Raw genomic sequence first — 72,089 nt, 5'->3', positions numbered from 1 at the left:
TTGTTAAACCTGCTATGGGTGTTGCATTACCACCACGCGCCCATAACCTTGATGGTGATCAAACAGTTTCTATGCTTAGTGCACAATGGGTTCCTGTGGTTAGGAGAACTGATACCCATCACAGATATGTTGATCCATAGTGTCACATTGCCACCCCATTCAAAGTTGAATCCAGCCATGGCATTTGGCGGAAAGACAAGCGAGCGTGACCTCGCCATGAGAATGAAGGACAAATTCAAGCTCGCCAAGAAACCGTGTGGATACTCAATTTCCAGCATAACTGACCCCGTGGTTAAGGTCGCCACCCAGATCTTAGCTGGGAAAATAATGAGGAATTGTCGCACAAATGAAGTGTGGGCACCTATTGTATCATTAGCGGCCCAATGCGTGGAGGGCATACAATTTAATTAGGCATGCTACCTCTGTGGTGAGTTCCTCGTGAACTATAGAGAAGAACAAGAGAGTAAGACCTTCCATTATGCCTAGCTCTTACTCTCAATTTTGTTGGTTGCATGGGAATTACCGAAGGACATCCAGTTTCCTTCAATCACGTCAGATCTACCAAAAGTAGTAAATTTCACTTCACTCTGGGCCACCAAGGATGTCGCGAGGGTCAAGGACACTAAAATATTTTGGGTGTTGATGGAGGCAAGCATCCGCGCCGCGATAAATCGCAAGCCGAAGTTATCCCCAACTATCTTTGAGAATTTGTCAGGATATGTGGAGTTCAAAGCAAACTTCCATTGTGTCTCCATCTGGGCGTGGAAGGGCCCCGAGAAAAAATGGTATAATCTTCCATACCTAGCAACAGACAATGAAATCGCAGCAATCCTGGAGAGTTGGCCATCATAGTGGCGCACGGCCTCAGACTTGTTATTTTGGTCTAGTAAGACCGCTGCAAAGCAGAAAAAGGAAGAGGCTCGGCTGAAGATGCAGCAGTTGGGTGATAGAAGGAAAAAGGAGGCTGAAGACAAAGCTAATGAAGAAAATGTTGCTAAGAAGTAGGCAGATGAGGAAGAAGAAGAGTAAGAGCGTGAGTGTGACAGAAGTCAGAAGTCTCCTTCACTGTAGACAGAGAAATAAGAGCAGCAATCACGACAGGGAGGTGTAGACCCGAAGACTACTCCATTCCGCGTTAAGCGCACTAGTGAGTAGGAAAAATTAGGGCCGCAGAAGAATTACAAGACCAGAAAATCATCACTTGACCTGATCACTTTGACTGAAGGTGATCTGAATGATATCGAGAACACAGTGAGGGACACAACCACGGAACTGCTACAACAGTTTGAGTAGCAGCAGAAACAAGCCTTGGTCGCCATTCAGACAGGTCTGTGCGAGCTGTAGATCCAGGCCACTCAAGTGCAGACCAGCATGGGACAACATAGCACGATGTCAACTATCTTGGCAACTAGGACCTCAGAACCAAGGGAGTTGGTCTGCTCCTTGGATCCCCGGGTCGTCGTGCTGCTGGATGGAGCATTGACCACAGAAGTGGAAGATGACAAGGCCACCGTCAGCACTCTCAAGAAGGTTGTGTTGAACTTGGTTGCACTGCCAAGTGAAGCCCTTCACACCCTACAAGATGGTGTAATCACAAAACTTCAAGCCAGAGAGCAGCACACATTGAATGTGATCAGCGAGAAGAAGGTCAACAATGCCCAAATGTTTGTTGAGAAGAATTCTGTGATTGATCTCCTTAAGAAGATCATAGAGAAGAATGAGTGCACCATAGCCATAGTGGCTAAGGCATGCTGAACTATTCCAGAGCTGAATATCCCAGAAGATGCACCAATCGACGCAAGAATTAAGAAGCAAGTGTGCACTACACAAGGACATAGCTAGTTAAGGTTCAGTTTGAGCTGAACCTTAAGATCATAGAGATCAATTTGAGGTCCCAGCCTTTGACTCCACCAAAAGTCAGAGAGAAGTGCGAGGCAGTTGTCAAAGATGCAGTGACAGTAGTAGATGGTGCAGTGAAGGATTGCACCACACTCGAAGTAGTTACCAGCCTCTAAGAAGATCCCAATGTGCAGAGGCTAGAAACATAGGAGCGGGAACTACAGCAATGATATGACAAGGTCAAAGCGACGACGCACACCGTCACCATCACACAAAGGTTGGCGATGGTGCAGGAAGCAAAGGCACTGAAGGAAAAGGTGGGCATAGCACAGCACAAGGAGGTAGTACTGAAGGCCATAATAGGGCCTTGGCTAGATGAAGACTATGTGCTCACAACCTACATTAAAGGAAAATTATCTAGTCTTGAGGAAACACGGCAGAAAATACAGGCAAATAGCACAGGACCAACGACGGAGCAGCTGGTCGAGCAGGTTAAGCAGGTGACGACACAATGTACTGTTGAGGTTGAAGTAGTACAAGTGGAGTTGGGAGGTATTCACAACAAGATCTCCATGCCAGAAGAGTGACTCGGGGGTGAGTCACCATATTTGTGTTGGGGGCTTGTTGGGAACGGGTCCCCTAGGGTCAATTTTGGGGTTAAAAGCCCAATTTTTGGGGTTAAAGGCCCAAGTTTTGTATAAAGAATGTAAATTCTCTGCATTTTGTGGTCGCGGAGCACGAATATGTAAAGAGTCATCAAGGGTTTCCGCCCTTAGTTTATGTAACTTGTGTCGGCTTTATGAGATCCACCCTTGGTCCACGGACCATGGGATTGTATAAAAAGGGAAGTCTTAGAAGAGTCTAAGGCGGTTTTTAGTACATTTCAGATATGTTTGAAGATTCATTGATGTAATGGGTCTATGAGAGCTAAGAGCGAAGAGTCTTAGCGTAGGAAAGAGGCTCTACAACTGTGTGCGTAGAGGCCTAGGGTAGAAGTCCGCAGCTGAGTGCGTGGACCCCTGCAGCTGTGTGCGCAGGGTAGTTAGAGTCTGTAAAGGAGATATGAACATCAATAAAGAGAATTATTTTAGAATTACCTGCATATGAGCTATTTTACTTCTGTTATGAATGCATGCGATTATGTTATGTGAATACTAGGTCTGTGATTTAATGTTGTATTGATGCACGAATCTATGTGTTTTACTTTGTTATATGAATGCAAGTAGGAATATCAGTTTACGCAAAGATAATCGTAATGCATGTTGAAGTTATCCACTACTTAAGCTAATATGGGTAAATACAACAGTAAGAGTAATTATAGGGGCGCGTAAGTGTCTGAATTGCCTGTTTAGGGTACGCGAAAGACAGTCGTAGACCTTCGTGGAGGTCTAGAGGACGACTAAGGGAAGTATATCGATAAGCCCTAAAAGGCTTATCGATCTGCACAAAGGAAGGGTTAGGGTATAAAGCGACATCACTGCCATCTCAGGGTGCAGAAACTTGGTTCCTGCATCCCCCCATACTGCTTCAGGTGAGACTTCAGTTTGCACTCCACGGATTGTTGACGAAAGGGCCAGTAGTGTAGGGATTTTCTTGTCTAATTAATGTTGAACCTAGGTCAGTGCCCATCAAGCCAACATGGTGTCAGCGACTCTGCTCTCCTAGAAGCCATTGTACTTGTGTGCTGAGAGGTAGATGAACACCTAAGATACCTGGAGACATATCAACACTCATGACAAGCAATTTGTCTTTCAAAAACAAAAACAAACTGAAGGACTCACATGCAACATACCTGTGTGACTATCTGCAAAGATTGCACAATTTTCACCTGGAGGCTGGAAGACTGACTGCCAAAACTGCACAAGGCACAATCTGGGATTTTTGGAGGCTGAATGAGTGCTAGAACTACATAATGCACAGTCCAGCCTAGCCTACTGAGGACAGAAACTATACAATGCGCAATTTCAGTCAGCAATGACATGCAAACCAGCAAACAACGTTTCATGGTTTCTAGGGCCAGCAAGGCAGTGCCTCCCAGAATTGCGCAATGCAATCCTGGAGGTAAGTGATCACTGATGGCCAGACTTGCGCAATTTCTATAGGTAAGGCAGAGCCTTCACTTCTAGAAATGCACAATGCTAGCTGGGCAAGGCAAGGTCTTGGCTAAGGCAACCCACACCCGCCGACGGGTGACTGAAAACATGAGAAGTCTAAATGCATGGTGATACTGAGTGTAAACAAGAGTGAATTATCATGCATGTAAATATCAAGTGCAAGATTCAAAAAATGGGAAAACATGCATGCGTGTGAAGAGAGTCGCTGAAACAGTGACCGTCGATGCAAAAACAATGTCATGCATGCGACAACATTGAGATGCAAACGAAAACTAAAATGGTGCTTCTACAAGATAACATATATCAAAACAACAACAAGCACTCAATGAAATCAAGCAGACATCAGTCACATAAGCCCAAACACAAAAATCAACAAAAACGCAGCGCAAGACATGCAAAGCAGACTTACCCTGAAACAGTTGAGTTGAATGTGTCGACGACTCCTATATGCGATGTGGGATGTCAGAGCTGCAAGATCAATGCAAGGAATGATCTTTGCAGTGTTTGGTTCATAAGTTTTGATAAAATTGAGGTTATGACATTCATGCCACAAACCTAGGAAAAGCGACACTTAGCAGCAGGTTTCTAAAATGAGTATTGCATGTAACCTCCAGCTGCTAACCATAGATCCCTAAATCAAGGGATACCTTTTCATGTTGCCTTGGGAAAATCAGTCCATCCATGCAAATCAATTTTTCTTAGTCCCAGAGGGAACCAGTCAACCTAAAAGCACATGCATCGGTCTGTGAGCCCGGGATGAAAATTTGTGCAGTTCCTGGGTTGAGCTGGGTTAGTTATCCCAGAGGGATTACGCAATTTCTAGGGTCAGAAGGTGATTGCCTCCCAGAATTGCACAATTTCAGGGGATGAATGGCATTGTTGGGTCAAACTAAGTAGTTTTCTGGAGGAAGACTACCTAACTGCTCTGCGCAATTCTAGAGCCTAGCAGACTGCCAAGATGATTTGCACAATTTATGGAGGGAAGGTTGGTTCCCCTCCATAATTGTGCAATTTTCTAAGGGAATCCTGACCGAATAATTTGTGCAATTCTTGAGTTGAGTAGGTTGGCCAGCTGATTTGTGCAATTTCTGGAGGGAAGATTGGTTCCCCTCCAGAATTGCATAATTTTCTGGGGGAGTTTCTTGGCCAGCACATGGTCTAAGTCCAGAAGACAGTCTGTGAGGGGAGTGAAGAAAAATAACATGCACAGCTGACAAGACACTGAGAAATAGTTGAAGCCTATATGCTTGATGGTGCAAGACATGCTGTTGAGGATGGTTGGTAGGGAGGCTCCAAAATGAAGCTAAGCTAAAATTTTGGAGGAGGTTTTTAGCCACTACAACACTTAGCGACACACTGGTAGAACTATAGCTCTCTGAATGGACCTTGTTCATGAAAAGCAAGTCTAACACCTCCGGAAGTATTGTTCGGTTCTTTGTTTGTCTTGGTTTCCACACTTGCTTGATTGTAAGATGTAGCATCTGCCAAGCTCTTGGGTGGTTGACACACATTCCAAGCCAAGCCAACACAGTTGTTTCGATTGGGGATGAGGGATATGTTGGTGTACAAGCAGTATGGTCATCAGAGTTTTAGTTTCATCTCTGGTGTTGCTCCATTGCCAGCAGGCCTGTATAGTACCCTGGCGAAGTCACACACGAACAAAAGCATCACTCTGCTACTAGCAAACCTAGTCATTGCCCCGGCGGAGTTACTTGCATCACCTCTCTGCGCAGGAAGCCTTTCTCTTCTTTCACCTTATTCATTTTTCATTTTTTCGAAATTTTTTCCATTTTCTTTTCATTTTTCATTTTTCGTAACAGTGCATAGAAATTATTCATTTCAGAGGCAGAAGAGGGATCCTGACTTATTGAGATCAGAAGAGATTATTCCTTTAGAGAAGTAGTTTATATATACCTCTGACGCGCTTGTTAAGGTTTTCCCACTCACCTTACTCTACTTGACTGAGTTGATAAGGATTAACCCAAAAACAACCGACTAGAGTAGGTGACACTAGTTAGCGCGCAAGCATTGTGTTTTCACCAAGGTTCACTTCGAACAGTACGTATTTTCCATTGGTGTATCATGGACTAAAGATAACAGGTTCTTCATACAGAGGCATGACGACAGATAACCAAGTATTGATAATTGTACAAGTCCTCTTGTACTTTTCCTTGCTTGATTCAAGAGTTGCACACGGTCCATGCGAAACTAACCTATGAACGCAAACATGAAAACAAATCAAAAGACAAAGAAAAAGAAAAAGTAAATGCGTAAGCAAAGCGAATAAGAAAACAAACAAACATGCAAAGTAAGAAGCAAACATGCAGGCAAACAAACAAACATGCAAAGTAAGAAGAAAACACGCATGCAAGAAAACAAACCAAAAGAAAACACTACTCCTAATCCTAAGCTAATGGTACATGGGTCTTCTCACGTAAAGTGATACTTCCAATGTAGCCACCAGCGCATTGGTCGACCCATGTTGGTGAAGGCATGGTTCATGAAAAACACAACTGTGCAAACCAACAAACAAGAAAGATATAACAATGAAGACAAACACACTTCGGGTTTAAATGCGTCCACAGAACATAAGTGAGTGCAAGTGCATGACATGTGGTCTGTGGACTTACCATGGTGTTGTATGACACTGCATGCAAATGTTAAGCATACACACACTCTTAACTGTGACATGCAAGAAAATGAAAGAAACAAAGACAACTTGTGTCGTGCATGCCTGCTTGCTGTGTAAGATTCCTCCAATGCATGAGTGATGGGATCATGTAGTTCGAGTAGAGGAAGCATGATTTGTGTGTGAGATTGATCTCCAATGCATACATATGATTGATGAGGAGCCTCAAGTGTTTTAACAATTTCCTGGTCAGAGGTGAAACCAACCTTAGGACAGCGAGGACCTGACATAACCATCAGCTCGAGATGAAGTGCCTTGACAATCTGCGAGGTTTCAACTTCATCGATAGATAGATCATTGTAGACCATTTTCTTAGATGGATTAACAATATTTGAATCAATATCATGATCTAATGAAGAATTAGAGAGATCATGACAACCAAGATCATAAAATTCAATATGTTTGTCGACATCCTCATGATTTTATGAATCACACATAGGGGTAGATGGGAAGCAAGGATGTTCACCCTTTGCGTTTATGGAAAAAGCAGATGAAATATCAAGTGGATTTTCAATGAATGATTGGCCCTCTCCATTGTCGAATGATAGGCTGACATATGGTGTGCCCTAAGAATGATCAACAATGGGTGCATCCGTGGACGGAGATACACATGAAAAATCAAGGATGGTGGGATCATCAAGGATGTCAAGAAAAAATGGGGGAGGTACGAATAGACAGGGATGGTTCTCTACTGTCGATGGATGTTCAAGCTCCCAGCCATACTCTTCATGAATCACAGCGCATGTTGGTTATGCAACACCAACTCCGTCGATGTCTTGATCCATGTTCACAACAAGTGTAGAGTCTCGAGTGGAAGAACACAAGATAGTGTCATCTGGAGGATCATCCGAGTACGAAGACAGAGGTTGAGGTATGAAATGCATGTGATAACCTAATGGATTCACAACCAAGCTTGCGTGGAAATCGGAAGGAGCAATGTCAGGAGGATGTGACAGTTGAACAGATGTGTGTGGATGCTCTCCCGCATCACTCTGCGATGGTGGAGTTATTTGATGAGGAGACGGCAGACAGTCACTTGTGACAACGACCGTGTCCATCTATGATTGTGTAGCTCCATCACCAAAGTATGTTGAGCGGGGCTTGATCTTGAACTTCTTCTTGGGATTGACTGATTTGTTAAGACAATATTCGAATATGTCCCAAAGATATGGAAATTTCATCTGGATTTTCGGAGCTTCAAACTGCAAATCACGGAAGCGCTGCCAAAAATCCATAGGTGATTCATGTGGGGCCTTCTGTTGTTGTAACAGTTTTCGGTCAAGAGGTTCTGGATCAAAATGATGGAAAGTAGATTCAACGAGACCACAGAAATGTTCAAGTGAGTGCATGCTACTGAGTGGAAGACTGTAGCACCATCGTTGTGGGGATTCACAAAGTGTGTGCACAAGCAGCAGGCTAGCCTCATCATCAGAGAAGTCATCTACATTGTCAAGAAATGCATAGAAATCATGTAAATACTTGAGTCAGGCCACTTCACCTTCACCATCATACGTGAATTCCAACAAGAGATTGAAAAACTCCCTCGTGACATCGAGGTGGTCGATATGTGAGAATCATTCCGGAGGGATGATTCTGATGGTATCCATGACAGATGTGCGAAGATTCAAAACAGGATGAGAGAACACAGCTTTTCATATGGCCCTCCTTCTAGCGCAAAAATGTTGACGGTGTTGGACCCACCAACATTTCAAGGGATCTCCCCGATAAGAAGTCCCAACTAGACCTCAGACCATTTGGTGTAGGAGTCCCAGTAGTGGGTCGTACGGTATCGCCTTGACTGTGGTTGCACGCAAAGATAAGATATCTCTATTGGTAGCAAGGGTGTGACATGTGCAGCAAGTCAAGGAAGGTGCATGAACGGTTCTAACACGTAGAGGGTGATGTGAGTGCGCCCCTTAGAAACCTGTGAAAGCACGTGGCTAAGAAGGGAACACACAAGCAAAGATGCATCACAAACTGGAAGGAAAGTAAGCTGACAATCCAAAGAGATGGTTAAACCAACAACACATTTAAGTAAGATTCATACATACATATACAGAAAGAGTCTATACACACATGCGTAAGAAAACATATACATATATCATTTAGAGTAAATAAGATAGCTGAAATACAATACAACATATGCATGAAATGTGTTGGATCTATTATATTAAGAAGTGAAAGTTCCAATCATACAGTACAACCATGACTGACCACTAGTCCTGACAGTGGAACATTACAGTCATTGTCGCCTGCTCCTCCAAAGAGATGTACTAGCTTTGCACTGTGGAGAAGCCAAGGCTTGTTACAATACTCTCCAAGCTTTCTCTAAGATTCTCCTATCGGAAGCTTGGCTGACCAAAAGCCTATACAATGAGTTATGAGGGACTATATATAGCAAAGGGTGGGGTGACCCTTGACATCCCCCCTTTTTGATTGTTCATCTACCCTCATGACTCTTCAACTACTCTATGACTATTACATTCAGTTATTGACACTTGAACTTCCACTTGAAAAGACGTTACATATGATTTGCACATGTACCCATGTGAGACAAAATAGGCTTGAGAAATCAATGCAAGCTATCACTAACACTTAGACAGTTGTGGGAAGACCAACTCTTTAACATCCTTGCAATGATCGACAATGGCGGACTGATGCAAAGCTTGGTCGTCCGTGATGGTGTCTGTGCGCTCAAAGGTGACATCCTGCTAAAAGCGAACTGTTGCCTCCTTTGCATCCCGGTACACTGATATAGCTCCTCTGTCCAACTCATCTGATAACATGTGCATCATTGTCTTGAGTACAGCTATACTAGCAACATACTGATGCATAGTGTCTGTTTTGATCTCCAAGTGTGTGTTGGTGACCATGCACGTCAACTTATCGAAATAGATGTTCAACTTCAGTCAGACTTGATTCTTGTCTTCGCTTTGGTGAGTGTGCCAAATGGGTGCGATCACATGCATGTGAACAATGACATCCATGCTCCCGAATACCCTTGCATGTGATCGACAACACCACTCACCATGTCTGCTCCAACCTAGCTGTTGGATGGGTCCATAACCTGTATGGGCCCAGTTTCATCAGTCTGTGCATGTTGCGCCTCCTATTTTATGTGTTCCTACTGCAACTCCTTCTCTCGTTTGTGAAGCTCATGTTATTTCTTCGCGTGATCCTCTTGTCGCGTCGTTGCCTCATAACCTCAGTCTCCAAAGCTGCTTTCATCACAAGTGGATCTTCTTGAACTTGCAACTTTGCTCTGCCTCTACACTGTCAACAACCTTTCTCTTGCATGTGTTGCATGCAGGTGTGATACCTTCTGCTGCTGATGGTGTTGCTCATTTTGATGCCGCTACCATCTCATCTTGATATCCTTCTCCATGAACAACTTGATGTCTTCCTAGATAGGCAAGTTCATAGACACTTGATCGACTGCATCCCCAGTTGTGCTCTGAACAGTGTCATCGACTCTGCTCTCCTGGAAGCCATTTTACATGTGCTACTGAGAGGCAGATGAACACCTAAGATACCTGGAGACATAAAAACACTCAAGATAAGCAATTTGTCAGTGAAAAACCAAAACAAATTGGAGGACTGACATGCAACATACCTGTGTGACTATCTGCGAAGATTGCACAATTTTCATCAGGAGGCTGGGAGACTGGCTGCCAAAACTGCGGAAGGAATAGTCTAGGATGTCGAGAGGCTGACTGATGACTAGAACTGTACAATGCACAGTCTAGCCTAGCTTGTTGAGGACTGAAATTGTGCAATGCACAATTTCAATCAGCAGTGACATGTAAACCAGCAAACTTCATTGCACAGTTTCTGGGGCCAACAAAGCACTACCTCCCAAAATTGTGCAATGAAAGCCTGGAGGTCAGTGTTGGCCAAACTTGTGCAATTTCTGGAGGGAAGGCAGAGCCTTCACTTCTAGAAATGCAAAATGCTAGCTGGGCAAGGCAAGGTTCAGGTTAAAGCAACCCAAACCTGCTGACGGTCGACTGAAAACATGAGAAGTCTGAATGCACAGTGATACTGAGTGTAAACAAGAGTGAATGATCATGCATGTAAACAAGAAGTGTAGGATTCAAAAAACATGAAAACATGCATGCGTGTGAAGCAATTCACCACAATGACAACCATCGGTGAAAAAACAATGTCATGCATGCGACAGTAGTGAGATGCGAAAAAAAACTGAAATGATGCTTCTACAAGCTAACATACATAAAAATGATAGCAAGCAATCATTGAAATCAAGCAGACAACATTCACACAAGCTGAAACACAAAAAGTGAGAGAAACACAATGCAAGACATTTAAAGCGAGCTTACACCGAAACAGCTGAGCTGAATGTGCCGACGACTCCCAGATGTGATGTGGGATGTCAGAGCTGCAAGATCGATGTGAGGAATGAGCTCTGTGCATTCGGTTCATAAGTTTTGATAAAATCGAGCTGATGATGCCATGCCATAAATCTAGGAAAAGTGACACTTGGTGGGAGGTTTCTAAAATGAGCATTGCATGTAACCTCCAGCTACTAGACATAGATCCCTAAATCAAGGGATGCCTTTGCATGCTGCCTTGGGAAAAGAAGTCCATGCATGCAAATCAGTTTTTCTCATTCCTAGAGGGAGCAGGTCAACCTAAAGGCACATGCATTGGTTTGCGAGCCTGTGATGAAAATTTGCGCAGCTCCTAGGTTGAGCTGGGCTAGCTCTCCCAGAGGGATTGTGCAATTTTTGGGGTCAGCAGGTGACTACCTCCCAGAATTGCACAATTTCTGGGCTGAGCAGCAGTGCTGGGTCAGATTGCGCAGTTTTCTAGAGGAAGACTACCTGATTTCTCTACGCAATTCTGGAGCCCAGCAGGCTACTAGGCTAATTTGTTCAATTTCTAGAGGGAAGGTTGGTTCCCCTCCAGAATTACACAAGTTTATGAGGGAAGCCTGACAGATTGATTTGCGCAATTCTTTAGCTCAGTAGTTTGGCCAACTGATTTGTGCAATTTCTGGAGGGAAGGTTGGTTCCCCTCCAGAATTGCACAATTTTCTGGGGGAGCTACTTGGCGAGTACATGGTCTAAGTCTGGAAAGACAACCTATGAGGGGATTGAAGAAAACTAACATGCACAGGCTGACAAGACATTGAGAAACATTTGAAGCTTATATGCTTGACGATGCAAGACATGCTGCTTAGGATGGTTGGTAGGGAGACTCCAAAATGAAGCTAAGGTAAAAATTTTGAGGGTGTTTGTAGCCGCTACAACAACACCCAACAAATAGTGCCTGAATTTCTAGAGTGCATACACCATTGCTAGTCCTTCGTACGCTGTGGTTGAATAATTATTTTTTGCCTTCGATAACTTTCTACTCGCAAACGTTATTGAATGGTTGATATCACCTTCGCTTGGTTGGGTTAACACAACTCCTAGTGCTATGCAGGAAGCATCTACATGTACATGGAATTCCTTCTTCTAGTCAGGGAACACTAGAATAGGCACATTGACCATTTTTTCCTTTAAGACATCCAAACTCTTTTGGTAGTTATCATCCGAGCAAAACGTTGCATCCTTTTTCAGAAATTTTTCCATGGGCGGGATGATATTCGCATACGCTTTAATGAATATTCTATAACACCATGTGTGGCCCAACTCCGCGCACAGTTGTTTTACATTCTTTGGAGGCTCCAGATTAATAATCATTGCAATTTTGGCAAGGTCTACCATCAACCCCTGCTTACAGACTACATGGCCCAACAGTATCCCATACGGTACGCAAAATATACATTTCTTCAGATTAAGGGATATCTGATACTTTTGACAAGTATCCAACATGAGGCGAAGACTGGAAACATGTCTCTTTACTAACCCAAATACTGTCCAATCATCGAAGTAAACCTCCAAAAACTTGTGAATAAATTCCTTGAAAGTTGTGACTACCACCCTAGAGAAGATTGCAGGGGCATTCTTAAGTCTGAAAGGCATAACTGTATACTGAAAACAACCCCATTTAGTAGCAAAGGTAGTCTTACTCCTATCCTCCGGTATGATCTTGATCTGATGGTACCCTGAGAACCCATTAGTAAATGAATAGGCTTCCTAACCTCCAACATTTTCCAGTACTTCATCTGTAAATGGCATAGGAAATGGATCATGGAAACAAGCGTCATTCAACTTCCTTAAGTCTACGCATATCTGAATCTCACCCTGTGTCTTCTTTTCTTGAACCACCATAGGGCTAACCCAGTCCAATTCCTTGATAGGTTCAATAATCTCGGTTGTAAGCATCTTATTTAATTCTTTGCACACTTTTTCCTTGTACTTAGGATTCAAGCGATAAGGGTGTTTCTTTACTAGCTTCACATATGATTTCAGAGTGATCTTCATAATGCCCAAATCCCCTACTATCCCTTTCATATTAGAGAACTTGGTGGGAAACAAGTCCCAATACTCCCATAGTAACTCCACGACTTTGTCCATTTTGTCTTCATCCTAATAGTCACCTGTGTTTGCGAACTTTGGTTGTTGATGTTCCTAGGATATTCTTCACCTTCCTAAGTGGTCACATTGTAACATTTGAGTGCATGGGGCAACTGTGTACTCCAATCTAGTTGTAGCCATGCAACAGGTTCTTTAGACATTCTAAATATTGCATCTTTGATCTCCTATAACACTTCGTCAATACATTCAAATCCATCCTCAAAACTAATCGTTGGAAGAAAAATTTCTTTCAAAACATCCCATTATGCAGTTCCATGTCACAGCTTCGTTTAAAACCAATTCATTGGAATCATATCCGAAGTGTGGCAGAATATATGAACCCATTTTGGTTGTGGTTCTTCTCCCCATGCTTTCGTCCATCGAGCCAGATGCTCGTGCAGATCGTCCTTCCCATTATATTTCTTTGTAATGTGGGTATTGGCATACCCAAACCACAGCTTCATCATCCATCAATATTCCTTCCAATCTGAAAAGTTGTTCTTATGTGTACCCCACCATCTTGCAGGTGTATCTCTCAATGCGATGTCAAATGCTTGGAACCGATGTTCCTCTACTATATCCCTTTCAAATTTATCCAGAAATAAATTGACATCTTCTAAACCATCATAATACGCTAAGTTGCTCACCTCAATGGATATACACGGAGTGACTTTGTAATCCTGTTGCATCACAATGATGACACCTCATGCAACTTGTTTTGCTAGTGCTCGGGCTCCTCATCTGAATCTGAATTGCAGGGGTTGTCCTTCTCCCACATAATTCACCCATCCATTATAGGGTTGATCCAATCCTCATCTCACATAGTCATCTTATAGATCTACTCAATATTGTCCTCCTCATCATAATCGCAGACTGGTTCAGTATATCATGCACCCTTGGTTGGATCCTATGGAACAATAACCCTTAGTTCCTTTTTTTCAAATGTCATATTGTGCTTCTTAAGGTTGATGACTACGTTCATATCAAATGCCCAATCAATTCCAAGCAGCATCGGGTATGGATTAGTGTCATCGATTATTTCAATCACTTCAAAATTAGCTATGGCGCACACCCCTTCAATATCCTCAGTCACCCCATGTAGGCGCCCCATAGGAATAATATTTTTCTTATTCACCATTCTCAGTTGGATCAGGGACCATTGTAGCATTTTTCTTCCTATTCTTTCCCAGGTAGAACATTTGCATCAGACCCTAAATCAATAATTACTTGGTCCATTTCGAATTCTCCAATCTGGGTAGTCAATCTCATTTCGCGACCAGTCCTTTTCTTACTTCTCTCCACGTTATGTACCATGAATTGTTCTGGCAGTGGCTCCTTCTTGCTAGTGCAGTTATCTATTAAATCTTCCAATCCCTCTACTTATTTTTGGTCCCTCGGGAGCTTCATGCAGATTTGTAAGAAAGATGCCAACAATGATGGATCTGTTTCTTGCACAATACTGACTCCTTCAGGTTTCTTTGTGCGCGTACTCTGAGTTCTTAATGTAGAAGCTCCTGCATCTGTGAAGCTCATTTTAGCCTCCATAAATGTTTCCTTTACCTTATTCACATCAAATCCTGTTTCCTTGTCAGTAGCCTTGCGAACCCATACATTCTCCTCTGATTATTTCCCTTTATCCTCCCCGGTAGCTATCCCAGTTCCCATGACGATATTAACACTAGGACCCTCTTCACACGATTTTGATCTCATCATCTGGATGTTGTGAGTAGGTTGCTGAGTCTGGGTCTTCGTTTCTTGCATCTTCACGATGAGCACGAGACAATCTTCTATGACATGATCGAACTGTCACCAATATTGACATGAGGGGTGCATTGGATTCTGACAATCTCGCGCAAAGTGACCTGATTCTCCACAATTGTAACAAATGATCTGCCTACGACCTCTTCCAACTCCTCCTCCTCCTCCTCTTCCTCATCCTTGAAACCCTCCGCATGCTGCAGTTGTGCCTTGATCCTGAGGACGGGCCTCCATCTATACTCTATATGTGGGTGTCTTGTCCATCATTAGTTCACAACTTCGGAAATTGCACTCGTCATGACCCACAGACTTACAGAAATTACAAAACAGTTATTGGGGAGTCTGCACAAACTTCTGCAGCAAATAACAATTGTCCATCGTATGTTTTCCTATAATTTGAAAAATAACGCACCATGGTACCACTCTTATACTTGGCCCAATGATGTTTTTTGGCTTCAAGGGGACAGGACCTCCCTCATCAAGATAATTCTGATACACCAGGAAATGGTCCTTTTTGTGACCATGGCCCTTACATTTCAAACATCATACTTCCATGTGGACCTCATTCATAACTTCTTTTCCCCTTTTGAGGATCCGCAACTCCATATGCAGGCTATCCAACTACGACTGAATCTGCTGCACTCCCAGATTTGTATCCTTAATATGTGAGGCTTCTAGTTTGATAGCAATCTCTAGTGCCTCCACCTACATTCCAATATTCTACTGCGATAGTGTAAATCTCAAATGGGGAAATAGCGAAGCAATGTACTAGTCCTTGTGTTGGTTATTTGTGATCTGCATATTATCCTACTGGAGCAGACATTTCAACCTCTGATCAAAGTCCCACGCGAACTCATTCACCTTCTGCTGACTGGGCTTGCAACTTAGGCTTCTTGAATTCATTATTTAGTGCTTCCATTGTTTCTTTTAGCATTGCATTTGGATGAGTCAAACAATACTTAATATACCAGCTTAGTGCTCTATCTTGCAATGCTATGACCAATTGCACTTTCTTCAGGTCATCATCTGTAATTTGTTGTGACTTCCACACAACATCTGCTACAAACCAAAATTGTTAAGGTTCTTCTATCCCTATACCCTTGAATATGGCATCTTCATAGCATTCACCATGTTGAATAGTGGAGGTGTAGGTGGAGGCGGAGGTGTAGGTGTGTGAGTTGGAGGTGATGGCGAAGGTGGAGTGGATGGATGTGGTATTCCCGCGATGCCATGATTTACTGTTTGCAGTGCATCTTGAGGTGTTTTCATAATACTATTTTCTTCGTCACTGTCAGACGCTCGCAACAGAGGACTGTACTCAACACCTGAATCTAGATTTTTTCTTAACGTCTTTCCATCTCACATAGTTGTGGTCAATTCTCCTCTAAACATTAATTTAATGGCATAACCCTTTTCTCGCACAATAGAATGTTAATCCAAGTTTTCAGGGACTTCATATACTTACCTCTTGGTCCTTTGAAAATCCACATTCAACGTCACTATAACCGACAGATGTATCGATCGCGAACTCAGTAATGAAACCACCCAAAATGCTATCGATCTAGTAATCAACAACCCTCACAATCTTGTTTTCTGAAGCTTCCCGACACCTTACCAACTCTAGATTCCACACACTAGGGTTATCCAACTTCCACGTACCTTGACTGTCTGCCAATTTAGACAACCACTCGTGTAATTCGCACGAAAAATAGTAGAAGAAAATTTTGTGTTCGTCTATATATAGGTATCTATTCAACCACTCTTCCTTCGATAGGCACAGATTCCTATTTTCGTAGGCTGCAAATTCATGCAACTTTTGATCTGTCCACTTCTCGATCTCCTTCTTAGTTGGGAACCATTTATTTGACATCACACATTCCTTAGCAAGATCTCGATCCCAACAACGAAACCATTTGTTGGCTTGAGGGGGTCTAGACCTAGGTTCAAAGTTAGTTGTGCCAACCAACAAAACCCTACACCGCCAGCCCTTTCGAAAACAACCCGTGTAGCGCAAGCTGTAGTCTCACCCGAGGCAGTATTGGGGGATGACAGAACCAGGTTTTTGCATCCAGAGGTCTATATGATGGGTTTCTATTACTTCTAGGGCTTTATTCAGACCTTTGCGAACCCTAATCCTTAAAACGCAGGAATTACAATAACTTACAGATAACAGATTCTAACTCTGCGTCGATTGCTTTAAACATTCATAACATCAAGTAAACTAACATATCTACCACTTTCGTGCATCTATTAAGTGTTTCTTATGATAATTGCAATAAATAGAGTGAATTCATAGTAAATGCAGAAGTAAACATAAACACACAAATACACAGATATTGCTCCAAAATAGTCTTTATTATGTTCAAATCTTCTATTACAAACTCTTTCTTCCCTGCGCACACAGCTGCAAGGGCCTACGCACTCAGCTGCAGACTTACCAAGGTCTCCACGCACATAGTTTTAGGAGTTTTCCCCTTTGTCTAAGTACAGAAAACAAACTCTTAGATCACTTGCCCATACATAGATCTTTTATGGATAGATCTCCTATGACTATCTATGACTCCTTTTTATAACATCTTCATTTTACAATACCATGGTCCGCGAACCAAGGGCGGGTCACAAAACTACTTAACTTCTAACAAACTAAGGGCATTTTAACTTCCTAAATCCCCTTTGACTCCTAATGACCTTCACACTCAACTCCTCAAAATGTGAAGACTTTACAAAAATACAAAACTATTTGAAAAATTGACCCCAGGGAACCCTGTCCCAATAGGGTAGCAGAACGGGATGAGAACATCAAATGTGGCTGGGAGGAGAATTGACACCTGCATCAAGCATGACCATGGGATCTCGAGGAAGAGTTCTCTATCTAACGTGAAGGATTATTTGGTTCCAGAACTGGAATGCATGGGTTGGGAGCAGACATAAATTTTTCCTCAATCTGGCTCTATCTTTGGTTCGAGGAAACTTCAATGGAGAGTCATTTTGCTGGGGACAGTGACTTCATGTTCCATCTCTAGGGCAGTTCTTGCTTTACAGACCTTGGGACCTGTGGCGTGCCTTCCTACTTCTTTGCAAAATGTGGTTACGATGCCAGTGTCCGAGATTTTTGGCTCTTCTGCTCTAGTACAGTAAGTGGAATTTTATTTCAGTATTGTCAATTCAGAATTTCGTGATGTATTTCTCAGGGTAGACAACACGCTTCCCGTGGTGGTCTAGCTAGTGGTGGTGGTGTTGGCTATATTCTTCGACAGTGAGGGCATGGCTGCAGGTGGGGTGCCAGCCCATGTATGGATGAATTCTAGTAGCATGGAGATCCTAACTCGAACTCTGAGTTGACTAAGAGCCGCCACTCGGATGTGAACATGGTCATGTCCCCAGGCTATTCCCTGGGCCACATAGAAGCTCTGGTCACCTTGGAGTCCATCGCGGCCTAGCTTAATAACATTCAGCTCAACATTGATACACTAAGGGAGCAATGGTACGATGACAAGAATGAATTGGTTTCTCATATCAATGACCTCCAGCATACGTAGAATGAGACCATAGACTCTGTGGAAGGTCTCTCACGTCAACTCTCACCCACAAACGACCATCTTCGTTCCCTGGAGACTCGGGTGGAACACATTGATTATCATATGCATGAACGTGCTACTTTCTTTGTTGCACCTCCTGCATTTCCTCCCAACCCCCCTCCTTCATGTGTATTTCTGAGATATGTATTTTTTCTCTTTTGCGCTGGAAATAACCAAAGACACTAGCTGTCTTGGCTTCTCTTCAGAATTCTTACTATTTAGAGCAAGGCTTGTGCTAACTCTTAAGCCTGTGACACTGTATTCTGTTGCAGTGGTGATGTATTTTGTTGACACTTATGCTATGATAATATAATGCATGTTTTTTTACCGACAAAAAAAAGGTTGACAAATGAGCCCTTGGAAAGGGATGATATGTCCATGCTAGGTGGGGATGGATCTCCGTATTATGTCACTACAATTTGTAGAAGCATTAAAGGAACACTGCAATTATACCTAAACTAAACGTATCTATAATATTATTGAAAACATATGAAAATGTTTACAAGGAGGGATAATTTTAATTCACCAAACCTAAGTGTGTGGTACACCAAGTGAATAAGTAGTTTCCATTGGTGCATCAATGGTAGAAATTGGCATTGGTGTAGCAATTGCAAAAAAATATAATTGGATAACACATGATAAATAACACACACACACACATGGTGAAGAACATAAAGATGGTCAAGATAATAACATCCCCCATAAAATTTCTTATCTATGAGGCTCACATGAACCTCCATGTGGCCTCTCCTAGTTGAACCCTAATATAGAATTTGACATTCCAACCCCTCCCACGACATCACCTACTAATTTCTCCTAGTGCAATGATGTTACAAAGGTGTGATTCAAGGTTCCTATTTTGGTTTGGGTTTTAATAATGCTCTCTTCTAATAAATGATGTTGGGAAAGGAATTCAGGCCTTTGTCTAGGTGGATGAGGACATAGTGTTGGGTTGTGCCTGGCTTTCTCTCTATTTTCGGAAAAGCCACAAACCACCCCAAGAATTCTCCCATGTCAAAGTAGTTGGCATGGAGCCTAGCTTGAACTCTACCCATAATTTCCTCAAGAAATATTGAGGAACCTCCCTATTATTACAAGGAGATTTATCAAAAACCATAAACCACCTATCCATCCAATTCTCTCAAAATGGATCAGTGTACTAATCCATACAAATGTGTTTCTTATTAACTAGTATCTTTTGGTTATTTCTTGGGTCAATAGACAATGATAAAAAATCATGTTTGGTAATGTCCAAGTCTCTAATTTAGTCTTTATTTGGACCAATTTTTTAGTATTCATACATCCTAGTCCTATAATCAGAAATATTAGTTTTTAGGCCTTGCACATTATAAATAGATGATATGATTGACTTTAGCAAACTTGCTAAAGACAATCATGAGGGTTCTATGATGTTTTGGACATCATGTATGAGTGCCCTCAAAGTACTAAAGGATGCATTGTTTTCAACATTGTGATTTCTTTTTTTCTGAGTTAGAGTTTGGTTGTTCTAAGTTGGGGTTTGGTGATGGTGGGTTTGGGTTCTCATTATGCTTCATGGTAACCAAGTCTCCTATAATTCAGCAAAGTGCTTGTGTTCAGGGAATCATTTAGGTTTTTTTCCAATTTTAAACCAAATTAGAAAAATTAAAATAAAAAATTGTATTGGAATGCTTACTTGGAACCCAAAGGAGATCAAATTCATTAGCTTGGCACTCAAGAAAATCAAGGAGGGAATATTTGGCCCAATGAGATCCCAAAAAGACATTTCATGGTCCAAAATGAGGAAAAGAATGGGCAATGTGTGTATAAAATTTGGACATGCTAGGAAGACATGCACATTCATAAGAATGTGTGTGTGTGTGTTCCTAAGAACATTTGAGCATTCCTATGTCATTCCTACCTGCCATTCTAATTGGTCTATTGGTTGGAATTTCAATGCTTATTGAGTTTGGATTCCCAAGAACATTTGCACATTCCTAATAATGTGCACGCATTCATGCTAGTGTGGATTATTAGGAAGATGCATGCATTCTTGTAAGTGTGCATTCCTAATTCCTCCATTACCACTTTTGGGGGCATGCACTCTTGCAAGTGTGCATTCCTAATTTCCTCATTACCACTTTTGGGCCATCAATAATATGTGAGCCCACTTTAATGTAATTTTATTTTTAATTTAAAAATAATTTTTTATTAGTTTGTTTGTGAATTGTGGGACTAATTTGTGGTTTAAGAGACTATAATCCAAGGGTATCTAAACCATCAAAATTATCTAAGGATTGCATCTAGCCTAAGCCACACCAAGTCTTAACATTGATGGATTTTTCTAGCGTCTACTCTTCACAATGACAAATTTCAAACCTTGAACATCATATAGGATGACCCCTTCAAAATCTAATCACGCTAATAGAACTTACCAATTAATTTTTTATTAATAATTAATATAATTTGCTTTTATTGTATTTCATTAAAATTAAAAAAAAAAATGTTTTAATATTTTATTTTTATTATTAATCAATATAATTTAATAATTTGAAATTAAAAATAAATAATTAATATTGTTTAAATGATTAATATTAAAAAATAAATATTGTATTTAAACATATATATAATTTTTATATTGTGCTACAAAAATCATATCCCATGCAAAAATAAATATAGGACAGAACAAAAATATGCTCTATAGCATGTGCCACATATTCCTGAGCTTGATTTTGATATTCCCTGAGGCTTCTTTAATGAAGCAACTCAAGGACATTGGCCCTGCTATGGTGTTGGAGTGGTCCTTTATTTCAATCAAACTCATTTTACATTGACCACCTAGCAAAGGATCAAATAATAAGATAGAATTCAGTCGGATATGGTTTCTCCTTAAAATTACCAGGAATAAAACTATCTCTAGTCTCCAAGTACTTAGTGATTCCAAATTGGTCATTGATTGGGCCAAAAGAAGGGATTTGATACAAAACATTGATTTTGACAAGCTTTTATGGGACATTCAGCAGGTGGCTAGCTCCTCGATCTTCCCTCAAGTTCAACTGGTCTATACAAATTCAGCGACAGAGAAGCAATTGAATTCATGGAGACTCACACACTCGCTTTCCATTTGTTTATCCTTTCCTTCTCTATTTAATGTTGTAAGATTTTGTAACTTATGTATTTCCCAATTTTGCCAAAGACATCATAGCCAAAAAGAAGAGAAAAAAGTATTGAAAAAAAGATCATAGGATGTGAAAAAGTAATGATATCCACCAACACACATTCCCCTCTCCTCTTTATATATATATGATTTTATTTTCCATTTTCAATTATTAATATTATATTATATTTCCTATTTTATTTAAAACCACTGAATTAATAATAATAATAAAATGAGGGGAAAAATCTTTTATAAATCGTGATTCATAAATTTGTAAGCTAAGTTATAACACTCACAGTGCCAAAAACTAAACAATTTTCTATGACACATTCTCCTTCCCAAATTAGCCACCTCCTTACTCTTTGTGACCACAACACAACTCTCACATTACACAGGTAGGCCCATAGGAAAATTTAAGGAAGAGTTTGTTAGTGGTCTCCTTGTGGGACAATCGATGGTCAGTACATTGTGATTCTCATTCGGAAAATAAATATTTGGCTTCTTTCCTTCCTAATAACGAAGGTTCCTTTCTTTCAGAACTTATCATCAAAGGTGTATTTTAAGAACTTATTCTCCTATGCCCTACTGTACAATGCACTTTATTTTAATGTGGGATAGCCAACCATTACATTTTACAATAAATTTATAAAATATCTTTAAATTATTAATATGCATTTAATTTTTTTTTTACATTTAAAATATTGGCAGTGACCATACAACACTTGTTTAGATACCTGGTCCTGGAGTATGCCCTAAAACTGCTTCTGTTTGGCTAAGAGCTCGTCTTCCTCGGACGTAAGGAAACAGGTTAACGGCCCAAGACCCAGAGGCATCTGGCAGGTGTGAAAGCCTGCTCCCTTACAGACCACCAGCGGGTTATTTCAGGTGGCGTGGTTTTCCTTGATAACAGTGATGTGTCAACTGACATTCGTGGATAGCAGCCAGAGATGGTTGTCCTCACTGTTGGTTTGACAAACTGAGTTTGATAGATTTTTCCACCTTTTGAATAAAAAAAAAAAACACTTGTTTAGACACCTCACTTGTTTAGGAAAAACTATCCAACTAATTACGATAATAAGAAAATTTTACCAAACTCGTGAATTTTATCCCTTCAATTATATTAAATTGTTCTTCTAACTTAAAATATTAAAACTGTAGGTCGTTTAGTATTTAAAACGGTCGAGTTTTATCCCTTCAATTATATTAAATTGTTCTTCTAACTTAAAATATTAAAACTGTAGGTCGTTTAGTATTTAAAACGGTTGTTGGTTATGAGTATTTAAAGAGTAAACATTGAAGTAGATAAAAAAAAAATTAAAAAATGTTAAGATTGAATTTGGGAAAGAGAAAGTTAAGTATATTTTTTAAATATATTTGAAAATAGATTAGGAAATAAAAATAATAGAGAAAAGATTTATATATATATAGATATGATATTTGTAAAAATAATAATAATAATAATAATAATATAAAAATTTTAATTGGATTTGAAAAATATAAAACTTTTGTTACATAGAAAAGTTAATAATATTTTTTTTCCTATACAAGAAATAAAAGATAATAATAATTTTCGATATAATGTATAATTATATATTATTTAAATATTATATTATAATTTATTATAAAAATCAAAATAATTTATTATTAGAATGAAATAATGTGAAAGACAATTTTTTTAGTATTACTAATTATTAAAAAAAACACAAATCCATATAATTAATATCATTTAGAACTAAATTTATGATAATGATTTATTATATAAATTATATATATCTTTTCAAAATAGAAAATTTATTTTTTTTCGTTTTCTATTTATTTTACTAAACACGATATTAGAGTAGAAATGTATAGATATATAATACAAGTATTAATGATTTGTTTGCACATGCCTCGTTGTTGTATCATTCGATCAAATATTATATGTATAGAAGCAAGTTCAAAACATAGAACCCTTTAGTATTAAAAAAGGAAAGGAGTGTGTAATGATTGAGTTACAAATTTTAACTAAGTAACAAATAATATAGTCATGTCTTTTCTTCCTTTTTAACAATACATACTCAGTATTTTTCATTTTACATAACATTCGTAGGAGAATGTTGGTGCAATTCACACTCCTTCTATAGTTCTGGTGTGTGACACTGTCATAAATGTCAAGACATTTAATGCCATCAATGTTAATATTAAATTGTGTTAATGTCAATCCTTAGGATTTATGTATACTTAACATCCAGGCCATATTTATGGGGACTTGTTTCTTGTTATTTCATTTAATGGGAGGGGTTAGTATATGATTTGGTTTGGTTTGGTCCCATGGAGGTCCAATATATTTACTAAATGCCACAACACCATATGTTGGTAACTTTGGTGGGGTAGATCCAATCACATATGCAATTTGCATGGCCATTCCAAGACTTGATTTCATTAACCCTGCTTGCACAAATGAATTCTAGGATTCCATAGCCCATTGCCTTATACATAATAATTTATGTTTTTCCATTTGGTGGTCATCCACTTGGTGTGCTTCTACACCATTGAAGATTTCTACGGCACTTCATGCATTTAACATATTCATTGATTATAACATGTATTTTTTATGATTGTTAGCAAGATTATTTGTTGCAAAGAGGTGTATTGAAGTGTCAAATTTTGCGTATACTTTAGTGGAAATGAATTTGTTAGTCCTTGAATGAAGGAGGTTCCAATCATCTTTTGTTGGTGTGACAATGCAAATATTTACCAACTCTTGATGAAAATGGGCCTAAGTTCCACTAGTGCCCTTTTGCTAGAGGGTTCTTTCCAAATTGATTACCATGGTAAAGGTCATTCATAAATACATTCCTAGAGTTGCTAATGCTTAAAGTGGTGTGTCTATTATTCATGGTAATTAGATTAAGTCTTTGACAATAGTTATGGATTACTGTGGAAGGAGTAGTGGATTTTACTAGTGTTGAAGGAATAGTGGATTTTAATACAAAACTTTGGCACATATGACCCTTAATCTCGAAAATAAGTTTAGGTCCCATATAGCTGGAAAATTTTACCAAACTCATATGATTTTTATCCCTTTAACTATACTAAATTAATCTTCTAACTTAAAAAATAAAATGGTGGATGGTTATGAGTGTTTAAAGAGTAAACCATGAAGTAGACAAAAAGAGTTAAAATTAAATTGGTTGAAAGAGAAAGTTAAGTATATCTTTTTAAATATCATATATTTGGAATAAATTAATATTTAAAAGATTATGTGATTATAAAATTTTTAATTGGATTCGAAAAAATTATTTCAAAAAATAAAAAATTTAAAACTTTTGTTGTATAGAAAAGTTAATAATAAAATAAGTTTTTTTTGTGATAGACAAAATAAATAAAATATAGTAAATTTTTTATTTTTTATTTTAGATATGATGTAGAATTATTTATTATTTAAATATAATATTATAATTTATTATTAAAATGAAATGATGTGAAAGACAACCTTTTTTTAGAATTAATAATTATTAAAAAACACAAATCCATGTAATTAATATAATTTAGAACTAAATTTATGATAATGATTTGTCATATAAATTATACATATCTTCTCAAAATAGAATATTCTGGAAAAAATCCTAGTTATTCGTTGCTTTGTCTTCCATTTACTTTACTAAACATTATATTAGTATACAAATGTATAGATATATAATACAATTATTAATGATTTATTTGCACATGCCTAGTTGTATCATTTGATCATATATTATATGTATAGAAGCAAGTTGGACCCCTTTGGTATTAGAGAAAGAAAAGGAGTGGGTAATGATTGAGTTGCAAATTTAACTCAGTAATAAATAATATGAGCATGTCTCTTCTTCTTTTCGAGCAATACATACTCATTTTTTTACATTTTACATAACATTCATAGGAGAATGTTGGTGAAATTCACATTCCTTCTATAGTTGTGTGTTGTGACATTGTCCTAAAGGTCAATTCTTGACATTTAACACTATCAATGTTAATAGTAAATTTTTTAATATCAATCCTTAGGATTTATGTATATTTAACATCCAAGTCATATTTATGGGAACTTGTTTCTTGCTATTTCATTTAATGGGGGGAACTATTATATGATTTTGTTTGGTTTGGTCTCATGGAGGTCTAACATATTTACTGAATACCGCAACACCATATGTTGGCAACTTTGGAGGGGCAAGTCCAAGCATATATGCAATTTGTATGACCATTCCAAGACTCCATTTCATTAACCCTGTGTAGACAAATGAATTCTAGGATTCCAGAGCCCATTTCCCTACACATGGTAATTTATATTTTTCCAATTGGTGGTCATCCACTTGGTGTGCTTCTACACCATTGAAGACTTCTATGGCACTTCATGCATTTGACATTTTCATTGATTAGAAAATGTATTTGTTATGATTGTTGACAAGATTATTTGTACAAAAAGTTGTATTGAAGTGTCATATTTTTTGTATACTTTAGTGGAAATGAATTTGTTAGTCCTTGAATGAAGGAGGTTCCAATCATTTTTTGTTGGTGTAACATTGCAAATGTTTACCAACTCTTGCTGAAAATAGGCCTAAGTTCCACTAACGCCTTTTTGCTAAAAAAAATTCTTTGCAAATTGATTATCATGGTAAAAGTCATCCATAAATACATTCCTCAAATTGCTAATGCGTAAAGTGGTATGTCTATTATTCATAGTAGTTAAATTAAGTCTTTGAAAAGAATTACGGATTATTGTTGAAAGAGTAATGGATTTTACTACACAACTTTGACACATATGATTCTTAATCTCGAAAATAAATTTAAGTTCTATAAAAATTATCTAACCCATTCAAATGTATTGAATATATTTTGTCCATTCTTAAAACATTAATATGCGGCTTAACCCTGTAATAACTTCATATCCTTTATAAGAATTGTAATTTTTCCACGTATAATAGTTACATGTACATGTTAAGTACTACAATTCCAATAAGAGCCAGTATTAGGTTATGGTTAGAGTGTGAGAAGGCAATATATGATTTATATATTTCCTAGTTTTGAATATTTTTAATGATTTTTTTATACCTAAGACATATAAATGTTGTAGTATTATATCAAAAAGACTTTATTAAATTTAAAATAAAATATATGGAATAATTTAAACTATTCCTTTATATATGATTTTCAATTATAATTAATAAAATTTGATTAAACATTTAGGTTATAATGCTTCTAACTAAATCAACCGAAATATCAATAAAATATCTATCATATAATTATGATTACAACTAAAAGATAACGATGCAAAGTGTGAATATATATAGCCCCTCTACCTATCCATCCTATGGTTGAGAGTCGAAGATATGAATTGACATATTAAGATCTTGCTCATCTCGATCACTTACAAATCTTTATTATAATATAAAATTAATGAGAGCTTTTACTTCTAACCATTTTCGAAGAGATATATTAGAAAATGATATAACTTTACGTTAAAGGATAGATAAGTACAGATTAAATTAATATTTCCACGTATTTATCAAATAATAAAATGCTTTACCTTTACGTTTAAGAACTGATCACTTCATATTAAATTAATATTGGATCAATCCGTTCGTATTATATTAACATTTCCAAATGATTATCTTTACACGATGGACCACATTATTTATTTCCACAAGGTTATCAAGTTTTTCTGTGGGTATTTAATGGTACTATATATTTGGCATTTTAAGAAAAATTCACGAGTAACACTGAGAATAAATTGTAGGTAGTTAAAGGAAATAAGGACGAAAAAAATAAAAATTAAAAATTAAAAATATTTTTATAAATTAGTTGAAATAATAATAGAGAGAATTTTTATATGTAAAATAATGAATATTTTTAAAGATAATTTTGATTTAAAACTTGACTATAATTATAGTAGAAGTTTAGGTTTCATTTTATAGGAAAGGAGTTTTGTTTTAAAAATTTGATTTTTGATATTTTGACTTAAGACATATTTAGATCATAGATGTTATAAATAAGTTAGTTATAATATGTTTTTGGAAATTTGAATTCAATGGAAAAAACAAATTGTTCACCAAATTACTTGATCTAAAATTTGTTGATGAATATGAAAATTTATGGTCTTAACACATTATTATAATAAATTGTTACATAATAGTTGCTTTAGGATGATACATCATTATAAGTTTTATAAATAAGTCAGTTACAATATGTTCCCGAAACTTGAACCCGATGGAAAAAATAAATTGTTCACCAAACTAAATGACCTAAGATCTTTTCACTCATATAAGAACTTGATAGTCTTTCACATTATTATAATAAATTGTTACATAATAATTGCTTTAGGATGATAGATCATTTTGAGTTCTATAAATCAATTTAAACCTATTTTAAATTGAATCTATCAGTAATTTAAAGAGATTAATTTTATAAAATCATTTAATTCCAAATTATATATTTATTCTTTTATATTTAAAATAATTACACATTAATAAATCAAATATATTCTAATATATTCTAGTTTTTTATTATTTTAATTTCAAATTATATATTTATTCTTTTATATTTTAAAATAATTACACATTAATAAATCAAATATATTCTAATTTTTTATTCATTTTAAATTAAAAATAAATTTTAGTTATTATAATTTTTTTTTAAATATTAGTTTGTAATTTTTTTTAATTTAATCTTATTGTTTATTATCTAAAATAGAATTAATTTATATATTTTAATTTTTTTAATACAATTTTACATTAGTTTGTTTATTAGTTTTTTATTATAATGAATAGGTGCGTTATTATAACACTATTAGTATATCCAATAGCTAGCAAGCCAAATATACCAAGAATTTGACTTAGAAAGAGCTCAAAGGTTCTGACTTTACTAGAGTGAGATCTATCCTAGGAGTTGCCTAGGGGTTGTCATATACCAAGAATTTATGACTTAGCAAGAGTTGAGATGTCATGTTCCCTCATGGACGACCGAGTGGTTGGCACAATGGGATGTTATCCCCTCCAGCGAGTTTCAAATCCCATGGGGAGGACAACTTTGGCCCATGGTGATAAGGCTTGAGGAGTAGACTTCCCCACTTGGCTCTCATAAATTCATGTTATATCATCCTTACAGATTGTGATATACTCTTGTTGTTATAGTGGCAACCACTAAGTTTGATCTTAGGCCTCTCCCAAATTACTCCAACATACTCTTGTTGTTATAGTGGTAACTGCTAGGTTTGATCTTGGGCCTCTCCCAAATTACTCCAACATATACTCTTGTTGTTATAATGACAATTGCTAGGTTTGATCTTGGGCCTCTCCCAAATTACGTCTCATAAATTCATGTTATATCAGGCTTACATATTGTGATATACTCTTGTTGTTATAGTGGCAACCACTAAGTTTGATCTTAGGCCTCTCCCAAATTACTCCAACATACTCTTGTTGTTATAGTGGCAACTGCTAGGTTTGATCTTGGGCCTCTCCCAAATTACTCCAACATATACTCTTGTTGTTATAATGGCAACTGCTAGGTTTGATCTTGGGCCTCTCCCAAATTACGTCAACGACAACCGCTAAAGTTACTCCAACATACTCTTGTTGTTATAGTGGCAAGTGCTAGGTTTGATCTTGGGCCTCTCCCAAATTACTCCAACATATACTCTTCTTATTATAATGGCAACTACTAAGCTTGATCTTGGGCCTCTCCCAAATTATGTCAACGACAACCGCTAAAGTTAACCTTATCACATCAGTGAAACATGTTCCTTGAAATTAAACTCTAATAAAAAAGAATGAATCTTATTCTACTCACTCTGCAACAAATGATGCTCGGAATCACTCTAACCACCGAGCCAAACTAATTTGTTGTTTGTTAGTTAATGAGACTTCTCATCCTCTAAACACCTCAAAATATGCATCCATCCTACCAAAGTAGGGATAGGGTTTAGTGGCGACCTACCAATTTTGCTCTCTTCAGTGATTTGTTACAGAGAGGGAGACCGATAAGTAGCAACCACCTACTTTTGCTTTGGCTTGTCAAGCTCCCGCTTCGGTGGATAAATAGAGTTGGAATGATAACAACCAGAAGCCCGAATGAAGGAATGCCTCACCTTGCAATGAAACCCAACGCAAATTATGCAAAAAGTTATTAATGCCGTTTTTCCATAACCGACTTTAGGTGCCCTACGTACTCTTTTCAATAAGTTAGCGTGGCGTGTGAAGAAAAGAGAGGGCAGCCCAGGTTTATTGGCAAAGATTTTAACGTTTGCATCTGTCTTCGTTTTCGTTAAATTCAACCATAGCCAGAGAAAACTGCTGCTGTAATTCCGGTCAGATCAGTCTAGGGGTTTGTAAATTAAAATCCCAAATCATCCACCATACTGCCTTTCGTGTCACGCCCCCTGTTTCTTCTAACTGTACTGTGTGGTGCCCCACAGCCACCGCCATCTCCTTTACACTTTCTCTGCCTTCAACCCAATCTGAAACAGATAGATCGCCTGTAGTCGACCTGGAATCAGTCTATAAGATTTGCCCGTCTTTTATGATCTTGCAGTACAGAAATATGGGAGGGGTCAACAAGAAGCGGCTCAGAGAAGAGCAAGAGTTGAATCTGCCTGAGGAATGTTACGGACAGAAACAGGGGCGTTTAATGGATTACGAGGTCGGGCTAGCCTCTGACAAACCTGAGAACGTCTGTAATCAGAATTTTCCAGAGCTTTGCTCGCTTTCAAATGAGTATTCGATGTTATTGAAGGATCCAGTGAGTTGGGAAGATAAAGTTGGCTTCGGAATCCGAAGCATAGCAATTATCAGAGAGCAGTCTTATATATTGGACTATCTCCACGAATCTGCTGTAGATAACAGTAGGGAAGAAGTTGCAGAGCACAAGAAGGTGCAGGTGGAGGAGGAGGATTGTTTGAGAGGGTCTCTCTTTGAAGCCACCGATGATCAGCTCTGGAAGCCTCAGAGTCCTTTGTCAGGTACAGAAGCTCTGTTTTCTCTGGATTTCATGGGCAGGTATGACTGCACAGGCCTGTTGCAGGATGAGAGTATTGATCGGGGCACTGCTTCTTGCTTCAGTATTTGGGAACAAGATTATCATCACAAAGATGAGAAAAATCATGCAGATGGCATTGGGCTGGTCTCGGATTCGATCTGGGGGGCTCCCTCTGATCAATCTCAGTTTTCTGAAACGGTTGAATTTGAGACCTCTCTGCCATCACTGTAAATTGGGTATATAAGTTTTTTCGTAGCTATGGTTATATTATGATCAGCCCGCCCAAAAAGCCCTCGTTCCCTGAATTCCCCAGGTCAGGTCGGCAGCCAAGAGGTGTGCCAGCGTGCCCAGAAGCACGACCGCAACAACCAGGGTGCGCCAGCGGACCCAGAAACGTGAGCGCAGCAGCCGGACTTTCAGGGTTTTCCACATAATCGTATCAGTTTTCACATTTCACAGGCACCGTCTGATAAAAATTGACAATTGCGTGGAGGTTCAAAAGGGTTGCACAATTTAATAATGTTGTGTTTATTTTTCAGAAGAAATGACAAGCAGTGATTACTGAATAATCCATGAAGAGTATTGTTGTGTTTATTGAATTTCTGCTTTAAGAAATTCTGCCACAAAGCTCGATTGTATGTTTTACATTTCCATGAATAAATAAAGTTTGTGGGTAATGGTTTTCGTTTCGTGTTTAAATTTTTGGAGGCGGTATCTATATTCATCTTAGGAAGATACAAGTAATATAAAAATAAATATTTTTATCAATGTTAAGTAATGTGAAAATTAGTCTCATCACTAACTTCATGTTATATAATTTTTTTTACTCTGGTTTATAAAAAATTTAGTGTTTAAAATTCATTTACAAATAATCCCACCAATAATATACTCTATTTTTTATTTTTCCCAAAATTATATCAAATAATACCTTTTAACCTAATATATTTCATAGCCACAGATTTACATTCATGATAACACTGAGAAAAATGCTTTTAGCCTATAGTTCTTAGTTCTTAGATATGAGTGTTGATAATGTTTGTCAATTTTCAATGAAATTGGAAGAGAAGTTCATGTTACAATAAAAGGCAATCTTAGAAGTTATTTGGTTAAGCTGGAAAAATAACAATTTAGTCCAACCCTATGGTAGTAAAAGAAAAAGGTAAATTTAATTTAATTGGAAGTATAAGAAACAAAACATCAATTTAGTCCAACACTATGGTAACAAAAGAAAAAGGTAAATGCAAATTTCATCAGAAGTATAAGAAACAACGATGAAATTCTCAAACAACTAGTGGTTCCAAGAAACTTGCCTCAAGATTGTGGTTTCAACATCATCAAACATCCATTAATTCAAATGAACATTGCAAAGCACAAAAGAGAATTGTGGTCATGGATAGGAATTAAATTAATGATACTAATCATGAGCCTCTAACAAGTCTTGCAATTAACACAAATGAACCAATCATGATGCCATCACAACAATCCTACAGTGTTGTGACTAAGCATGCACTAGCATCACAACCCTCCATGCCAATAGAAGCCCAATAACTCCCTATCATGGCACCAAAGGAGGATGTCATGTTTTAGATGAAAGAACAACTAAGCATGCATTAGCATCACAACCCTCCATGCCAATAGAAGCCCAATAACTCCCTATCATGGCACCAAAGGAGGATGCCATGTTTTAGATGAAAGAACAAATGAACATCACCTCTTTGTAAGCAATAAGGTTATTTACACTAAAATTTGTTGATTGTCTTTAGTGATATCTTGTTCAATGGTTACATAAATGCAAGTAAGCATTACTTAAGAAACAATGCAACATATCACATACAATCCCACCATTACAAAACAAAGTCTTTTGTGATATTATTCTACTGGAGGTGTCACATGTGTTAGTTTTTGTAGCATCGGATGTGTTCTAGTCATGAAATTTTATGGAGAGGCTAGAATACATGAGATCTTCAAAACCCAGAAATTGCTTCTGGAAATTCCACCTAGAAATGACTTAACTAACAATTGCACCAGATGTTGCAAAGGAAACATCGTAAGGCAAATGTATAGGAAAGAGTAATGCACGTTCAGCGCTGTACCTCATGCTGGAAATTGGTTGCCAAAATAACTCCATCAACTCCAAACGCTTTCAGAGCTTCAATCTAATTAGCTTTTGCCGATTTAATTAGGTTTAAACAAGAAATAGTGCTTAAATGCACATGCGAGTGTTCACCCTGGATAGGAGCAAAAGAATGAAATGGATGGAATTTCAACATCTTTACATATTTTGGAAATAGAAATTCTAATTTTCACAAACTATGCAATGGACCAACTACATTTAACATAATGCAATTTGTGTAGACTTGGATGAAATAACACTTCAATCTAATTAGTTCTTGCTGATTTAATTAGGTTTAAACAAGAAATAGTGCTTAAATGCACATGCACTTGTTCACCCTGGATAGGAGCAAACGAATGAAATGGATGAAATTTTCAACATCTTTACATATTTTAGAAACAGAAATTCTAATTTTCACAAACTATGCACCAACTACATTTAACATAATGCAATTTGTGTAGACTTGGATAAAATAACAACATCAAAATATGTAGAAGCATTTTGGATTGTATTTCCCTAAACCACAATATCTAAATCTTGTTTGGAGCTAGTAGGCTTTCTTGAGGTTGATCTCTACTCTTTGTAATTTCCTATGTGGGTTTTGAAATGGACTGAACATGTGAGCTCAATGAAAATGGCTTACTCACCTATCATAATGCAACAGTTGATTAAAAAAACATATCCGAAAGAGAAAAAAGGATCCATGTTGCTGCAACAAAGTAACTTATGATTAATTCACTTCAAAATATTCTACAAATCTAGACTTGTAGGTTGATATAATATATGTGAGTTGTATTTTTAACTAAAATTGTGTTATCTTCGACACTTCCATAATTTACAAAAGAATTAAAATTAATAATTTAATTTTGTGAAAATAGATATTTAATCATTAATTTAACTATGTGGAAATTATTATTTAATTTTTCAAGTTTATAATTAATTTTTTTAAGTGATAGATAAAATTGTTGGTTATTTATAAAATTTGAATTTTTGTATTTCAATTGAACACAATCTAATTAATAAATGAAATGATTTTTTATTTGAACACTTTTTCTAGTCAATTTTGTTCGAAATTTTGCAGAAATTTTTAAAAATCAAAATATTTAAAATGTTTATTCTAAATTTTGAGTTTTTTAAGCTGAAAAATTCAAATACTTTCGAGGTTTTTAGAAGTTTTTAAAGTGATGATTCCATTCATACATTTCCTTTAAATGGTTAAATTCTTAATAAATTTTGTTTTCCCCCGAGTGAAGTTTCACTTTTTAATTTTTTTCAAATAACCAATGAATGGTCTACCAAATCCCTTATAATAATCATCCAGACTGTAAAATACAAAATAAGCTTAAAAAACACTTTTTGAATTTTTTAAAAACAACCCATGAATTGTGTATTGAATCCCCAAAGACAATTTATAATAATCACTTACCGTAAAGATGTGTAAGATACAAAATATGATAAAGCCAAAGAACGAATTTTCCACAGTTAAGGGGTCCAGGTCATTTATGTGTGGATCCCACAAATGGAAAAAGATGGCAAGCCAAGATACCTATACAAAAAGGTCATGGCTCGTGGGGGCCAGAGAATGGGACATGCCTATATTATTTTTATTTTTATCGAATGGTTGCTTGCCACGAAGATGCTGTGCTGGAAGATAACGCGGGCAAATAGGAAGCACCGCTATAAGCTCTCTACCCATAAGTTCTGTTATTTGGAGCAAACTATGCCTCTGTCTCTATAGCATTCAAATAAAATATAAAATATGAAATGCATTATAATTTCAATTTTGTAATAATTAGTATAAGACAAAACTACATTTTTATTTTAGCCTTCCAACCAAAGCATGGTGGAAGAGGTTAAGAAAGCTTTATAAGTGAAATATGTAACACATTGAATCCATGATAGAAAGAAAATCCCAACTCAAAACACTCATAGTGCCTCCATTAGGCTAGTCTTGCAGTTTATTTTTTTATTGCTAAACTAATCTTTCAATATTGATGCAAGTGTACAATTTAAGAATAATAACACACACTTTTGAAGTTTGAAGTGGCATTAGTTGTAATTATAATTCAACATCATTGGGTAAAAAAAAATTTGCAGATCACAGACATCTCTATTTAGTTGAGCATAGAATGTATTATAAATAAATGATATTGAAACACCTAGATTTGATAATCAATTTATGTTATATGACAAAAAGTTTCAATATCACTCTTCATTTTGACCACCAATTTTTGGTTTAAGATAAAAATGAGGTTGTGTCTCTTGGGGAATCTGGTCTCTTCTTTTCCATATAGAATGTTGTTTAAGGGCTTTGAAATCTTTGCTTTATTCTCTTATATCTAAGGTTGCATGCACTACAATTTATGCAGACTTGCAAGTTGCAACAAAGTTCTTCTTGTTTATTGCGATTTAGGTTCTTTTGTCAAAGTGGCTACAATCAGTTGTTCAATAACCCCATAACCCCCTTGATATCTTTTAGAATAAATACCTTACTCATTGTTTCCTTTTGTTGAAGCTTCCAATCAACATGAGAACCAAATCACTACTCTAATTTAGATTTAACCGTGGGACAAAAACATTCTGCCACTCTATGGAAGTCTCCATCAGCTAAGAAGTCATGAAGAGTATATTTTAACACCTATCTCTCCATAAGCTGTAAAGTAACTACTAGAATCTAACAACTAGTTTTAATGAGCTCTTCTATAGTGCCTACTCCTCCTAGAAATGTTGGCATTATGATTCTGGTATGGCTCTATGTTACAGATGTTGTACTTGATGGCAACACCCTCAAGTGGCAATGCTCTGATCAGGCTCTCAAAATGTTGAAAATTAAGAGGTACGCAGGAGAATAGTTCAAAAGGCGCGTACACGCAGGTACGCCGTGAAGGGACTGCGACCAGACACGCAGTTCACCCGTTCAGAAGGTGTGTACCCCCAGTTCACTTACTTCAAGGCAGAGAAGCGCGCTCACGTGGGGTTTCTTATGTTTGGCTCGTGGTATTTAGCCCGCCGTTCGTGATTCTATGGTTTTGGCCCGTGGTATTGTTTTATATTATTATTATTATTGAGCCCCATGTTTTTGGGCCCCTTGTATTGGTTATCTATGGTATTGATCCATGATTTTAGGAAGATCTTGCCTATATAAAGCAAAGGAGATCACTTGGATATGCATCTTTTGCAAAATTGAATATCTTAAGATCTGAAATATTGGGTTATTGTTTTAAAAGCTTGATCTATATAAAAGTGAAGTTGAAAGTGAATCTATGAAGGGTGATCTCTCCAGCGCATGATCAGATCTGGGCATCTGACGATCTGTAGCACATTGGTGGACTGCCAATTCGGCCCCTAACCAGAGGTACGCAGGTGATTAACAGTGCAAGTGCATGGGTACGCAGAGCAGAAGAAGGCGCAGTGCGTGGGTACGCAGCGCGACAGAGGTTCAGGTGCGTAGGCACAGGGAACGTACGCGGCGCTTCAGAAGCCGCAGGTGCGTAGGTACGCGGCGTGATATCATCTGTGGGTGCGTGGCTACAATAGCAGTACGCGGCGCGATAGTATCTTTGGGTGCGTGCCTACAGTAACAGTACGCAGCGTGATTGAAGAAACAGTGCGTGGGTACGCGGTGCGACAGAAGGGTCTCTGCGGGTATACGCAGGGGAGCAAAAGGTGAAGTGCGTGCGCACGCAGGCCAGAGAAAGAAAACCTGCGTATCTGTCTTAAGATCTTTTGTTGGCTGACTTTTCTCTGTTGATAAGGTGTTCTGGGCTTAGTTTACTGTTATTGTTGATCTGGTTACTGCAGTTGACTGGGTGATTTACTTGTACTTGATGATCTCTTGATGTTTATGGATCCAGTTTGAAAATTTATGAAAAGTGGTCCTTGAAAGAAAAGAAGTAGGGGGTTGTAGCTCCCTTCCAGGAGAGACTGGAAAACGAGAGAGAGTTGTAGCTCTCTGCAGGTTGCAGCCTGCGTACTGGTAAAGGACTGCACCAGTACAAAACCATTGTAAAAGGAGTTTCTAATTTGAAAGAAGATAGAGACATATTGCAGCAGGTGGTTTTCACCCACATTGGGTTTCCACCTTACATCTGGTGTTCTTTAGTGTGACTATCTGTTTTCTTTGTTCATGCTCATTATTTTTATGGTACTGACATGCAAAAATAATTCAAAGTATAAATAAGGAAGATTTATTAAAAGAACTAGATAATACTGATTCACCCCCCCCTCTCAGTATTATTTCCAACAAGAAATGGAGGGACTCTAGCTTTTTGTCTCAATTGGCCGTGCCTTGATTTTGTCGTAGGTCCGAGTCTGTAAGTTCACAATCTCTCTAGTTCTGATTCTATCACTATAACTCTTCTCATATTGGCATACTAGAGCTCCTCTTTAGTGCATCCAATCAGTAATTAGTAGTTCCAAATTCAAAATCTATTCCATGTCCCTAATCTAATAATTCTAACTCTATCAGTGTTGTAGTTCCATTATATAGATTTTCTATAAGCATAGAACCTATCTATAGTTTTCACTTTTAGTTCAATTCTCTAACCTTTTGATTTTCAATATCCCTTTCCCTATCTCTTATCGTAGTGGTAGAACCAGATTACTCCCATTTATATACGAGCTTTCATGGAGAAGTGTCACTTGTCATTGTAACAAAATAATAAATCTCTATGTTTAGACCAGTTATAGTAGTACCTTTGGTGATTGGTCTTGGATTGTGATTAGGTTGTTTAAATATGGGCATATTCTCACTTGAACAATTTTGATGCATCCTGTCGAGAGATCAATAAGGTATTTCTCATTATAAAAATGAATCAGTGACATAATTAGTACATGAAAGAGTTGCAGAGTGATAAAGCATGTACTAAGAAAACTTATTGAACTGAAGACATCCTTGTAAGATGACAAGCTCTATTTACAGTGTTGTAATTGCAAACATTATGCATAGAACTGTAAAATTCATCTTTTATCACCTAATAGTCTTGATTCTTCACCTACTTATTTCTATCCTCACCAAATGACATTTGAAGAGAATGAAATTAACTTGAATTAAATCCCCTTACATAATAGTTTTCCAAAGGGTTGAAAAGGTTAATTTTGATTGGTTAAGTTCTTTGGAAAACATTAATTTCGATTAGTTAAGTTCTTCTGGGCTGGACTGTGAAAAAATGGGTAGTTGGTTGGCCTCATTCAAACCCTATATCGCTATTCTTGCAGCTTGGGCATGCATTGAAAGAATGAATATCATTACTAGAATTGCTTTGGAAAATGGAATGAACCATTTTGCCTATGTAGCTTACACAGAAGCTGTTGCAACAATGGTGATCAGTCATTTTTCTTATTTTCTAGAAAGTTATAGTATATAATAGATAGTTTTTAACAGTTGGAAATTTGGTCTAAACTGGAACAAAATATGCTGATGATTTCTAATCTATTAAACGTTTGAAATAATTTTGTTTCATGTTTTTGTAGAAACAAACATCCTGCAATTACCTGCCCCAAATTTTTCCAAATATTTTTGCTTGCACTTTGGGGGTAAGTGTATAATCAAATGGCATTTTCATTATCATTTTCTTTTCTTTTTTTGGTTGGATTGATCTATAAGAATTGGTAGCACACCCATGAGACAAAGGAAGAAGGTGTGGTTAGTCCCCACTAATTGAAATGGGAGCCCATATGGGACCTATCTACAACGAAGATTTCCTTTTCCCAATAGCACTACCATGAGTCCCCATAACAGGAGTTGTTGTTAGTGCAGGTTCATTCTACCATTCCAGGAAAAACTACTCTATTAGTCCCATTGCCTTAGTTCGACCTATAGCCTTTCTTAGCCCATGCATGAAGAGCTCCATCCATGTCAATAAGCCTTTTGACACTATCTGATCTATCTGTTCAGTGGTTGAGCTTTAGTTCCCCATGGGCTCTAAACAGGGTTTTTTTTTTCTTGCCCTTATTTCCTTAGTTGAAGTCTAGTAACTGGCCTACTCACGCTATACGAGCTCACATGGAGAAACTGAACTTATCCATTGACAAACACTGGTGAAAGTCCCTGGAATTATTTGCCACTACGACTAGATCCAGACTCGTTGTGGGTAGGGCTTGGTAGGTAGGTTATCCACTTATGGTACCTACTATTCCATGTTCAGTGTCAATGCTAGGTTTCTGTCTCCATCCAAAAAAGAGAAGAATCACTATAGTTAGTCTCCCATTCCGAAAATAAGATAAGAAAGAGAGTCTCTCCACTAAATAAAATAAGAGGAGAAAAACATAAAGTTAGTTAAAATTAGAGCAACAACTGGTAGTTCAACCTAGTTGTTAGTTAGTGGCAATAAATTAGCTTTGGCACTTTCAAATTGCCTTGACCTTGCCGTAGTAACACCTACTCATTCAATATCCTAAGTCTGTTGATAGTAAGGTGCCCAGGAGGTCCATTGTTGCTTTCTGGCAGATTTTGAATAGTCAATAATAAATGGCACATCTAGTGTCTGTGTGTTTTTCTTTGAGTCTCATGAATTTTCCTTGTTACAGCCCTTGTTAGTTGATATTCTGAGCATATGAGACAATATTATGAGGACCTTTTAGGATTCACCTCCATTTACCTATTAGTGGCATCATGGCAGTAATGTGCCCCTGTATCACAAAAGAAGACACATCTACATTGGCTTTTGCAGTTGGCAAGTGCTTCAAAGTCTTAACCTTCACTGTGAAGACACTGAGAATGGGAAGGTTGCAGTGGACTACTTCAAGCAAGGTAGAACATATGATATGGGTATGGGATATGTATGTTTTAAATCTTTAGAACTTATAACAACTCTGAAAATAACAAACCAGATTATTGTTTGGATTTTTTTTTTGGGTCAAAAATTGACTCTAGTGATTACCTAAGCTAAATATTAAGGATTTTTGTGCCTATTGACGTACAACCAACTATGTTTACATCCTATATACCACACGAGGTTGCGCCAAAGGTACATCCTATATACCACACGAGGTTGTGCTAAAGGTATTGAATGTTGTTGTAACTACCTAGTAGATCAAATCTACATCATATTATTGTAATAGTAATGACTAGAGTCAATGACAAATGAATATCACTTTGCAACAAAATTTGATAGGTTTCACTACACATTTCATAAATAGTAATACAATTTAACATGAACGTGATCCTTCTATTTTTACATTGCAATTTTATAGATACAGAAGGTTCATTATACAATATATTCAAAGAATCAAGACATGAATTGACATGAATGAGTTAAAGGCAAAAGAAATTTCAGAGTGTAATTCCTTCTATATTTTTGGCCTAGGAGTCGATGTTCAGGTTGGTGAGAATGTTGTTGTTTTCTAGATCAGCCAAACGATCCAAGAGGTTATGAAATGGCCCAACTCTGGTAATAAGGCCCTGAATGAAATAATCCAAGACAACCAACATTGCAAGCCTTCCATTCTTGACCTGTTTCAGCTTCAAATCTTTCATGAACTTCTCGTCGTTACCTAATCCCAGAGGAATCAAGATTGAATAAGGGACATCTGGGGTATGCAGGATTACCTAAACCACCCAAGTATTTCTGAAATCCCAAGAAATAAATATTGTTTTCCCATCGATCTAGGGTTTTTGTAATCCAGTAATCTTTTGTGTTTTGCAAATCCCATTAAGGCAATCTCTAGCACAAAAAGAGTGAAAGGGTCAACCCAATAATCATATGTCCCTGCTAGAGGAATGACACCAGTTCTAAACTAGGGAAGTGCGGTCTCATGTGGGATTAGCCCAAGGTTTCCTAATATTTCAGGAGCAATGGCTCCAACTGCACACAACATTGCATATCGCTCGTTCATGATTTCTCCATAAGCGAGCCAACCTGGTTCGATAGAACCTCCAGGTCCTTCAGAATCCATCAAGCCCAACAAGTCAAATCCAAAGTCACCAGGAAGCCTGTAATTACACAAATATATTCAAATAATTAGAAGAAGAATCACCATTCTTAATATATTAATGTCGCATGAATGACCAGCCTAAGGAGATGTTTACAGTAACAAGTGAGCATATTCATCTTTGATATTTTTTCCTCACTAGAATTTTGGAAAAGAAAACATAGGTTAAGGGAGCATTGTCTTTGGAAGTGGCATACCTTTAGATCTTTCGCAGGATATAGGACCTCTATAAATACTAAGTCTATCTCTCACATTCAAAGAAACTCTACAGAAAGTTTCCAAACACTTCAGAAAACACTACTTTCATGCCTTGTCCTTATAGAAGTTAAATTTCTCAGTGCTAGTGTTGAAGGTATTTGGTCTTCAAATTTTCTTTCACATATCCAATAGGTCTGTTTTTCCATTCTTCCCTGAAAACGAGAGTAGCATCATCCTCTGAGGCTCTCCAAACACTCCCTGTAAAGGCACTTTTTCCAAACATTTTCAGTCCAGTGTCCTTATCATTATTTGATCTCTTTTCAAGTTCTCTATATAAGTCGTTGAGTGCCATCCATAATTGACTCAATACTCTCTCCTGGAGAGTGCTCTAACATCTACCAAAGGGTTCATTATAAAACCGCCGGGCATGCCTTTATGCCTATTATTCTCCATGATATCTATTTCTCATCTAAATTTCCTCAAGCATGAAACATTAGATGTTGCAAGCATGAGAAATTGGACATAAGAAGAAGATAAACCCTTAGATAATGTGTTTTTTTTTTAACATCTAGTAGGGGAAGAAGATAAAACCTCAGATAATGGGCTCCTGGACAATTTATGCTCGGGATTTTTGGGTTTGGAACTTATATCCATTAATAATATACTACCGACATGCGGAGGTGTGGTATTGTCTGACTCTGTAGCCACAACTTAAAGAAAGGAACATGCACTTGGACTTGTTGATTTTGTTCTTTGTCACAATGGTGGCAGATTCTACACAGAACAAAGCAGATCTAGAGCTCCCGAAGTCCTTGTTCCACACAAGAAAACTGAAATAAAGGAATGTGCCCTTGATTTTGTTCTTTGTCACAAAGATTTAAATGCCTGCAAAATAGATGTTCACTAAGCATGGATTTAAAAGGGTGGTGACCATCAACAACATATTGAAAACCCTACTAACAAAAGCAAAAGGATTTAACTCACGGACATCATTAATCACAAATAAAACCCAAAACTCTACCTGATGTTATCCTTGACCAGTCTTCACCTAGAAAGGAACCTCACAATGGGGGGTGTGAGCACTATGGTTATGGGAACCTGCATGAGATAATGCTCTGTTACAAAACTAGCACCAAGAATCCTCCGTGATTTTAAAAGTTCTTCCAGTTACACCTATAATTACCTTAACTACCTTCAGCATAATACCTATGTTGTGATTCGATGGGGGAAAATAGTTTAATCATCTAACACACAATATCAACGGTGCCTAAAAGTACATAGTGTCACCCAGGAGAGTTGTTTTCAGAGGGGAGTGCCTTACGACGTAATTAAATTATTAGTCGTTTTTTAAATATTTATCAGTCTAAACTTAGGGAATATGACTAATTAATCATAATTAATTAAGTTAAGGTGTGAATGTTCTAGAAACTCACACGGATCGATAGGGAAATAATCTGGGCCATCGATTATATTTTAATCTTGGTCGTTGGTGCTCCAATAGAAGATTATAAGAAGAATTAAATGGGTAGATGGAGAATACACAAGTGCAGTTACTCAGTTGCCCAAACAGATCGATTTTCTCAATGGTTGAAGTTCAGCACAAGAGATAGAACCAGAGGGTGAGTTGCAGGAGAGAGAGACAGGGTATCAGCAGTGGTCCGGGAAGTGCAGAACGAATTTAGGAAGAGATGGTGTGAGGAGAGACACAGTACATTAGAGCACTACGTAGTTGCTAATCAAAAGGTGACGTAGAGAGACCAACGTATGGGTAGAGGGCCCATCTGGGGATTAGGGGGTCGTCGTGGAGAGTGAAAATTTTGTCACTAAATTTCTCTTAGTATTTTTCCTCTGTTTTGTTGTCTGAATTCTTGTACTTGAATTACTGCTGAAAGATTAATAAAGAAACCCTCATTTGTTGCACCGGTTTACTCACATTGGGTTTTTCCGGGGACAATTCTCCAAAAATAACTGTGTCAATATTTTTATGTGTGTGCTAGAATTTCTCTAGTTTTCCAGCATTTATTTTTCTTCCACATTATTTGTTTTGTGAAGGCTGTAGTGCATATGTTTCAATATTTTCCATAAGGAATTGCAAATAGTTTGTTTAATTAATTTAACAAATAGAAGAAATATTATCAATTGTTTCTGTAGGATTCAAGGTTTTTCGAATTTTCACATAGTATCAAAGCACATATAGAAGCCAACGAGATCAGTTGCAGAGAGGATAAGGAGCTTTGTAGCATTGCATAAGTAGCTGCTCAAAACCCCAGAGGCTACGCAGTCCCCTTGGCCAGGAGAGTCATTTTTTGAGGGAAAATATATTTCTCTGAGAGAGTCGACAGAGAAATTATATTTTCCAGATCGAGGATTTCCAGAGGTAGAGGGAGCAATAGTATTTCCTTGCAGAGTCAATTTCCAATTGGGACGCAGTATTTTGCAGCAAAAAAATCAGTGTTCGGAAGGAAAGGAGAAATAACATAGAAAAATCATGGACAGACTCAACAATCAGGAAGCCTCAAAATTATCTTCTAGGTTGGAGGATGAGTTTTCTTGCTTATCAAGTTCATCATCATATGGTGTCTGGTATATTGATAGTAGAGCTTCAGCTCATATGACAAGAGTTAGATAATATTTCTCTAGTTATCAAGAAGAGCAGCTGGACTTCCAGATCATTATGGGAAACATAACTAAATGTACTCTGGTAGGGAGAGGCACCATAGAATTTTAGACAGAAACAGGAACCAACACCAGCGCTACTAATGTACTGCATGTGCCAGGATTGAGTATGAACCTAATTTTAGTGTCCCAATTACATGACAAGGGGTACGATATACACTTCAAGGGGAAGAAAGTGTATGTAAAACACTCTAGCTAGAAGAAGTTGAGACAGGTTATACAACAGCTCAGAGCAATAGGTTATACAAAGAAATAGGTTATACAGGTTGCAGTTTGATTCTCTAATGGCACTGATAGGAAATTATAATAGCAATGGGAAGGAGTTGAATGAGCTATGGCATAGGAGGATGGGGAATTTACACCATGGAACACTTAGGATGCTTAGAGAAACTATAACGAGAGTTCTAGTTCTCAGTATAGAGCACGATGTTGTCTGTAGAGGATGCGTACTTGGGAAGTACACAAAGGCATCATTTCCTAAAAGTGACAGCAGAGAAAATGACGTACTAGGATTAATATATTCAGATATTTGCAACCCTATGACCACTGGAGCTCTTAGCGGTGGTGAATATTTCATCACCTTTATTGATGATCATTCCAGAAAGACCTAGATATATTTCTAAAAGACCAAAGATGAGGTCTTTGATCGGTTCAAAGAGTTCAAGGCTCTCGTAGAGAATGTGACAGGGAAAAATATCAAGGTGCTATGTTTAGATAATGGTGGAGAATACAAAGATAAAGAATTCATAAAATTTTGCGTGAAGGAAGGCTTCAAAAGAGAATGGATACCTCCATATAATTCTTAGCAAAATGGAGTAGCGGAGTGAAAGAACAGAGCCACAGTTGGGGTTGCAAAGGCTATGTTGTATGACCAGGATTTGCCTAGTTTTTTATGGGCAGAGGCATGCAACGCAACAATGTACATTTAAAACAGAACACCTCATAGAGAATTGGGGAAGAAAACGCCAAAGGGGGTCTTCACAGGAAAGAAGCCTGAAGTAAGTTATTTGAGAATATTCGGGAGTGTGGCTTACTACTACATACTAGATGAAAAATGTAGTAAATTGGATCAGACTGCAGAGAAAGGGTTCCTTGTAGGGTATAACGAGACCTCAAAGGCATGCAAGATCTACATTCCTAGCAGCAGGAAGATTGTAGTGAGGCGAGAAGTAAATTTCATGGAAGACAGAGCTTTCAGAAGATCTCGAGAAATGCCTGTAGGTGATCAGTCAGCAGAAGTTTTTTTAGTATAGTATCAGGGAAAGCAAGTGGGACAAATAGGAGGAGCATCACAGGGATCGAGTACAGTGACCAACACCATTATCTCCTCATAGGTAGGAGATCTAGGGAGTTCTCAACAGACGGAGTAGCAGGAACAGGAGGAGGAACTGATTGAACCTCCCACCACCAGTGGTAGAGCTAGTAGGGAAGTGTGTCAAACCTTGAGGGATGTAGAGGAGTTTGTCAGAGCTCCTAGGATAGACAAGAGATAGCGCAGACAACCTGACAGATATCAAGCCTTGGTAGCTCAAGTTACAGAACCCTCCAGCTTTCAGGAAGACACACTGCATCAGGTGTGGGTGGATGCCATGGTAGAAGAATACAATTTTATCATGCCAAATGATGTTTGGGAGGTACTGCTTAGACCAGAAGACATTTCAGTTGTAGGTTCCAGATGGATCTACAAGATCAAGTACATTATAGATCGCAGTGTAGAGAAGTACAAGGCTAGATTGTGGCGAAGGGGTATGCACAAAAGGAAGGGATATAATATGAAGATACCTTCACCCTAGTTTCTAGATATACCTCTATTAGATCATTTTTATCCCTAGCAACGGAGTTGGGATGGGAGATTCACCACGTGGATGTCAAGACATCATTCTTGAACGAGGTGTTAGAAGTAGAGGTGTATATAGAGAAACCTGAAGGCTTTGAAATTCATGAGAAGCACATTCATGTATGTAGGTTGAAGAAATCCCTATACAGGCTCAAGTAGGCACCCAGGGGGTGGTATGGTCAGATTGACAATTATTTGCAGTAGTTGGGATTCATCAAGAGTGATGCAGATCCAAATCTCTACTATTTGATGGTGGATAATGAACCTCTCATTATATTTTTGTATGTAGATGGCCTGTTTTTGATAGGATTGTTGGGCATTGGATAATCCAAATCTTTCTATGTGTTTCGTGACATGTTATTAACTGCCTCTCGAGGATCCGTTAACTCTAGTGATGCGTCTGTTGACTATTACCTGGGGGTTTTCATGAAACGACAATTGTGATTCCAACAAGTGGTATCAGAGCCAAAGGTCTCGAGTTCAAATCACACCCGACTCGCGCTGGGGGGAGCTTCTTGGGCATTGGATAATCCAACTCTCCCCATGTGTTTCATGACATGTGCTTAACCACCTCTCGAGGATCCCTTAACTCTGGCGATGCGTCCATTGACTAACACCTGCAGGTTTTGGTGTAACGATAATTGTGATTCCAACAAGGATCATCAGAGATCATAAAGGACTGTGTTAGTGTCGGTATCTTCATCCCTCCATCAGAGATCAAATCCTCTTGTTGCATTTCATATTAGGTGTCCCGCCCAGTCATTTGCATTCCATTAGGCGCATGGATCATCTGACGGTAGTGGCATTCCTACAGTTTCCCTCATGTTATCTACCTGCTGGCTCATGTTTGTTCATTTCAAAGCATATACAATTTTCTTTTTGTCTTAAAGATTGCAAAGGTCTTTTAGGGTTTCATTGTCAATTAGGTCTAGGGTTTCATTAGGGTTTTGTCAAAAAATGTTTCAAAGTGTCTAATAACAACCAGCAGGCCATGAGGAGGTTCCAACATCAATAAAATTCATCACCAAGTGCTCAGAATGTGTTTTTCCTCAAAACTCTGTTTTGAGGAAAAAACAGAGTATTTTTGCTTTTATTGTACAAAAATCATGAAATTTTGTTTTCTTCATTGTATATCACTCCATCTGCAACCCTGGTTTCTTTCCTTAGCCCCAGTAGTTCCAACACCTGCAAAACAAGCAAAGCTCAGGTCATTTAATTCATCACAAAGCTCAAATGAAATGAAAAAGTCCAAAAAACAGAGTTCGAAAATAAAGTCATTTCCAGAACATTATGAAAGTGGGTTTTGCAAAATTAAAATTTAAAAGCTCCATGTATAAATCATGTCTCCAAATGTTTAAAGCTCATTTGCACTCCAAGATCAAAGAGAAAGCAAAGCAAGGTTGTTGTGGTGAGCAAGTGAGAAATTTGGGTGAAAGTCGCTCCAAGTTACTGGGCGCGGTGCACTGGGCAAGAGGCGCGGCGCACTTACCAGGCGCGGCGCATTGGGCCACATTTCTCAGTGCAAAAAGACACGGGCGTGGTGCATTGGGTTGGATGCACGGCGCACACAGCCAGCAAGCCCGAAAACTGCCAAAGCTTGCTCCAAATCGCCCAAAACGCACAGATTTGTCTTGGTACAAAGGTCAAACACATCATCAAAGACAGTTCAAGACAGTTTAACACATCAGCACCTACAACTCCAAGACAGTTTATCCACCAGCAGACATGGCATTTGATCCTTCATATGATTATGAAGAGGAGACCCACAGTGACTCACCTACAGAGGGACATGCACCCAGGAGGCCTCATAGAGGTGGCAAACATATTAGAGAAGAACCAACCACTCTTGCTGAATTACAGGCATGCCCTCTTGCCATCTCTTGTTTCCAACATCAGTCATGTTATGAATTTTGTGAGAAGGTTGCTAACATTCAGTTTCATCATGAGTGGGATCATTTGTTTGTACTGCATTTACATGGTGATCAAACCACTCTAGCTGGTGTCACTTTCACATTAACACCAGAATCAATTTCACTAGCAACCGGTATTCCCCAACATTGGAGAGCAATGGAACAAGAGGCAGAAAATTGACCGGCAACATTATGAACCGCACATCAAACCCCGACTTTTTGAGACAGCTTAAGAGAGTGTTTCCTTTTCGGTACCTCAAAGATGAATATGCTCCTTTAATGAAACTGATCATGAAGTATTTCAACTGTGAGGGCCGGTTCTCCCATTTATATGCTTATCATATCAGGCTGCTGATGCATTTTACCCGGGTACGGATGATGAACATCCCTTACTTCATGTGCCAAAACATAGAGAAGATGACCACCCTAGTGCAGCACAAGACTCCTCAACAGCAGTTCAACAGTATTTACCATTTTGCTCTCATCAAAATTGTGGTCATTCATCAGCTTGGCTTACAGGGCATCACTTGGGAGGACTTCATCTCTCATGAGTTTTTCAGAGCTCAACAAGGACCTTCAGAGGCTTTGCATGAGACAGGTGGACCTTCTTATCAGCATGAGGGCCATGAGACACAGACCGCTAGTGTGCCGGTGTTCATCACCTATCAGAAGGGCACTAGACGGTTGTTTGCAGCAGCCAAGCGAGTGTTATCTCCACCCGGGGTGGAAGGGGCCTCGCTTCCGTCATCAACACAACAGGTTTAGGATCGAGGCAAGAGGCCACTGTAGGAGGAAGGACCATCAGGTGAGCGGGAGACTGATTTCATTCTCATTGAGGGTGATGATGCTGATATGGGCCCGCAAAGCACCAATCTTAGAGAAATCATTCAGGAGCAGCAGGCGGACATTGATGCCTTGTCTACCAACTTGGATAGAGCCCAATGGACAATACAATACCTGGAACAAAGGAATAAGTAGCTGGAGGACCAGCAGGTGATTATGGAGTTGCAAAACATTCGGGAGAATCGCCAAGCTGCCTAAAGGAGGAGGGTAGAGTTCACTTCATTAGAGCAAGAGATCAATGTCGATCGAGAGTCATGGCTTGAAAGAGCCAATATCCACTTGGAGAGGAAGCTAGAAAAGGCCAACAAGGAGAAAAACTTGTTGAGACACATGGCTGTTCATTACATGGCGAGGAACAAAGTTTGCAAGGCGAGAATCAAGAATTTGAAAGCAAAATTGAAGAAGGCATCAAAGAGGCAAAAGGAGCATGATAGACTTCAGATATTGGCCAAGGCTTCCTTGGCCCAACATAGCTCTTGATAGAGAAGACTCAGCCCAAATTTCAAAAAATTTGGAGCAATTTTTTCATTTTGGAAATTTTTTGGCACAAAAACAGGATTTTTTGCCCTATGCGTCGCGCCACGTGGTGCTCGCTTTTGCTAGGAGCCTCCAAATCACAAAAACTCAACATTTTTGGATTTGGCATGAAAAATTATGCTTTCCTACCTATGGCCAAGAAATTTGGGCAGGTTTTGAGCCCTCAAAAAGGTCAAAAACACTCAAAAAATGACCTCACTACCCTTATTTTGACACACAGGAAGCAGTGTTGGGAGAATGGAGTTTTGGAGGGGCAAATGGAGGCCAAATTGAAAAATTCCACTTGGGTTGGAAAGTAGACAGGCCTCCAAAAGTGGGTCCAAATAGGTGCGACGCATAGAGAATCAGGCACGGCGCATAGAGGAAAAAATGCCAGTTTGACCAAGTTTTGCTCTGTTTTTCGCCCAGCTTTGCCTAGTTTGAATTTTTTACTTTCCTAATGGCAAATTTGTGATGTAATTTGATGAACATTGATGGATCATGATGTAAACATGTTAAATTTTCACTTGTAGAGGTAGATTCATTAGTTTAAAAGTTGTTTGAAACCGAATGAATCAGTTCCCTTCTTTCTAGAGGCATGTTGTTCTATTGCCTAATTTATAGTTCTCAGTTTAGAGTTAGTTGAAACAGCTCCTAAACATGTGAGCTCGACCCCTAGAGGAAAGGATGAGCTATGGTTCTCTATATTTTGTGGTTTTTTAGTCATTAGCATGGTTGGACTTTTGAGAAAGCCTTGAGCTTCATTGTACATTGATTTTCAGCATTTTGGCTAAGGAATTGAGATCAGGATTTGCAACACTCTTTGGGATTCATGTGGCAATTTGTCTTGGTACAGTGCTTTTCTCTGTAATTGTGAATTTTCTTTATGTGTTATGTATGCCATTCTCTATCTTATTTCTTCTGAACTAAACAAATAAGAGTGTAAGTATTATCCATTGAAATTACAGTGCTCTACTTGAAGTTTTCTTTAGTTATTTGATGTTTTCAGTTGTTTGGGGAGGATCCATGATTGCTCTTGCCCTCTTCAACACCTCACCTGTCTATTCCTTCCATATCATTCAAAATTAAGTTCCAAAATGATTGCCTACCTTTCCCCATTGAGATCTCTGCAGGACTGAGCCTCAATCCCCGCACCCAAAATTTTCCTTTCCATCTGAGCCAACAAAATCATCATTTTATCAAATCAAATTCTCTTGCACTTATACCTAGCCTAAGATCAATACTTCTATCAGTCATCTCAAGCCCTCATTGATCATAATTTGCTGAGATTGACCCGGAGAGAGCCCTCTCCTGACCTGTTAGGGCTAGCTACCAGGCTGAGCGTAGTTTGATGCTGGCCCTGGATCCTACCTTTTCAGCCTGATGTAGATTTAGGCACTAACATAGTGGCGACCATACTGGGGAATAAATTGTTTGTTTGTCAGTGTTCTTCATTTTATAAACTACAGACAGAGCCTGAAGATTAGCTAGGTAGCCTTCGAAACGCTTTTGCTTTGCATTAGCGCAAGTAGATAAATGCTACTTCAGTCAATATCTGGTCTAGTCTTATAAATGGAGCATCTAACTTGCAAATCACCCTAGTACAACTGATAATTCTAAGCTTTTGGATGATAAGTTTAGGATTTGATAGGCTGAATAAGTTGTTAATGTCCATTTGATTTCTTGGAAATAATAGCACACTGGCTTCCAGAAGACATACCAGAGCAAATCCAAATCCTGATCCCCCTCCTGTCTACGAAAATCCCAATCTTATTCCAAGAATCCTTCGCCAAGGAAGTTCTATCATTCCCGTGTTCAAAGCTCAATCGTGTCCTGTTGGTTTTGAGTATCTCGAGGATCTTGAGTTTGATGAGCAGTTTGAGTTGTCTTTGTTTGAAACCAAATCTGAAAGTGTTGTTGCTTCAACTGCCTTAAATCCCGAGTTTGTTAGAAATCTTGAAACTGAAAGGGCCAATAAATCCATTGATAATTATATCTTGAATCAGCTCCAAACTTCAATTGTGGCTTCTAATATTGTTGATTTCTTAGAGACTGCTTCTACAACCCTTGGGTCATCTGCAATTGCATCTAGCTCAAGAATTCCCATCAAACCTACTTTCATTCCTACCATTCCTGTGCAGCCTACTGTTTCTGATCAATAATCTACAGTAGTGTCGTCTCCATCTACTCCTTCTACTCCTAAAACATCCAAGATTGCTTCGTCTCCACATACACCTCCTCATACCCCCCATACTTCAGCTCCACCCACTCCCCCAACATCCCCAAGACCGATTTCAAATCCACCAAGAGCAATGGCTGCTTGTTTTGCACCTCTTGTACTGCCTCAAAATTTGGATGATATGCCTGCCGACTATCAAAGCAAAATTCCTTTGTTTGATGGCACTCCTCATAGTGTTACAGCTCAGCAACATGTGGACAGAATGATGGATTTCTTCGATCTCCATGAGATTGATGCAGAAAATGTAACCATGAGACTCTTTGTACAAACATTTGGTGGTGAAGTAAGGAAATGGTTCAGGGCCTTGCTGGCTGCAAGAATCACTACATTGGAAAATCTACAGAGACAATTCTTAGACCGCTGGGAAGTGAAGAAAAATCCCCTTCAGATCCTTTCCGAATATGAGCACATCAAGTGGAATGCTAGTGAGTCTGTTCAAGATTACTGTATTAGATTCAATTCAGTTTACAATGCAATCCCTGATCATATAAAGCCACCCATGGGGCTAGCCTTGATCAAGTTTCCAGACGGTTTTGATACTGATATGGCTTATCAATTAAGAGAGAGAGATTTGACTACTTTGGAAGACATGCAGAAGATTGTGGTCAGCGTTGAAGCAAATCTACTGGCCAAGAGAGCTAGAGCAAGAGCTGAAAAGAAAGTCACAATAAAAGAAGAGTCTTCCTCATCAGATCAAGTGCTTCGAAAGGTGGAACAGATGCTTGATAGAATGAAACTTGACAAGTCTGAACCACAAGTCAGAAATCCTAACTTCCGTGGCCAGTAGTAGCCCTAATATAGGATCAAACAAAGAAAGCAGCGAGCCCAAGACCAAGCAGCCCAACAGCAAGTGTAGACACCTCTACAACAGAATTTTGTACATGGTCCAGAATTAGAAGAGGAGGAGAATGTGATTGGAGAAGAAAATCATTTCTTTACGCCCGATGACATGCCAATTTTCATCACTGAAGATGAGGAATACTCCGAGAATTCAGCTGAACGAAGGGATGAAAATTTCATTTTAGCAAATGAGACAGTTCTTGAGGAAGAGTTTGATGAATACCAGAGAGGATACATTAATGCTTTGTCAGCTCAACAGCGGTAATATTCACTTCGAAATAGAGATGTGCCTGTGAATCCAATTCAGAAAAGGAAGGAGGCAACAACGTCAAAGAATGATCATCCTAATGTGCAGAAAAAGGGAAAAGAGACAGTTGATCCTAACACTAGCAAAACGACAACAACAAGTGAAAGACCAAATCAGCCAAATGTGTCAAAGGAGAAAACGGAAAAGAAGGATGTTCCAGCGAAAGAGGTAGAAAAATTTTCAGTTTTTAACTTAGAAAATGAAATTGCTAAGTTGAAAATATCTATTCCTTTGACTGAGTTGATGAAGAACAACAATTATAAAAGTCAGGTGTCTAAAATTTTGAGTTTAGATCCATCATCCAACATGGTAAACGTGGAGGATGAAAGTCCCAAGCTGATTTTTGGGCCAGCATTGGAAAGTCAGTCCCAAGATAGTGATGTCGCTCCTTTCTATATCAGTCTCAAGGTGCATGACTTTGTTTTACATAATGCTATGTTTGATTCCAGAGCCTCTCATAATCTCATGCTGAAAGCCATCATGGAGAAATTGGGATTGGAAATCACTAGAAAATATCATGACCTTTACTCTTTCGATTCTGGTAGAGTAAGGTGCATTGGGCTTATCAAGGATTTGGTGGTCAGTTTGGATCAGATTCCAGCTAAAAATGTTTTGATGGATGTGGTGGTGGCGGATATACCTCCTAGATTTGGCATGCTTCTTTCCAGATCTTGGGGAGCAAAGATTAAAGGGACAATGCAACTTGATTTCTCCTATGCTACAATTCCCGTGTTCGGTCAGATGAGGAAACTATACCGGGAACAAAAAATGAAGTACATTATCACTAGCAAGGAGAAACCAGTGAATCATCCGATCAACTATGTACATACTGATCTAGAATCATTTGTTTTGTATTCAGAGAGTTTTAATGATGTAAATAGTCAAATAGTGGAAGTAGAAGACATTCCCAAGATCACTAAAAAATTCAGAGAAGTCTTAAGACAAGAATGACAAAGACTTGATGGTATCGCTGAGCAATCAGCAGTTCGACAGCAGCAACATATTGATGGACGGCAAGGAAAAGGAAAGGAATTTCAGCATTTGGAAGAAGATGAAACAGGCCTATGGAGAATGGACTTTGATGGCGCGGTAGGAAGAGAAGGTGCTGGAATTGGTATTTGGATACGTAGCCCTGTTTTCTCTCCAAACAAAGTGCCAAGCAATGTAAGGGTTTGCTCTTATAAACTAGCTTTTGACTATTCAAACAATGAGGCTGAATATCAGGGAAAATTTTAAGAAGCCCCCTAAATTTACATGTATAATAAATGGGCGAATCTCCATGGTATATAGGAAAAATGGAAGGCGATTTTATCAATAATGTGATATGTATATATAATTTTTTGGCGAATCTCTCACCAGGCATGGCGAATATTTTACTCAATTATAAAATCTTGTGTTTATTGAATACACAAATGAAATCATTGCATTTCTTTAAAATATCTTTTGAAATCAAAATTATCGATATTTGATACCTTTCGGGGGTTAGTAGATCCAGAGTAAAGATGGATCTATGCTGGTTTAATTCCCCCATTTAAATAGGCTACATTCTAAGTGAATACCATGGGTCAATACCATGTGCCATTTTGGTGAATACCATGGGTCAATAACATGTGCCATTTTTATTTTTATTAATACTAATATTAGGGTTAATAATGTTTTTTTTGCATGGTATTAATAACAATCTAGTCCATGGTATTTGTCCCATAGTATTTTTCCCATAGGTTTCACCTAAATATAACGCATTTTTTGAGTGTTCGTAAATATAAGGTGACTTATGGAGTAAATATAAAAAAATGTTTTATTTGTTTACCATACCTCTCGTTTATTTATATTTTTATTAATTTACCATACCTCTTTTACAAATATGGTATTTGGCCCATAGGATTCACTTAAATAAAACCTCTTTCTTGAGCCTTCATAAATAGAATGAGGGTTATGGACTAAATATAAAAAGAGGTTTTATTTATTTACCATGCGTCTAGTTTATTTATATTTTTATTTATTTACCATACCTTTTGAGTAAGTATAAAAAAACGTTTTATTTATTTACCATACCTCCACTTTACTTATATTTTTATTTCTTTACACTCTTGCATGTATATAAGGTGACTTATGGAGTAAATATAATTTTTATTTATTTATTTACCATACTTCTCATTTATTTATATTTTTATGAATTTACCATACCTCTTTTATAAATATGGTATTTGGGCCTTTGGCCCATAGATTCACTTAAATAAAACCTATTCTTGAAAATGGGCGAATGGATTCACTTAAATAAAACCTATTCTTGAAAATGGGCGAATGGAAGGTTGTAACTCCTAATTTCAAGGGCTAAATTTACCTTTTTTACCCTCTCCCTTAAAAGAAGGTGGGCTATTTGAGGTGATTTGTAAAAGTGTACTATGATACAAAATAATCGCCCACTAAAAATTTAAAACCCCTTAATTTCGCCAAGGGGCGAACATTCGCCCCTAAAATCACCCCTACTGAATATGAAGCTTTGATTGCTGGTTTAAAAGTTCTTAGAAAATTGAATGCTAAAAGGATTTCAGTGTATAGCGACTCCGAGTTAGTTATCAAGCAGGTGAAAGGCGAATACCAAGCTAAGCATCCTTGAATGCGGGCCTACTGCAATGCAGTGTTGGATAGCTTGAAAGTATTTTCAGATTATACTATAACTTGTGTGCCCCGTGCTTAGAATGTCATTGCAGATTCACTTGCAACAACAGCAAGTAATTTGAAAATTCCGATGAATTCAAACAACAAGTTCGAGATTCACGTAAAGCATCACCCAGCTGTCCCCGACAATCAAAGGTATTGGCAAGTGTTCCAAGATGATGATGAGATCGATGAATTTCTACAAAATAAAGGTAAATTCAAGGACAATTCTATTGATGTGGAGTATGATGATGGTGATGAGGATATGGAAGTCAATCAGATGGAATTTTTGCAGCTGAAAGACAACATCATTCCTAAAGGTATAATACCTTTGGAGGAGCTCTTCGATCAGGACGATGTGGCTAGAAAACCCAGCTTGCTGCCAACCGAAAAAGGAGTTGAGGATGTGAACATTGGATCAACTGAAAATCCCAGGATGGTGAAATTATCAAAGGAATTGTCCCCACAGGTAAAAGCAAAGTATATTAGTTTGTTGTCCTCTTTTACTGATGTATTCGCTTGGGATTATTCAGATTTGAAGGCATATGACAAAAGCATAATTCAGCATGTGATCCCGATCAAGCCAAATCAAAAGCCTTTTCGTCAAAAGCTAAGAAGAATAAATCCAAAGCTGTTGTCCTCAATCGAGAAGGAAGTGAATAGGTTGTATAAAGCTGGTATCATAGTCCCCATAAGATTTTCAGATTGGATTTCAAACTTGGTGCCCGTCCGCAAGAAAACAGGTGAGATCCAATTATGTATTGATTTTAGAAATCTGAACAAAATTTCCTTGAAAGACAATTATCCATTGCCCAAGATGGATCACATATAGTTTTAGAGAGTAGTTGGAGCATCACAGATGTCACTACTCGATGGTTATTCGGGTTATAATCAAATCTTGGTCCATGAGGATGATCGTGACAAAATAGTGTTCACCACTCCGTGGGGAACTTTTCATTATGCAAAGATGCCTTTTGGATTGAAAAATGCTGGTGCAACCTTTTAGCGGGCGATGGATATAGCATTTGCCAATGAAAAAGATGTTTTTCTAGTTGTTTATCTTGATGACTTAACAATTTTCTCTAATACAGATGAAGAGCACCTCTATCATTTGAAGATTGTTTTTCAGCGGTGTAGGAAATATGGCATCTCGCTCAATCCAAAGAAAAGCTTGTTTTCCATGGATGAAGGCAAGCTTCTCGGGCATATTATCTCAAAGGAGGGCATCCGCATCGATCCAGCTCGGGTGGAGGCCATTCAAAAGATTGATTTCCCACGAAGCAAGAAAGAAATCCAATCCTTCAATGGTAAGATAAATTTCTTACATCGCTTTATGCCCAATATTGCAGAGCACCTAAGAGAAATCAAAAACATGCTGAAAAAGGATAGTGCAGTAAGGTGGACTGAGGAAGCAGTTAAGTCTTTTAATTTGGTGAAATTAGCTCTTTCTTCAGCTCCAGTTTTGATCAGCCCGGACTATACTCAGGATTTTATTTTGTTTTCATTTGCCTCGGATCATACTATGGCAGCGATCTTGATGCAGAAAAGAGACCAGCTCGAGAAACCAATTGCATTCTTTAGCAAAACCATAAGGGATGCAGCATTGAAGTGTAATATTATTGAAAAATAGGCCCTTGCGTTGGTAAAAGCATTGAAATATTTTCGAGTTTATATTTTGCGTTCTCATATCCTTGCTTCTGTTCCTAATGCTGCTGTTAAAGATGTCCTAGTGCAAACAGATCCGAAGGGAAGGAGAGGCAAATGGATTGCTGCCTTGCTGGAATATGACGTGGAAATCAAACCGACAAAGCTCATTAAAGGACAGGGCTGGATAAACTAATGGCTGAGTCAAATCTACACGACTTGGACATTAATCTAATTGCTGCTATGTCCGAGGAAGATGAAGAAAATTTGCCCACTCAGGTATCAGAAATCATCCTCCTTTCTCCTTGGTATTCGGACATTGTTTATGTACTCCAAAATCTGTCATCACCTCCCGGAATGGCTAAGAACAAAAGTAGGACACTAAACAACAGCCAATAAAATCTTGAGAGCGGGCTATTATTGGCCAAGTCTATTTCCTGATGTGTACAAAACAGTGGCCAACTATCACGAATGTCAAATTTTTCAAGGTAAGAGGAAGTTGTAGCCTTTACCACTCAAGCCCATTGAAGTAAGCACTCCATTTCAACAGTGGGGTTTGAATTTTATTGGTGAGATTCATCCTTCTTCTTCAGCACAACATAAGTGGATCCTCACAGCGACGGATTATTTCACCAAATGGATTGAGGCAATTCCTACAAGGCAGGCCACTGATTCGGTAATTATCTCATTTCTTGAAAACAACATTTTGTCTCGTTTTGGATGTCCAAATAAGTTGATCACTGACAATGCAGCAACCTTTAAATCGAAAAGAATGATTGACTTTTGTCATAAGTATCAAATCAATTTGGGGCATTCAACTGCCTATTACCCACAAGGCAATGGTTTGGTGGTATCCTCAAACAAATCTCTTGTCAACATTATTAAAAAGCTACAGGAAACTAACAAGAAGAGTTGGCACAAAAAGCTGGTTAATGCACTTTGGGCAGACAGGGTAAGTCAAAAGAAATCAATCGGCATGTCACCTTTCGAGCTTGTGTATGGTGTGGACACAGTCTTCCTGACCTCTTTGGCAGTCCCGGTGGCAAAACTGTTGCAAGAAGCTGGCAACGAAGATGATAGTTTGTAGCGGAGGATCAATCAAATGATACATTTGCAGCAAACTAGAGAGGAGGTATTTCAGAACACTTCTAAGCTGCAGGAAAGAATTAAGAGGATATATGACCAAAAAGTGAAGGCGGACAGGTTTGAAATCGGAGACATAATGCTGAAATGGGATGTAAGGAATGAAGAGAAAAGTAAGCACAACAAATTTGAAAATCTTTGGAAATGACTGTACAAGATTGCTACACATCGGGGCCAGAATGCTTTCCTTTTGTGAGAGCTAAATGGCGAAGACTATCCTGGTGGGTCGGTCAATGGTCGGCTCCTCAAACGGTATTATGTGTGAACTGTTTTCTGCTGTCCTATTCATCATTGTATATACCGGTTTGTTTAAACTCCATTGCAAGAGTGTATTATTTTCATTCTTCATTTTGGGGCCCGAGGTGAAGGCTATAAAGCTGAGGTTTGATTTCAGTTTTGGTTTGGTTTGTTAGAGTCAGGTCTTTCAGTCAATTTCAGTCTTGAAAATGAGTCAATTTGAGTCACGTTCAGTCCTGAAATTGAGTCTTTAAGTCAAGAGTTCAGTTTTGTTTGGTCGAAGCTATTGACTCCATAGCCCAATGGACGAAGGCACTACCTTCTTTCCCAGAGATCTATTTCTTGGCACCTCCAAGGAGCTACCATCCCCATTGGAGCCAAATGTTAGTGCCTAAATCTACCTCAGGTTGAAAAGGTAGGATCCAGGGCCAACATCAAACCACGCTCAGCCTGGTAGCTAGCCCTACCTGGTCAGGAGAGGGCTCTCTTCGGGTCAATCTCAGCAAATTATGATCAATGAGGGCTTGAGATGACTGATAGAAATACTGATCTTAGGCTAGGTATAAATGCAAGAGAATTTGATATGATAAAATGATGATTTTGTTGGCTCAGATGGAAAGGAAAATTTTGGGTGCGGGGATTGAGGCTCAGTCCTACAGAGATCTCAATGGGGCAAGGTACGCAATCGTTTTGGCACTTAAATTTGAATGAGATGTAAGGAATAGATAGGTGAGGTGTTGAAGAGGGAAAAAGCAATCATGGATCCTCCCCAAACAACTGAAAACATCAAATAACTAAAGCAAAATTCAAGTAGAGCACTGTAATTTCAATGGATTCTACTTACACTCTTGTTTGTTTAGTTCAGAAGAAATAAGATAGAGAATGGCATACATAACACATAAAGAAAATTCAAAATTACAGAGAAAAGCACTGTACCAAGACAAATTTCCACTTGAATCCCAAAGAGTGCTGCAAATATTGATCTCAATTCCTTAGCCAAAATGTTGAAAATCAATGTACAATGAAGTTCAATGCTTTCTCAAAAGTCCAACCATGCTAATGACTGAAAAACAACATAATATAGAGAACCATAGCTCATCTTTGCCTCTAGGGGACGAGCTCACATGTTTAGGAGTTGTTTCAACTAATTCTAAACTAAGAACTAGAAATTAGGCAACAGAACAGCATGCCTCTAGAAACAAGGGAACTGATTCATTCAATTTCAAACAACTTTTAAATTGATGAATCTACCTCTACAAGTGAAAATTTAACATGTTTACATCATTATCCATCAATTTTCATCAAATTACATTACAAATTTGCCATTAGGAAAGTAAAAAAGTCAAACTAGGCAAAGCTGGGCAAAAAACAGAGCAAAACTTGGTCAAACTGGCAATTTTTCCTCTATGCGCCGTGCCTGATTCTCTATGCGTCGTGCCTGTTTGGACCCACTTTTGGAGGCCTTCCCGATGTCCAAATGAGCTCTAGGTGTGCTTGTTGGAAATCTCTGTCTGTCTACTTTTCAACCCAAGTGTAATTTTTCAATTTGGCCTCCATTTGCCCCTCCAAAACTCCATTATCCCAACATTGCTTCCTGTGTGTCAAAATAGGGGCAGTGAGGTCATTTTTTGAGTGTTTTTGACCTTTTTGAGGGCTCAAAACCTGCCCAAATTTCTTGGCCATAGGTAGGAAAGCATAATTTTTCATGCAAAATCCAAAAATGCCGAGTTTTGTGATTTGGAGGCTCCTAGCAAAAGCAAGCACCACGTGGCACGACGCATAGGGCAGAAAATCCTGTTTTTGTGCCAAAAAATTTCCAAAATGCAAAAATTGCTCCAAATTTTTTGAAATTTGGGCTGAGTCTTCTCTATGAAGAGATATGTTGGGCCAAGGAAGCCTCGGCCAATATCTAAAGTCGATCATGCTCCTTTTGCCTCTTTGATGCCTTCTTCAATTTTTCTTTCAAATTCTTGATTCTCGCCTTGCAAACTTTGTTCCTTGCCATGTAATGAACAACCATGTGTCTCAACAAGTTTTTCTCCTTGTTGGCCTTTTCTAGCTTCCTATCCAAGTGGATATTGGCTCTTTCAATCCATGACTCTCGATCGACATTGATCTCTTGCTCTAATGAAGTGAACTCTACCCTCCTCCTTTAGGCAGCATGGCGATTCTCCCGAATGTTTTGCAACTCCATAATCACCTGCTGGTCCTCCAGCTGCTTATTCCTTTGTTCTAGGTACTGTATTATCCATTGGGATCTATCCAAGTTGGTAGACAAGGCATCAATGTCCGCCTGCTACTCCTGAATGATTTCTCTAAGATTGGTGCTTTGCGGACCCATATCAGCATCATCACCCTCAATGAAAATGAAATCAGTCTCCCTCTCACCTGATGATCCTTCCTCCTGCAGTGGCCTCTTGCCTCGGTCCTAAACTTGTTGTGCTGATGATGGAAGCGAGGCCCCTTCCACCCTGGGTGGAGATAACACTCGCTTGGCTGTTGCAAACAACCGTCTAGTGCCCTTTTGATAGGTGATGAACACTGACACACTAGCGGTCTGTGTCTCATGGCCCTCATGCTGATAAGAAGGTCCACCTGTCTCATGCAACACCTCTGAAGGTCCCTGTTGAGCTCTGAAAAAATCACGAGAGATGAAGTCCTCCCAAGTGATGCTCTGTAATCCAAGCTGATGAATGACCACAATTTCAATGAGAGAAAAATGGTAAATACTATTGAACTGCTACTGAGGAGTCTTGTGCTGCAGTAGGGTGGTCATCTTCTCTATGTTTCGGCACATGAAGTAAGGGATGTTCATCATCCATACCTGGGTAAAATGCATCAGCAGCCAGATATGATAAGCATATAAACGGGAGAACCGACCCTCACAGCTGAAATACTTCATGATCAGTTTCATTAAAGGAGCATATTCATCGTTGAGATACCGAAAAGGAAACACTCTCTTGAGCTGTCTCAAAAAGTCGGGCTTGATGTACAGTTCATAATGTTGCCGGTCAATTTTCTGCCTCTTGTTCCATTGCTCCTCCAATGTTGGGAATATCGGTTGCTATTGAAATGGATTCTGGTGTTAATGTGAAAGTGACACCAGCTAGAGTGGCTTGATCACCATGTAAATGCAGTACAAAAAAACGAGCCAACTCATGATGAAACTGAATGTTAGAAACCTTCTCACAAAATTCATAACATGACTGATGTTGGAAACAAGATATGATAAGAGGGCAGGCCTGTAATTCAGCAAGAGTGGTTGGTTCTTCTCTAATATGTTTGCCACCTCTATGAGGCCTCCTGGGTGCATATCCCTCTGTAGGTGAGTCACAGTGGGTCTCCTCTTCATAATCATCTGAAGGATCAGATGCCATGTCTGCTGGTGGATAAACTGTCTTGGAGTTGTAGGTGCTGATGTGTTAAACTGTCTTGAATTGTCTTTGATGATGTGTTTGACCTTTGTACCAAGACAAATCCGTGCGTTTTAGGCGATTTGGAGCAAGCTTTGGCAGTTTTCGGGCTTGCTGGCTGTGTGCGCCGTGCATCCAACCCAATGCGCCACGCCTAGCGTATGTGCCGTGCCCGTGTCTTTTTGCACTGCGAAATGCAGCCCAATGCGCCACGCCTTTTAAGTGCGCCACGCCTTGTAAGTGCGCCATGCCTCTTGCCCAGTGCGCTGCGCCTAGTAACTTGGAGCGACGTTCACCCAAATTTCTCACTTGCTCACCACAACAACCTTGCTTTTCTTTCTCTTTGATCTTGGAGTGAAAATGAGCTTTAAACATTTGGAGACATGATTTATACATGGAGCTTTTAAATTTTAATTTTGCAAAACCCACTTTCATAATGTTTTGGAAATGACTTTATTTTCGAACTCTGTTTTTTGGACTTTTTCACTTCATTTGAGCTTTGTGATGAATTAAATGACCTGAGATTTGCTTGTTTTGAACTACTGGGGCTAAGGAAAGAAACCAGGGTTGCAGATGCAGTGATATACAATGAAGAAAACAAAATTTCATGATTTTTGTGCAATAAAAGCAAAAATACTTTGTTTTTTCCTCAAAACAGAGTTTTGAGGAAAAACACATTTTGAGCACTTGGTGATGAAATTTATTGATGCTGGAACCTCCTCATGGCATGCTGGTTGTTATTAGACACTTTGAAACATTTTTTGACAAAACCCTAATGAAACCCTAGACCTAATTGACAATGAAACCCTAAAAGACTTTTGCAATCTTTAAGAAAAAAAGAAAACTGTATATGCTCTAAAATGAACAAACATGAGCCAGCAGGTGGATAACATGAGGGAAACTGTAGGAATGTCACTACCGTCAGATGATCCATGCACCTAATGGAATGCAAATGACTGGGCGGGACACCTAATATGAAATGCAACAAGAGGATTTGATCTCTGATGTAGGGATGAAGATACCGATACTAACAGACTGCAAAAGGAACCTTGAAGTAGAATTTGACATAAAGGATATGGGATTGATGCACTATTTTCTAGGATTGGAAGTATGGAAGAAGAATGGGGAGATCTTCCTTGGGCAAGGGAGACATGCTAGAGATATTCTGAAGAGATTCAGAATGCAGGATTGCTGACTCATGACAATGCCCATGATCACCAATTGGAAGAAGATAGATGCATCACGGGACAATGAAGTCGAACCCACCTTATACAGATAGCTCATTAGGTCACTCATGTATCTGGTTAACATTAGGCCAAACATTTGTTTCGTTGTCAATACCCTTAGTCAGTTCAAGGTAGAATCGAATAGGGTACAATGGGCAACAAATAAGCACATTATTAGATATGTTCGTGGAATAGTCAGATATGGGTTGAAATATACTTGAGGAGACGATGTCAGATTATGTGGATTCATAGATGTAGATTTGGTAGGTAGTTTAGTGGACAAGAAGAGTACCTTCGAGTGTTGCTTCAGTGTTGCATCAGGGATGGTTTCTTGGTAAAACACAAAGCAGAAGTGAGTAGCACTAAGCTTAGCAGAAGTTGAATATATGGTAGCCAGCACAACTACGTGCGAAGATATATGGCTTAGGAAGTTAAGAAAGAACATGGGAATGACCAATGTTTACTGTGATAGTCAGAGTTGCATAAAACTCTCTGAGAATCCAGTATTTCATGATAGGTCGAAGCACATTGATATCAGATGTCATTTCATCAGAGACTGCATTCAGCGTGGGGCAATCCAGCTGCAGTATGTTCCCACAAGAGATCAGGTAGCAGACATACTCACAAAAGCTCTAGGGAGAGCTAAGTTCATCCAGTTCAGGGAACAGATGGGTAAGGTGGATAACCCATTTCAGTAGCAAAAACTGATGGATTCTCATTTGCTGCAACAACAAATGAGAGGGAGTTGTAGTGCAAATGCAGTAGTTGGCAACAGTACAACAGGGTCAGCAGTAGCACAGATGTAGCGCATATCAGAGTTGCGCAGTAGTTGGTGGGAAGCATTAGCCAGCCATCAACAATGTGACAAGAGATGGTGCAAAGACAATGTGTTGTGACAATAGTTACAACATTAGAACACTTTCCTCTCTAAGAGGGAGTGTTATTTTTTGTAGCATCAGATGTGTTCTAGCCATGAAATTTTGTGGAGAGGCTAGATACATGAGATCTTCAAAACCCAGAAATCGTTTATGGAGTTTCCACCTATAAATGACTTAATTAGATTATTAGTCATTTTTAAAATATTTCCTAAGTCTAAACTTAGGGAATATGACTATTTAATCATAATTAATTAAGTTAAGGTGTGAATGTTCTGGAAACTCACACAGATCGACGGGGAAATAATATGGGCCATTGATTATGCTTTAATCTTGACCATTGGTGATCCAACATAATAATATACGAAGAAGTCGATGGGTAGATGAAGAATACACAAGTGCAGTTACTTAGTTACCCAGGCAGATCGATTTTCTTAGTGGCTGAAGTTCAACAAAGGAGATAGAATCAGAGGGTGAGTTGCAGGAGAGAGAGAGAGGGAGACGGTATCAACAGTGGTCTGGGAAGTGCAGGACGAATTCAGGAAGAGACAACGTGAGGAGAGATGCATTCCACTAGAGCATTGCACAGTCATTGCGCAAAAGGTGACACAAAGACACCAACGTATGGGCAGAGGGTCCATCTCAAGGTCAAGGAGTCGCTGTGGATAGTGAGAAATTTGTTACTAAATTTCTCCCAGTACTTTTCCTCTGTTTTCTATCCAGATTCTTGTACTTTAATTACTACTAAAAGATTAATAAAGAAACCCTCATCTGTTGTGCCAGTTTTCCCGCATTGGGTTTTTCTGGGGACAATTGTCCAAAAATAACTGTGTCAATATTTTTATGTGTGTGCTAGAATTTCTCTAATTTTCTAGCATTTATTTTTCTTCCACAGTATTTGTTTTGTGAAGGCTGCAATGTATATGTTTCAATATTTTTTGTAAGAAATTGCAAATAGTTTGTTTAATTAATTTAACAAATAGAAGAAATATGATGCGCTGTTGTAGTAGAATTCATGGTTTTCCAAATTTTCGCAACGTGTCTAAACTAAGCCTATTATTTTTCTATTTTTCTTTTCACCTTTGAGCATCCATACAATCAAGTAGCCTAGTCAATATGTGGCACCAGCATGCCCTTTCTAGTTGGGCTTAACCAACAATCAATGTGCTTTAGCTAAACAATATGTAAAACAACCATCATCGATAGTGATAGAAACTAAGAAATTAGCATTATGGAACTCAATTTTCTATTAATACATGTACATACACATGTATGCTCAAATCACCAAATACATAAACCATTATACTCTACTTATCCATTTCACCAATGTTAGCATAAGAATGCAACATCCATAATGGTCGGTTGCTAATCAGCGAACGAAGCCATCAAAGAACTGTTCTCATGGGAAGAGTTTTGTCAAAGGAAGTGTTGCTACCCCTACATGTGGATTACCAATGACACACAAAAGGATCAATAATTATAACACTTGTGAGGAACTTAAAGAAAGGTCCACAAACTAGGAATGACCACTAGGTTGATAGGTGAATGGATATCACAACAACAAAGTTAAAGGTTGAATGAATTGAAAACCAATGTTTTTTCCACTTCAGAGTGCTTGGACCTAGGAAACAACAAAAATAAGTTGTACAAGTTCAAAAATGGGTCTCAATAACACATTACAAACAACACATTAAGTGCATATTAGCCAATTAAAAAATCAACAAAGTCACAAACAAAAGTGGTACGTTGGATTCACATAGTTTGTTTGGGTTTGTTGAAGCTTCAATAATTGGAAACTTACTTGATGGATCTCCTAAATATTTGTGCATTATATTTATTGCAACCATATTTCTTCTACTCTTACTTGCAATTATGAAGTGTTGTGTTTTTTTTGTGGGAAGAAGAGGGCCTTGAAATAATTAAAGTATTTTTTATTCTTCTCCTTGATCCAATCTAATCATTAGAAATCTAGAATTATGTGTTGTTGGCATCATATCTTATGAATACAACATCATTTCCTATGATTGATGTCCCTGCACACAATTTAAATCTTGCATACCTTAAAGGTGAGATTTATTTCTTTCCCTCGCTAGATCTTTCCAATCTGTTAATCATTCTCCACTACCCACAAGCTTTTATAGTCTCAATGGAGTCACCTTAAAATCAAAAACCTTGTTTTTCCATCAATGAGTGTACACAACCCCCATAAAGATATTTTCATTCCCTTAAACCCAAAGAGACTACATCCTTTCCCTCCTACCTTTACCCTTTTATTCCTTTTGAAGGACTTTGGTGCGAGATCTTAGTTGCTATGCACCTATTTTGGGAGGGGGGCAGTAGCATCTTAAAGACACAAGGATGATGTCTATTAAGTGAGAATTGGATGAACTAGTCGAGGTATACCAAGGCTTCCTCTAAGAAATGGAGAGATAACTAATGTGCACAATAACAAATTTATAAGATATTAAATATTTGTTTCTCGACACTTGAATACCACTTCCAAGACCCCAATGAATTGAGGGGAGGGAGTTGTTCACTCATTCTACAAGAGTATATTGTAATGAGACCCTTCTTTCTTTCCTATTCTAGAATACATCTTATCTTCACATTGCTAGAACTAAGAACATCAAAGTGAAATTTAGGGATTGTAGCTAGTCACTAATCCTATGATTTCCTTTCCAAACCCACATAAAAACAATCAAATTGTGGCATGTTAGGCTCAAATTGTTTGAGAAGATGGGAACATTTTAGATATGTGTAAATCAAAATGAAAAGAATGGAAATGCAAATTCATAGGAAGAAAAGGGAATAATGAAAAGCGAAATAAAAATGTAATTGGAAAATAATGCAAAGGAAATTATGGTACAATATATATAATGTTTTTGCTAAAGTGAAGTACTTTTTCATAAATATTCCATTGATGGGAAGAGGATGCAGGTCCCCTTGTAGGCTTTGAAACCTATAAGCATCATCTCCTATCCCTTTAGAAATTTGAAAGGGACCAACCATGTGTTAGAAATTGGAGTGATTTTCCTTTTGTTTATTACCTTTTTCCCATCTAAGGACCAATTCCCCTACATGGAATTCTTTTGGCAGTGGCCTGTGTTATGGTGAAAACACAACCCCCCCATTATTGATTTGCTCAACTCAAATAATGGGGACCCTTTCTATAAAAATTTTGGCTAAACACCTTTTTGGATTTTTATTTAGTTGATTACCCTACGCTTTCGTTAATTTTTCATTTTCTTTGGATTCTGGTTTTGATTACTTTGTTAAAATTGATTTTTTATAAGCTTCCTATTGACGCTTGTTTCGCCTCATTTGGTCAACCGGTTTGAAAATGGTACTCCTTTGAAGTCTCGTCATTTATCTAGCCTGGGTTAAAATGCATAAAATGCATAAAATGTAGAATATTGCAATTTGTAATAAATTAGCTCAATAATGCATTTATTTTAAATATTAACCCCTAGTTAGTTCTTACTAACATTTTTAATTTTTTTACTTAGACAACCAAATTATTAAGCATCGGGATTTAAAAAATTCACTTCAATTTCCGAAACAAATCCTAATCTCGAAAACCCAAACATTCAAGTGGCTGTAGTTTATTTTTATTATTTTTATTTATTTTTCAAGTGGCTGTAGTTTAGATAATTTCACAACTTAATTAAATTTCATTAAAATAAAATCAAAATAAAAAATGATATTAGATCTTAATTTAATTAAATTAAATTAATATATAATTAATTTAATTAAATTAAAATTTAATATATAAAAAAAAATATATATAAAACTTATTTCGCAATCGGGAGATCGCATCAGGAGTTTTGACTTGACACATTTTAAAAAAAGCCCCGACACTTCAATCCTCTCGATCCGATCATAAAAATGCACACATCGCATCGGGGGTTGTTCACTTGACATATTTTTCAAACCCCGATGGATTCATGTCCCCGGTCGCCAATTAACCAAAGGGCAATGGAGCATTAACCAATGTTTAAAATCATTTGAATCGCATCGGGAGTTTTTATTTGATATAAGTTATATGCCCCCGACACCACTCCTCCTCCGATCCGATAAGTCAAGGTTTGACTTTTTATCTCCATTCATGGTTTTAAAGTGGCTTATGTAATAACGTATGGTGATAATAGCTTTAGTTTAAAAGGTTTAAATATTTAATGGTGAGAATAAGTTTAGTTTAAAATGTTTAAATATTTAATATATTAAATTTTAAATTAAATAAATAAATTAATATTTAGAATTTAATTAAAATTTAATATTTTTTTTTTTATTAATGTTAATAATTAATTATATTAGTTATTTAGATTAATTTTAATTAATAAATAGTTTGTTAAATAAATAGTTCAATTCATAATTAATAATTAATTTAGAATTAATTATTAATTAGAATTCTTATTTAGGATTAGATTTTTAATTAAAAATTATGATTTTTAGCCCAGCAATAAAATTTTGAGATTTATGCCAGATTTGACCCATCAACTTTGGAGGCTCATAAATTGAGTTATACTTGGCCAAATGAGGCCCAGGACGGCTCATTGGAAAGAGAAAATCAAGGAGAACATTTTTGAGGAGGTTTCACTAACAGATTTAATCATTTATTGGGTCAAAAATCAGGCAGAAGATCAAGCTCTGAATTTTGAAAACGAAATCAATTTTCTGAGTTATTTTCTTCAATTTTTATTTGTCCAAAGCCTCTTCTAATTGCAGATCCATTGGTTAATAATATCTTTGGCCAATTAAACCACCCCAAACATCAATAGAGAGCTTATATTTTATGTTTAATTAGTTATTTAAATAGAATTTGATTGGATTTGATTTAATTACCAGAAATGATATTTTAATTGCATCTTAATTTATTTTGATTTCTTTTTGCAGGAAAACAGTGGAAGAAATATGGAGAAAAGGATCTCAATCAATGAGAATGCTCCAACAATTGAATATTAGAATTTTTGAGTAAATAAAATTGGATTTGACAGATTTCTCTTCAACAAACTCTCCTCTCCAAAATTCCCTTGCAAATAGTATAAATAATAGATTGCAGAATTTAATAAGGGGCTGCTCTCCTCTGCAATTCTAGACTTCTAAAAGCACTACTGTAATAGAAATTTAGAGTTGTAGGAGAGAGGAGAGAAAAACTCAGATCTGGGGATTATTGAGGATTTTTCCTTTGTGTCTTGAATTATGTATGAGGGGTAGAGTTTGCACTATTGTGGCTCTAGTTTTGAAGATAGAAGTTCAAGCAATGTAAAGGACTGTTGAAGACCAAGATCAGAGAAATGGATGCAATAAATTGGTATTTTTAATACTACTGTTTCAAATATCAGTTTCATTTTTATGGTAGCATGAATGTCTCATTTTATTCATGTTTGTGCACTATTGTCAACATGGGTAGTTTGTCTCAATATTGTTATTAGGTATCTCTGTTCTTATGAATTAAAATCTGATTTTTGAGTAACTATTTGCTTAGAAATCTATCTTATAAAACTGATTTGTTGAATGGTAATGTGTTGTGAACTATTTCCACATATCATTATTCAATTATTGGATTTATTGATTTGATAATCAATATCATTTTTGTGAACTACTTCCTGGAATGTTGTTGGTTTATTATTTCAAGTTATAAGGTCTTAATAGGATGTGTTTTGGTAACCATAATATCAGTTAATTGAACTACTTCATTAACTTGATATCCATTATAAACAAGACATATTTAAATCCCAATACTTTAATTATCTTGTTGTTAGTTGGGTTAGATCTATATCTGCCTAATTAAGATAGGATTTAGCTTAGTTTCTTTTGCTTGCATTATAGAATAAGCTTGCATTTAGAGTAAATTCTACATTCTTTTAAGTCCTCTCCTCAAGGAGGCAAAACTTTAGTTGTGGCTTGGCTAAACCCAAATCAGCTTAAGGGTCATTCTCTTGCCTGATCAGCAAGACGAAGTGATCTGATATCCCTAACTATTGGTAGTGAAAGATACATCATAAACCAATAGCTATAGGGAGAAGGTAACTAGACCTAGTTAAACCAGTCGAAGCCACCACACCAAACGGAAAAGGAGCTGCTTTAAGGTCCGGACCGGGTGGTTATCCCCATTGTTGCTGCAACGATTTTCGAGGCATCAACACCTTGTGTTTGTCAAATCATATTTTTATCCCTTGTTTATAGGTAGCAAACTTTCTTTTGGATTTCTCTTTTTCTTCTCTGAGTTTCAACAAAGTAGCAATTCGATTTTGCATTAGGAGGAAGAGGAATCTTAGATGGATTGGAGGGGAGAAGGGCTTCTTGGACATAGACTAGATAAAAAGAGGAGGTTCCCAATGCCAACTTGGGAATTACTCTATCAACTTACAATGCTTACAATAAAGCATTATGTCAATTCCTCTTATTATTGGCTATATTCTTCTTTAAAATTTTGATTAGGTTCTTGTTTGAAGACTTAGCCACCCGATTCCCTTGTGTATATCAGTTAGCTGATTATTTGAAGATGATTTATTTTTTGAGTTTGAAGTTGGAAAAGCGAGTGGATGAGAAATAGGATTTGTTTTCAAATACTATCACTAATGGTAACCCACAACTGGTAATTATGTGTTACTTTAGGAGCTAAGCACTACCTATTTGTTTATCTTAGTGAGAAGGATTGCCTCAACCCACTTAGTGAAGTAATCCATGGTAGTGAAGATGTAGTTATGTTTCTTAAACAAACAGGGATTAACTTCCCCATTCAAATCCAAACCCCAATGTTGGAAAGGTATATCAATTTGGACTAGATGCAATGGTATAATGGGCTTCTTTTCTCTCCTAGATCTAAACTAGCCCACTTTTCATTTCCTAGCATACAAATGAGCACCCTTGAATAAGGCAGTCCAATAGAAGCCATCTCAAAGGATCTTATGTGCTATTTCTTCCCCAGAAAAATGTCCTCCCATGGTGCTTTGGTGCATGTCTTTTAGAACCATGGTTGCATCATTTTTCTCTCAATAGTGCAACAACACTCCATCCATGCTTCTTCTAATTGGAATTACATTTATTAGGTGGAATTAAGGGGATTTTAGTTGCAAGGCTCTCTTCTCTTGGGTGTTAAGGTGATTTTTACATGACTCATCGTAAAAAATGGATTTAATATCTTGATATCATGAATTGTCTTAAGAGTGGATGCATGGTATTTCATTGGTGGAAATCACAATTTCACTTTCCCATCCATGCTCACCCAATGGATACTTATCTTTAAAATGGATGGTAATTGGCACAACCATTGCCCCTAAACAATTTTGGATGATTTGAACTTAATGTCATACTCTTGCATAGTAAATGTTCAATTTCCATCTCACTCTCGTAACCCTTGCTATGCAAATACGGTTCTAAGAACAATGTGAGGGACTACAATTTTCCCTCACAATCTGCCTTTCTACCTTCACTTTTGGTTAGTTTTGAATCTTTGGAAAATATTCATCCATACTTTTATGATCCTATAGATATTGGTTTGGAGACAACTTTCCAAGAGAGATGGTTTTCAAATAAGTTATTTGTAAATAAGTTGTTCTTTGTACATACTTTAGTTTTAGATGTATATAATCAATTCAGATTTACTTTTTTTTTTTTTTTCAATTGTGATTTTGTTACTGATATTTGACTAGTATGTACATGCAATAAACAAAGCACTTGAATGGTTACATTGGAAGTTTCATTTTACCTAGTCATAATCTAATTTTTGGATTAAGATTAGGAATAGAATAGATTTATTTTTGTTAATTTTTGGTTGATTAAATAAAAAGATGGTTTTAAATATTTTTAAGAAATACTTGGAGGGATGTGAAGACCCATGAGGTAAAATTATTATCAAATTCTTCTAGGTAAGCATTTTTATGTTCATTATAATCTGTTTAAGCGTTTTTTTTCAATTTATTCTTAGTTTTTCTTTCTTATATTTTGTTGTTCTTTTTGCAGATTTTGGTTTGATCCATCTTTTGTGAATAATACAGTTGTGATAAACATAAATGATAAATGGATCATCTTTCAAACCTTACTCAGGGAGATTTTCTTAACTTGAAATTTTTCTTATCATTTTTGTGATATGTTTTAAAGCAAGATTTGAGTAAGGAAATAAATCTATGTTAAGCTCTCAAATGCAATTGTTAATCACAACTCTTCATTGGTTAGTTTTTAATAAACTCATGAATAAGAAAACTCATTTTAACAAGACAACATTTTACTTGACAAATACATAACAAGATCTTAATGCCTTATGTCAAGATATTACTTTTATCTTGTTTGAGTAGTTTCTATTTCATGATTTTGCTTGTAGTAGTTTGCTTTTATTTTTCATTTGATTGCATTTCTCTTTGCTCTTGTTTTCGGATCTGATTTCATGACATTTCATTTTGTTTCCCTTTGAAAATCCCCTTGTGTTCTTTTGGTGATATTACCAAACCTTTTAGTTGGAGGACTTTTTCACACCCATCTTTGGTTTGATACATGGGAAATCTTTACTCTTATTTAATGAAATTCATTAGTAAAAGGAAGAACATCAAAATAATGATCAAATTGCTATTTTTCAGATTTAGATTTGAAACTCTTATTATATTGTTTTTCTTTATCATTTTGATAATCTCACTTTATAACATAAGAGATAATTTTGTTTTTTGCAACAACTTATATTATAAACAACTCTTTCTAAAGAAATAAACAAGTTTAGTATTTTTATAATTCTTCTAAGTCATCCCAATCACTTAAGGAGAAGATTTGTCTCCCCGTTTATGATAAAAGTATTAGAGTGTAAATTAAAAGTTGTGTAAAATACCTAAAAAATAGGGGGTCTCAATAATGAGCCAGCCTACCATGATCATGGGTCTTGATGGTTATGACATTATCATATCT

The 72,089-nt window shown here is 37.7% G+C and overlaps 1 protein-coding gene and 1 pseudogene across 1 annotated transcript; one reads left to right on the top strand and one right to left on the bottom strand.

The window, feature by feature from the left end:
• The first annotated feature begins 29,796 nt into the window (after window positions 1–29,796).
• On the top strand, window positions 29,797–31,261 carry LOC149171568 (uncharacterized). The gene has a single exon (XM_089427508.1). The coding sequence runs from the start codon at window positions 30,129–30,131 to the stop codon at window positions 30,813–30,815; it is 687 nt and encodes a 228-aa protein (XP_089283634.1). The 5' UTR covers window positions 29,797–30,128; the 3' UTR covers window positions 30,816–31,261.
• An 8,739-nt stretch (window positions 31,262–40,000) lies between these two features.
• LOC149171567 (photosystem I chlorophyll a/b-binding protein 3-1, chloroplastic pseudogene) lies at window positions 40,001–61,342 on the bottom strand (annotated as a pseudogene).
• Between the last annotated feature and the right edge of the window lie 10,747 nt (window positions 61,343–72,089).

This window comes from Pinus tabuliformis, chromosome 4_2 (genome assembly GCF_031772625.1).
Source record: "Pinus tabuliformis cultivar Carrire ecotype Pingquan chromosome 4_2, CPIR1, whole genome shotgun sequence".
Classification (NCBI taxonomy): domain Eukaryota; kingdom Viridiplantae; phylum Streptophyta; class Pinopsida; order Pinales; family Pinaceae; genus Pinus; species Pinus tabuliformis.
This window is presented reverse-complemented; position numbering and strand designations above follow the sequence as displayed.

Bases quoted from the DNA above. Each gene is read 5' to 3' on its own strand.
- LOC149171568 (XM_089427508.1), top strand. From the start codon at position 30,129: ATGATCTTGCAGTACAGAAATATGGGAGGGGTCAACAAGAAGCGGCTC.